The 72089-nt window shown below is 39.8% G+C and overlaps 1 protein-coding gene across 4 annotated transcripts; it reads left to right on the top strand.

Annotated features, from left to right (window-relative positions):
• The first annotated feature begins 30153 nt into the window (after window positions 1–30153).
• ANKRD46 (ankyrin repeat domain 46) lies at window positions 30154–49780 on the top strand. Of its 4 annotated transcripts, none has more exons than XM_039706242.1 (4): window positions 30154–30167; window positions 42713–43055; window positions 44380–44538; window positions 48634–49780. In XM_039706242.1, the coding sequence occupies exons 2-4, from the start codon at window positions 42745–42747 to the stop codon at window positions 48848–48850; spliced, it is 687 nt and encodes a 228-aa protein (XP_039562176.1). In that variant the 5' UTR covers window positions 30154–30167; window positions 42713–42744; the 3' UTR covers window positions 48851–49780. The 4 variants fall into 4 exon arrangements, with proteins under 4 accessions (XP_039562176.1, XP_039562175.1, XP_039562174.1 ...); XM_039706241.1 differs by having other exon boundaries at window positions 30166–30429; XM_039706240.1 differs by lacking the exon at window positions 30154–30167 and adding an exon at window positions 31428–31451.
• The last annotated feature ends 22309 nt before the right edge of the window (window positions 49781–72089 follow it).

Raw genomic sequence — 72089 nt, 5'->3', positions numbered from 1 at the left:
GCAGCTCTGCAATTTCTGTTCCCTGTGGGACCTCTCACAGAAGTATTTTGCTTTGGTTAATGGAGCATTCTGGATAACCTATCTGAACTAATAAATCAGCTTATGCATTTTCTTCCATTTTTAAAAGGCCTACTGTTTCTTGCTCAACAGGTTTTAACATCATTAGTGCTCTCAGCCAAATTGTTCCCTTCTCTGCATCCCTGGTAACTGAGAGTTTGCCTCCTGCTGGTCTTTAGAACTTGTTAGCTGATTTTTGTTTTCAATTCCTTCATTCCTGCTGTTGGTAGCTCCCGCACTTGGTCTTGAAGTTTACAGCTATGCTGCTGTCTCTTAATTGCCTTCCTATTCTTCTGTGAGGTTTCTTGTCCATAATTATTATATCCTGTTCTGCTTATTTTGCTTGAAATACTCTGTTAATGTAGAAAAATGCACATGTATGAGAAGCCTTACTCCAGGATAAAGTAATTTTCACCACACGTGATCAGATCACATATCGTGACTACAATGTCCCACAGATGCAACAATTCTGTGATGCAAGGAATGTAAATTACAAATAAACTTTCCTCATGGACGGATTTCTGCAGTGCTACACTTGAGGGTGTTTCTTGAATACTGCTCTGGAGGGTCTGTCTCTGGCATTGTTGGATGAGCTGATGTGGGAACTGCGAGCATAGAGAGCTCCCGAGGTCTCAAACAAACAAGCTCAGAGATAGAGATGGATACAGTGTTTGACCTAAGACCTTGGAGAAGGCTTGAAGCTTTATCATAGAATAGTGAAACAGACACAAAATAAGAATAAAGATTTGCAGTTGAAGCAGAACTATGTTTTAAGCAAGTAGAAATATGCCTCATGTAAGCAAATAAATATGTTAAGATAGTAGAAGATTTTCAAGTTTAACAATAGAACTTGTAGAGTTGGTAAAAAGTTGAAGATACGGCACAAAGTTTCTACAGAGTTATGATTGGATAGAAGAAAACTCATTGCAGCAAATCGTGTAAAACATAGCAATTAGCAATTATCAAGGTTATGAAGATGCTAGCGAGCTTTGTGGAAGTAGCTGATTGGGTAAGAAATTTATAAAAGACATTGGAACTGGAATCAGAACAGCTTCTAATGTGATGGCTTTGAATGTAACAACCTTACAGTCTCACCCTTCCATGAGACCAACTTTCACAATAAACTATCTTTTAAACACCTCTTCAGTCCTCCCTGTCTTTCTGTGTCCTGAACAAGCTGCTGAACTAATTGTGCCCCTTTCAGGGTAGCAAGCTTCAAAGCTCTCCTGTTCCACCTCTACAAGTGCCTTTCCTGACTTGTGACGCAAAGGACACATAATTCTTGTTTGTGGCTGTGCCTTACCTGCTCCTTTTCTTTTGCAGTGCATTTTCCTGCTTCCCATCACTTTTCAGTCTGAGAGTGCTTCTGTTGTTTGACACTCCCAGTCTCTGCTTCCTTGCTGTCTCCCAGAGCAGTTGTTCTCTTGGAAAGGGCAGTCTGAAGGGAGCAGCTGTTCAGAGGCACTGCGTGGTGATGGTTTGGACACACTGTGGAATGGGGAGGTGCAGATATACTGACTGTGAGCAACTTACCCCTTGGTGCCTCACCTCCTAAGGGATTCCTCAGCTTTAAGCTGAGGACCCAAGGAAAATCATATAGAGGGAAGTGTGATCAACCAATAATGATACATTAAAAGAGATCTTGCTAAAAAGTGAGTTGCTTAGGTAGGGCTGGCAGAAATGCTGAGGAGAGTGGTGCAACTTTAGTCCTTCTGCTCTTCCTCAGGCACTTGGCTGAGGATTAACAGAAGGTGCCTGTCTTGGTATGAGGATTTACAGCCTTCACCTTCCTCTGGGAGAAGGGGATTTGTATGGATTCTAAGAGAGTCCAGAGGTGGGTCTGTGTTCTCCCCTTTGCCTCTTCCTTTAGGAGCTAGTGCATTTGATTCCTCTAGCAATCCAATTTTCTTTTCCTCTTCTGTGCTGATATTTTATTAAGTATTAGCAATGGGGAGGAGACCTGAAGAACCAGTCTCCCTTTCCTTGGCATGAATCCAACTCATGTTGAGCTGTTTGCACTTGCTGAACTGAGGTTTGTGCAGCCATTCTCTGCAAATGGCTGTGAACACCTTCAGCTGGAGTGTCCAAGCCAGATGGATGTGCATTTGAAGCTTTGGCCCTGGATTTACCCAAGGACAGCCAGGCACTGCTCTGTGCTGTAGTCGTGCTCTGTCCTGAGTTCTCTGGGGATTGCACACTGACCAGAGCTCCCCTAACAGAGCTCTGAGGATTTATTCTGATTATGGAGAGGTAAGGCTCTCTTGCAAGGCTAAATTACAGAAGCTTCTAGAGTGAGATCAAGATTGTCTGGACAATGTTTGTGCTTTAAAAATATCACTGGATTTCCAAGCCCTTCCTGACTTCTGCCTTTGTGATGTTCGCATTTGGCTTTTCAGTTTTGCACATTCTTATAATTTAGCACTTTTGTTTCTGTTATTTGGTCTGACTTCAACCCTTCCATGAGACCAACTTTCACAATAAACTATCTTTTAAACACCTCTTCAGTCCTCCCTGTCTTTCTGTGTCCTGAACAAGCTGCTGAACTAATTGTGCCCCTTTCAGGGTAGCAAGCTTCAAAGCTCTCCTGTTCCACCTCTACAAGGGCCTTTCCTGACTTGTGACGCAAAGGACACATAATTCTTGTTTGTGGCTGTGCCTTACCTGCTCCTTTTCTTTTGCAGTGCATTTTCCTGCTTCCCATCACTTTTCAGTCTGAGAGTGCTTCTGTTGTTTGACACTCCCAGTCTCTGCTTCCTTGCTGTCTCCCAGAGCAGTTGTTCTCTTGGAAAGGGCAGTCTGAAGGGAGCAGCTGTTCAGAGGCACTGCGTGGTGATGGTTTGGACACACTGTGGAATGGGGAGGTGCAGATATACTGACTGTGAGCAACTTACCCCTTGGTGCCTCACCTCCTAAGGGATTCCTCAGCTTTAAGCTGAGGACCCAAGGAAAATCATATAGAGGGAAGTGTGATCAACCAATAATGATACATTAAAAGAGATCTTGCTAAAAAGTGAGTTGCTTAGGTAGGGCTGGCAGAAATGCTGAGGAGAGTGGTGCAACTTTAGTCCTTCTGCTCTTCCTCAGGCACTTGGCTGAGGATTAACAGAAGGTGCCTGTCTTGGTATGAGGATTTACAGCCTTCACCTTCCTCTGGGAGAAGGGGATTTGTATGGATTCTAAGAGAGTCCAGAGGTGGGTCTGTGTTCTCCCCTTTGCCTCTTCCTTTAGGAGCTAGTGCATTTGATTCCTCTAGCAATCCAATTTTCTTTTCCTCTTCTGTGCTGATATTTTATTAAGTATTAGCAATGGGGAGGAGACCTGAAGAACCAGTCTCCCTTTCCTTGGCATGAATCCAACTCATGTTGAGCTGTTTGCACTTGCTGAACTGAGGTTTGTGCAGCCATTCTCTGCAAATGGCTGTGAACACCTTCAGCTGGAGTGTCCAAGCCAGATGGATGTGCATTTGAAGCTTTGGCCCTGGATTTACCCAAGGACAGCCAGGCACTGCTCTGTGCTGTAGTCGTGCTCTGTCCTGAGTTCTCTGGGGATTGCACACTGACCAGAGCTCCCCTAACAGAGCTCTGAGGATTTATTCTTCTTATGGAGAGGTAAGGCTCTCTTGCAAGACTAGGTTACAGAATCTTCCACAGTGGGATCCTGATTATCTGGACAATGTTTGTGCTTTAAAAATGTCACTGGATTTCCAGTCCCTCCCTGACTTCTGCCTTTGTGATGTTGTGAGTTTGCATTTGGCTTTTCAGTTTTGCAGCTTCTTATAATTTAGCACTTTCATTTCTGTTATTTGGCCTGACTTTGAGCTCTGCACATCACCAGCATGGCCCTGGGTGAAACAGGTGATCTAGATGGCATAGGCAGGACTAACACCAAAAGGCAAACCTGTGGGACTAGACTAAGTGTCAGACTTGGTCAACTACACTTTGAAATTGCTGACATCCCTGCTTAGGAGGGGAAAGATGCAGAAAGATGAAAAAGAAAAAGCACCAACTATGGCCTGTATCTTTACTCCTCTTTTTGAAGATAATAGGTTTTAGAGCTTAAAATTGTCATATTTAGGGAAGCTACTCTATCTATTTTAGGTGGAAATCTTGGATGAAGACGAAGTACCTCTTCCACCAGGTTAGAACACCTTATCTGGGTTTTCAGCACCATATACAAATACACACTAAAAGTTTATGGGCATTTTCCTTTAATCCTTTGGGATGTGTAAAAATATAATTGGTTGCAAGAACTTTCTCTTCTCTGTAGCCCAGATCCTGAGGACACATGATTGCATTTCAAGAAACTTACCCAGCAGCTGGCACTGAGATGAATTAATTATTTTTTAAAGTAGGCCAGAGTCTCAGTTTGTGTGAAGTGATGATAACAGACAGCATCACTTTCTGTAGGTGCAGCACCACTTTCTTAGGCATGGCCTGAGTACAGAGGGAAGAGAGAGGACCACCTGCTTGTCAGACTCCTGGCACATTTTCTTGCTCTGTCTCCTCAGTTTGCCTGCCTGTAGAGCAGAGATAAGTTTTCCCTGGAGGAAAATCATGTATGTGAAGGGCTTTGAAGGTAAAAACCACTCTACACTCACTATTGCAGTTAGCTTTACATTAAACCAAAGCATGTGGTGTTATCTAACCCTTTTATGCTGTGTGTCTTTGAGCACTTCACACATCATATGTATAGCTAACAAAAAGGAAAGGTATTGCTAATTCTTGCACTAATAAATTTTTTCCTTCATACTTCAGTTGCTGGAGTCATGTGAAAGACTTAGGAAGCAAGGGCCAGAGGGGAAAATGTAATCTTTTCCATGATTTAATGACACTAATTGCTGAGTTGAATACTGGTGCATAAATTTAATTAGTAGTAATGTCTCAGCATTCTGTAGGGAGTCTCATTTTATTGAACAGATGACACATTGTTTTGATTTAGGTTAAAAAATGTTTCCAGACAAACTTGTTGTATTTTGTAGTGTTTAGTAATGTGCATTTTGAGAAAGTAAACATAGCTTTATCCTTCTATTGAGAGTGTTTGCCTATAGTAGAGAATGTTTATATTTTCAAGTCATCAAATATTGTCCAAACCTATTGGAGCCATTTTATGTCAATTGTAAAATAGTGTAATTGTGGTTTTCTAGGACTTCCAGGTCCGTTTATGGATGGTGTAGGGTTTGCATAGAGGCATTATGCCCATATTAGCCAACTGCAATAGCTGGAGGAACAATCAAGCTTTCAGATAATTTGTGTTCATTAAAGATTTTTGGATTTTGGTGAGTTTTTTTGGTTTTGTTTTGTTTTTGGTGTTTTGTTGTTTGTTTGGTTTGGTTGGGCTTTGTGTCTTTTTTTCCCTTTTCAGTATCAGATGATCCAATAACTTTTATTGCCCCTCACAGACAAAAGAGCAAAAGCCTCTGAAGTAGCACAAGTCAAGGACAGAAGTTACCAGCTCATAAAAAAACAGTTCTGTGGGTACAGAACAAAGAAATCCTGTATGGACATACTGGAAAGAGAAGACATCTGTAATCAGAATTTGTTTGTGTATAAGACCTAGCTGATAAGGTTAATGTAATATTAGGTTTTGTGGCTTGGAGCAGGAGGTCAGAAGTGGTAAGATTGTAAAAAATGGGGACCCCACATCAAAAGAGGCTGCTCACTTGGACTGTCTTCTGGTAGCTGCCCTGAAAATGGCTCTGCCTTTTCTGTGGGCCCCAAGGTCCATCTGGGTAGTGCCCTGTGGCTTTTGCAGGACATCATGTCTTGCTGTCAAAATAAGAAAGCACTGAAAACTCCTTGGAAACTATGAATACTTTCTCATTTTTGTTTAGTTTTCCTTTGTCTGTTTAGCAGCTGAGGAGCATTTTGGGAGTGCTGTGCCAGCTTTCCATCCAAAGTTTTATCTGACAATGACCAAACCAATGGCAGATGAGAGAGAGGCCGTCGCAGCTGGAGCAGTATCTTCAGAATGGTAAGGCTGGCTATAACAACCTGATCAACTTCCACATGTAGGGCTTAAACCTTCAAGGATTTATCTACAGTATTGACTGCAGGGTGCTCTGCCTTCCTTACTGAGATGAGTTAGGGTGTATCTAAAATGCTAAACACTGCAGCCCTGTCCTGGCTGTTGGTTCACCAGGTTTAGAACATCAGGGTATCGTATTTCTCTAATTTCTGAAGCAGCTGCCTTTCTGCAGGTTTCCCAAAGGTAAGAATGCAGTTTCACTCTGAACAGCCTGCAGCCTGTCCATTCTCCATCCCCTCTGGATCAACGAGTGGAGCCACTCCCACTGCTCCACAACTGCCAGAGCTGACACGGCACCCAGTGGGTAGAAGATAGAGGCAAAAATAACAGGCACTTGGGCAGGTAGAAGAGTAACATGGACCTCCTTCCTTCCAAAGTTTCCAAGAAAACTTGTGAGTTTGTAGAAAAATTACATCTCAGTGTGCTCTGTTGTAGGACAGGTCTGCAGGATTCCTAGAATGGGTCTTGTGAGTTTTGTATAAGCCAAGAAAAAAGAAAAATCCATTTCAACCACCTGAAAGGGTGGGTGTGCAGGGAGATGAGCTTAAAAAGGTTTTGTAGCCTCTGGCCTCAGATATTTTGTTCCAAGTCTTACAAAACAGAAACTCAGGGTTAGTATTTAAAGTTGTACTTACTGGTTATTCTGTCTTTTTTCACTTGATTATTCATTTCTTTTAAAGTTACTAGGCTTGAGTGACCACAGAGTTACATGGCCAAGAACCTTACTGAGGTATTGCTTTGGGAGAAAAGCAGCATCCCATGTATTTTGCCCTGCTCATAGTTTCAGTAATTTAACAGACTGATAAAGGCAGCTGGGCAGAAACCAAAGGATGAGTAAAAGTAACACTGACTATTTAGTTAAAAGTCATATTTTGAGACACTGGCTGTGTTTTTCATCTCTTGGATACATTTAGTTTCCTCCCTCCCCATTTTTCAGTTACTTTGGATTCAAATATTACAAATAGTGATGCCTTCATAATTTTTTTGAAAGCTACAGCAGGTAAGTTTGAATTTTTCAGCCAAATAGTTTGTTATATGAAAGAGTTGAAATATTATCCTACCTCCCAGGTTCAAGACTTCCTTTGCCATCTTCCATTCCCTATGTTCTTAGAGTGTCAGTCTGCCTTGTAAAGCAGTGAGTTACAATGACAGGGTGCTCTCTGTGAAGCCTGGGTGGCAATAATAATAATATTGCTACTGTTTTTTTCTCCATGTACAAACTTGTTTCTCACATGGAAAGAGCTGCATGCTTTGTTTTTATATTCTGTGGCATATCTGATAAATCTTTTGCCTCTAAACAGTTCACAGGAAAGTCTTTGTGAGAGCTCAATAGAGGGATTACATACATTCTTGGATTTTGCAATTGTAAATGCTTTTTGGTAGTGTCAGTGGTTTGCACTGATGAGTGTATTGATGACTGCTGGGAAAATGTCATGTTCTCTTATCTTGCAGTTGTAGTGATGGGCAGAACCTGGCATATATTTGGGTTGTTGTAGCCTAGATGACTTTTCAAATGCATTTAAATGTGGTCCATGGCATGTGTGATTTTTCTTTGGCAGGCTTGGAGCCTTGATAACTTGTGCACGTGGCTGACTATTGCAAGTTGCCTTACGTCCCTTTTCCATTCCTCCTTTCACGTTGCTGTGGCTCTAATGAGAATAGTGGTGCTTTGGAGCAGGTGGGTGCAGTATGACTGACTCCACAGCAATTTTAGGGAGGGGATGCTGTTTTGGTTTTCTGGGAAGTGCCTGGTGTGCTGTGGTAACTTTGCTTGAAGTGAACTGTTCTGGAAGTGGGTGCGCTTTGAATGACCAAATAAGAGGTTTGTGTCCCAAGAGCTCTTCACATGTTATGTGTGACTAAGGTATGTAAGGGGAGTTCAGGAGGGCTATAGAAAATGGTATGAATAAGTATTCCTAACAAATTCTAGAAGGTTTTTCCTGCATAGTTTGTAAATAAAAAGATGCTGTTTATTTACAGTCTCTTAAATTCAGACCAACTGGAGTGCTAAAGACAGTGAATGACTTCTGTTGTAAGGAACAGCCTTTTTAGTTCTGATCCAATGCCTGCTATAGCCCTACAGATGACTCCCAGTAATTACTGTTGAGTCTTAATTAGTCTTGATGAGACTAGTAACAGGGCTGCTAAAGAAAGTTAAATCCATCAGGAATGGCTGCACTATGCTGTCAGGCACTGCCAACTGACATTTCTTCTACAAAGTTATGGCAGGAAATAATTCTTCAAAATATCAGTTTCCAGAGTTTAGAGATGTCTTTTGACATGACAACATTGTGGATTTCTCTTAATGCACCAGCAGAAATAACATATATTAGGGGTTTTTTTCTCTACACCAGGCCCTTTTGGTGAGGAAGGGTGACTTGATAAGAACATGTGCAGTGCTAATTTTACAGGTTATTACACCTGTGTATGCTTATAAAGGCATGTGATGACTGTGCTAACAAAAGCAGTCATTTATTTTGTAGAGGTCAAGATAGGCATGGAATTATTCCTTAAATATTGGTGCAAGATCAGCACATTCTCAAGACAAAAAAAAAAAATGAACCCAAATTTCTGTTCTACAATACAATAGATTTTAATAAGCTATGTTTAGGCTTCCTGGTTGGCAAAGACAGTAGTTCTACAGCTTTATTTGCTTACAATTAAAACTTAAAATGGTTGTGCTTACATAAATGCTTCTTCATAATACAAATGGCAGTAGTGCTTTGTGAGTCCTTCCATGAAGGTAAAATCAATCTCCAAGTAGAGATCAAATAACTCTGTGAAAGACAAGAGTGTATTAATTGCCATTACCTGTGCACAGTGCCTTTTATTGGTGCAACTGACAGTTGAATAAATATTCATTTTGGCTATTTAAGAATCTCACCCAGCAAACTGTCCTTGTTGTACATGTTCTAGTATTTATTAGCATACTGTTACTTGAGAGATGTTTTATGGCAGAGTAACAAAATTTCTCCAACAGTATTGGAAGACAGAGTAAAGTTCATTCTTTAATGAACTTGTACCTCTGTGGTGTTCTTTTCTTCCCCCTTGTTGAAGATGTGTAGGCAGCACTTAGTGTCCTACATGTTTCTCAGAGGGAAAACATAGTGAATGCTTCTGTGTTACTGATAATTAGTGTCAAAACCAAGCATTACCCCAAACTTGCTCATCTCATATTGCAAGAGGGATGACTAGTGAATAAAAAATCATTCAAAATATGAAAAAATTTGTTCCTTTTCTGGCAATGGCACGGACTGGCCTTGAGTAGTCAATCTTGGCAATCTGAAACAAGTCAGCACACACCTGTGCAAGCAACCTGGCAGCTGGTGTGGGAGAAGAGGCAGAGGGACTGCACTGCAGGTGCTGATGAACGGGAAGCAGTCACTTTTCTGCCACCACAGCATTTTGTGTAGCACAGGTATGTCTGCAGGTCAAACCAGTGCAGCTTTTATAATAGAAACCTTCATTTTTAATAGAATGAAAACATGGGAAACTAGAGGTGAATGAACTTGCTAGGGTTGGAATACTTTTTCCTAAAAATTCTATTGCTGACTTTTTTTCACCTTCATCTCTATCTTTCATTATGAGAGAGAAGTTAATACTTACCCAAGAGATAGTAAGTTAGTACTTACTTAATTTTCTTGGTTTGCCTTAAACAGCAGTATTTAATCTTCTATGTGAAGGGATTTGTATGTGTTACTGACTAAAATACAATATGCAAAGGGAAACAGCAAATTCAGTTTAAGAGTTTTTTGGTCCTTGTCCTGTGTTACTTTGGAATGGGGTTGTGAAGTGTGTGCTGCAGTGGGAGTGCTGTGCAAGGACCATGGCTTATTGCAGCTGCTTTACACTATTGAATATGATTAGTGTGTCTGCACTCAGCATTACACCAACCAGCTGCATCCCCCAAACACATCTAACAGGGCCAACTTTCCAAGTTTGGAACAAGCCCATGCAGGCTAACCCAGCTTTCCAGGTGCCTCTTTTTGCCTGGCACCACCTTTTCCTGCTGCTGAGGTTACAGCAGGCATACTCTGGCTGTTGCCCCAGTAATTTATCTTACAGGAGAAGTTGTCAGGGGACAGCAGGACACCCAACACAAGGGGAGACAGCTTGACAGAATGGATGTTTTGCTCAAAATAAACATTGCTAAAGTATTTATCAACACTATCCTGTAGTAGAGTTGAACACAGGGTTGAATGATTTAACCCCTAACAACCCTGCCCTTCCACTCTTTCAGACTGTACAAACTTGAACAATGACCAAGCTGGAGAGGCTGATTCAGTATACCCTTACTACCTCCAGCTCCTAAAGACAAATGCTGTGGTTCTTACAAGAAGCCACTACCAAGAGCAGACCTTGTGACTGTGTTGTGTGTTCTCCTTTTTCATCAGGAGAAAGACAGTGTGAGCAGGTACATATCAGTCTCATTTTCAACACATCAATATCCTTGAATGCAACCTGAGATTATGGTCTGCCTGTGTTGGGCATCCATGTGGAGTATTCAGGATGCAGCTGTGAGAACAGCCAGTCATTAGGTACTTATGAATAGAATTGAGACACATTTCCTTGAAGCAGCAGAGGTTTGGAGTTGGGAATCTAGGCCACTGACCTTTTTCAGTCTGTGTTGAACAGCAGCCTCTAACATGAGGAAAAGGATTCAGGTGTTGATGAAAGGATAGATGAAAAGTTGAGTACTTGAGGAAATACAACAGAGCAGAGCCTGATAACAGACAAAAAGTAGCATTCTTATGTGGTTCTTTACCAAAGGACTCTGATATAAGGTGGTTTTCTTTCTGAAAAGCAAGAATGAGGACAAGGATTGAATACCTTAAGAGAGTTGTGGTCTGTATGGTATTGGAAATGTAAGCAACATGTGACCCAGAAATCTGCAGGTGTAACCAGAATCAAAGCTGTTCTGATCAGAGGCTGAATTTCCTTCACTAGGGCCCATGTCTCTGACCACATGATCTCTGCTCCCCTGACCTTGCAACACACCATTTCTGCAAGCTGTGGAGGAATGCACATTTGGAACATTCCTCTCTCCTCACTCAGTAGCTCACAAATGTGTTTGGATGTGTATGTACACAAACAGAAGACTGAGTAGCTAAGATTTTAGCACTGCTCTAAAAATGTTATTTGTTCATATCAAACTAGGTTGTGTTTCTTATTTATTTAATTGCTATTTCAAAAGTGCAGCTGGACACAGAACTGAATTTCATATGGGAAGTTCCTATACTTTCAGACTTCTGAACTGGTCAAGGGGGAAGGTTTCTGGCCACAGAACTGAATTTCATATGGGAAGTTCCTTTACTTTCAGATTTGTACTGTGTGCTGGCCAGGGGGGAAGGTTTCTGGGATAGAAAGGCCTGAATAAAAAGATATCTAGATACCTTTCTTGCTATATAACATATATATATATGAGGTCTTTCTATTTGTTTCCATTTTGTTTTATTGTTTGTTTTTATTTTATTTTATTGTTTGTTTCTGTTTTTCTTTCTTTATGGAAACTTCTTTTTTTCATCAATACTGAAACTCAAAGAAAATACCTTACCAAATCTGTGTTATTCTGTATTCCTATGTTAACTATTGAGCTGTGCTGGACACAGAACTGAATTTCATATGGGAAGTTCCTATACTTTCAGACTTCTGAACTGGTCAAGGGGGAAGGTTTCTGGCATAGAAAGGCCTGAATAAAAAGATATCTAGATACCTTTCTTGCTATACAACATATATATTTTTGGGGTCTTTCTGTTTGTTTCTATTTTGTTTTATTGTTTGTTTCTGTTTTTCTTTCTTTATGGAAACTTCTTTTTGTTTCATCAATACTGAAACTCAAAGAAAATACCTTACCAAATCTGTGTTATTCTGTATTTCTATGTTAACAATTGAGCTGCACCTGAAGCTACTGGGACAGACTAGTAGGTAGTAGACAGCAGTTCTAGATGTTTCTACAGATTTTACTAACACTGTTAAGGGGATATTCAAACAATATGAAGGAATACAAGAAAGTGTCCAATTCAAGTTACATGGTATGTTTCCTGAATTTCAGGAGAAAAAGTATAAGAAACATGAATAGTTCTACTGAACATCTACTGTTGCTAAAACAAAGGTTTCTTTATGTTGGTGTCTGTTTTGAGTAGAAAAGACTTTAGTGTTCTTTCCAAAACTAAAATAGTTGCGTGGGACAAAATCTGAGCTTTTGCTGCAAATTTATTTAAAAATAAATTTCCATCCATTTTGGAAGTTGTTAGAATCGCCATGTGCACCTACTGAATGGATCATTGCTGACACTGGTAAATACTTTTTCTGTTGTATTTGTATTAAACCTATGCTGGATTCTATTGTGTTATTTTAGGGACATGTCTGTATTTGTATTTCTTCTCTTAACACTGTCTTCTCCTGCCTTACAGACTGCACTGTTTCCTCCTTTTGTTTTATGTATGTAATTTTCTTTGGTCTCAACAATACTTCACTGATAAGAGGCTAAACACAAATATTTGTAGCACTAAACAATGTGGGGAGTTTCTGGCATGGACAGTTCTGCCTTCTGGGTTAAGAGCAGGTGATAAAATGAAGGTGGGGAGGGAATCCCCAAACACAACAGCTTAAGAAGATTATTCTGGCATGGACAGTTCTGCCTTCTGGGTTAAGAGCAGGCGATAAAATGAAGGGGAGGAGGGGAATCCCCAAACACAACAGCTTAACATGATTCTTATTTTTGATTTGCTGTGTCATAACCTTACTAAGTGAATCACAGAATTAAAGAATGGTTTCTATTGGGAGGGACCTTAAAAGGACCTTAAAGATCATGTAGTTCCAATTCCATTGCAGTGAGTGGGGACACCTTCTGCTAGACCAGATTGCTGAGAGCCATGCCCACCCTGTTCTTAAACACTTCCAGGAATGGGGCATCCACAGCTTCTCTGGGCAAGCTGTTCCAGTGTCTCACATGCTCACAGTAAAGATTTTTGCCTAATATCTAATCTAAACCCACCCTCAGTTTAAATCCATTCTCTCTTGTTCTATTAATACATGCCCTATTGAAAATAACAGTAATCAAAAGTTGGAGATAAGTAGTGAGTTTGTCCCCAGTGCCATGATGTGAAGCTGTGCTTGTAGTTCAGTAGAATCAAATAAGATAAAATAAAGCCATTAAAAAAAAGACAACTGCAGAAACTGCTGGTTTAAGTGTTAAACAGTCATACTTAATGTGACTATTCTAGATGGAGATTTTATTTCCTCTAACATCCTTTCTTGAAGATCCTCAAATTAATCTGCCTACTAATATGCTGCACAGTGTTCTTGGAGAACTCAAACTGCTTGGAAGTAGCTTGAAACCTTGAATCATGCTTGTCTTTTTTCCCTCATGATTGCTGAGTAGATAGGTGGCAACGAGAGCAGTGTGTTGCCCGATGGGACTCCCTTGGAGTGGCAGAATGGTGCTGTGACCTCTGTGCTCCCAGCCCTGGGCTGCCACAGCGGATGAGGTGCCCTGTATCCAGGTTGTAAAAGCTGCAGGGGTGGCAGTGAGGATCTGGGAAGAGCAGATGCATAAAGTCCTCCGTGCACTTTGCTTGTGGAGGTTTCAGCATGAACAGCCACACACCCAGAAGAACTTTGGTGCTTGAGCCTTTTTAAACCCCAGCACTGCTGAGCCCCAGGTACTCAACTGGCTCTGTAGTGACCTGCTTGTTCCTCGTTGAGAGTCAATAATGAGGGGTGGGCCTTTATCTAATTCTGATCTTTGCATCCCATGTTTGTTCCACACTTCACATATATTTTTATCACATGTGAAGTGTTTCATACCAAAATATGTACACCATAGATGTTTGTGAGGAGGTGTCTGCTCCTTCCCATGTGAGGAAAATTGTAAAGGTAGTGAAGAAAGTACAGCAGATGATCCTCTGTGTAAGAGACAGAGGGGCTTTTGTATCTTCACAGAAGCAGAGTAGTGTTTATTTTAATTAAAAGGAACAACTGGACCTGTCTCCTGGATAAGAAATAAATAGATTTGAGAATAAAAATTAAACCTCTAGAACGACTCAATGCCTTGAGAAGGGGTTCTTTTATTCCCTAATACAAACAGGTGTGTGGGTATGCAGATAGGTGAAATATGGGGTGTCTTTGAGAAGTCTGTTCAAATAAGAAAAATTGTTTTAGTTTGGCTTTCCTCAACTTTTTCCCCACATGTCATTCTACAAACTTTTATAACACATTCTTAACTTTCAGTTCTTTTTGGGGAAAAACCCCAAACCAACACTCGTTGTTTGTACTTGTATAGTCTTTCTGACTGAAAAAAATAAGTTACCAATCTGAATTGAGTCAGTTAATTGGAGTCATGCATCCTGCATGTTCTCCAGGGTACCCAAAGAGGAGTAATAGAGCACACACACCTCTGCCATTCTGCTCTTGCTGACCTTGCAGGAGCTGGGAGATGGTCCAATATACAGACACCATGAAGACTCTGCAGAAAGACGCCAAGAAAACTTGAAACCTAAGGGTTCCCAGAAACCCTCCCATATTTTCTGCCAGGCTAGCAAAGGTGGATATAAGAAACTAAAATTTAATGTTGCATGCAGTTATGTACAATTCCAGCATTTTCCTCTGCTGTGATTGTGAAGGGAAATACCTCTTCTCTATTAACACCAATGTCAGAAGGACCACTGCTGTCTTCTGATACAGGGCAGTCAACAGGAGGAGGAGCTGCAGTGATGAAGTTGTGCCACCTAGTCCAGAGGGAATCCCAAGGATGTTCTCAAACTAGTTCCCATCTTCCTGAAATAAATAACTGACTTCTCATGCAGAGCAAGACATGGCACTTTCTAAATATGAGCTCAGAAAAGTCTTTTAGGGACATATACAGTCTTAATATAAAACCTGTGGAGAATATCCCCTTCCTGTGCACTACCTCACGGTTAGAAATGTGAGCTTTGCCTCTAGTCTGACTCTGTGTATCATCAGCTGACAGCCAATGCATCTGAATTCTGTGCTTTAGTTTTCCAGATTGCAAATCACCCCTTTATTGTGTCTACACATAAGACAGTTCTCTGAGGTCATTTATTTGAGACCTGTTTTCTCATGACCTAAATGCTTTCAGGTTTCTTTTTTACACCCCCTCTCACTGTGCAGCAGTTTGGACCTTTGGGCACTGCAAAGTACTCCTGTAGCAGTGGCTCTGGTCTATTCAGATACTGCAGCCTCATTATTGTCACCAGATATTTTCCAGGTGTAGGCACAGGGATTCACTTTTTCCTTTTGCCAAGACTGTGGCTTTGAAAATTCACCTGCAGCTGTGTATCCACTTCCTCTTTTGGAGTCTCTACTTCCTAGGAAGCAACTGTGTCATGCCTACAAACACTGACACACCAGGCAGCCTGTGGCACTCAACACCAAAAAGACTCTCCTCTTATTCTTCAGTGTTTTCCCATTTGCTGTTCTGCATATTTTTTTTTCATCTGCAAGCCTAAATAGTAGTTTTAGTAACTTTATGTGTATAAACTGTATAATCTCATTTTTTTTTATTTTACCTGAATAAAAAGGGAATGGAGCATCAGCATCTTCAGAAGGATTTCAGCAATATGGAAAGCAGTAAAACAGTGTTGCATTTCTACCTGACAGGATACATTTAAGATCCAAATGCAGAGAGCATTTTTGGACGTTTACCTTGCTGATGGCAGCAATATTAGACTTTACATCCAGACATCAGACACAGCAGAAAGAATATTACAGGTAATGGCTTTCTAGAATTGTGTGGAAAGTTTCTATTTGTGAGGAGTGAACAAAAATTAATATAATTTCAATTACGAAAGCAGAAACCTCTTTATAGGAAGACATACAAGAGTATTTTCTGTGGGCTTTGAGGAGTTTGTACTAGAGGGCTGGGGGGCATTGCTGGTTTTGCAGATGATATTTTGGGTCTTTAGAATTGTCCACAATTAACTTCTTAATGTTACATGACTTCTGCTTCTACGGCATTCAGCTGTCAAGTTCAGGTTTCCTTCACGTATGACAGAATTAGAAAACACATAGAGACACATTCATAATTAGGCTGCCTTTGGTTTGGCATAGTGTGGGTGAAAGTTCTTGAACACTTAAGTCAGAAATGATCTAGTCTTCACTTATGTCTTGGCTGGCTTCTGTTGTTAAAACTGCACCTGCATAGCATATTTTCTTTTTTTTTTTTCCTTTTTTTTTAATTTTTATTTTTTATGCTTCTCTTTACTTGTTTTGTGTCCCTTGGTGCTTTCTGTGGAACTGTGTGTTTGCAGTGTTGGTGCAGCTCTAGTGCTGGCTCTGGAATGTCTGTAACAGCTGTTGCAATACACACAGTAAACAATTGCCAGTTACAATTTGAAACCAGTAGCAACCAAATATTGTTTACACAACTGGCTGATTTGTGTTTGAAACTTCCAGCTGGAGTTCCCTTCTTATGCCAGGGGAGGAGGAGCAGCAAGGGCTCTGCTTATTTTGTGTATTTGCACATTTATGTGTGCACAAGCAAGGCTTCTTTGGCTGCCCTCATTTCCTAATCCTAACAGCATTAACAAAGCATGCATCTGTCCAATGGGTGCTGCTCTTTGTCATGGGATTCTAAAATTTCCTCTCACCGTACAGAAAACTGTGCATTGTGTTTCTGCTGTGCCTTTGCAATCTGAGTTTGTAAAGGTGGTTCTCAACTGGCTGTAGGTATAAGGCGCTGAGCACGTGTTTGCTGTGCTCTGTTGAGCTGATGTGTGTTAGTCCAGCCTCAAAACTGACACTGTCTGTGCATAGAAACCATAAACTGGATAACACAAGGTGACCCCTTGCTGGCTTTGTTCTGCCATGGCATTTGCACCACCTGAGGCAATGCTGGGACAGGTTCTTCCAGGGGAAGGTGTCAGAGTTAGCCTTAGACCCTGCAACAGGAGACTTGTGAGGCTGGAGATGCCGAAGGCAAAAAGCCTTGGGGGTGGCAGGGAGATAGGAATTCTGATTTGGGGAGAGAGAAGCAGGTGCTAATAGGGTGGAAGAAAGAAGGAGACATGTTTGGACAAGAAACTTGTATAGGGGCCTTGAGTAAGGAAAGGATTTTCTAATATACTTTAAAAACCATTAATCACTTGTCGAGTTTATCAATGACAACCACTTGTCATTGATAAACTTGTCAGTTTGCAGTGTGTCAAGGTAATTTCCAAGACAGGCAGTGGTGTTGTATTTTGCTTTGTATGTTACTTTTATGTATGTTTAACGTTTATGTGACACTGTAAAGAAGCAATGACACTTCGAATGCTGCAGACATCATTTCTTCTTTTGTAGTCTTAAAGATGAAATAGGACTTTTGGGAATTATTTAACTGTTGTCACTGTAAATTGCTACTACATTCACTGTTATTTTGTGAGGGAGGTAGATTTTACAACTGTCACTTCCTAGTATTCTGGTGTTCAGGCAGCATATACCAGTTTGTGCTTCGATCCAAGAAATAAAACCAGTCAAAATCCTCCTAAATCTGAGATCTGCATTTACCATTCCTTGCCATTCCTTGGAAATGCCATCTGGTATGCTTAGTATTGCACTACCAAGGGATAACACATTAGTCTGTGGCTAGTTTCTTGAAATAATTTGTGAGGACAACAGTGGCAGACAGAATAAAAGGTGATAGTCACTTTTTTGTCTTTTGTGTTTGGACTGAAACTTTCTTCCCATCATATCTGGTGTCTGAATTGACTGTGAGACAAGTGATTTTGATGGTCTGCTGCCATCTCTAGTAACAGTCCTGATATGAACAGGGATAAGGAAAACCTTGCTAGTGTGCTTTTTAATTTTAACTCAAAACAATTTTTTCCAATCTATATTTAGCCTGATGTCTACTTTTTTCCATACACAAAAAACACGTCTGCTCTTTGAACCCACTGATGCAGCTGGAGAAAACTCTTCTGAACTGAATTTACAATGAATTTACAATGCTGTCACTGTGACACAGAGTTTGAAGTGTTTTGGGATCCTCAGGCTTTGGAAGATGAGAAACCTGACACTTGCACCTTATGCTGAGACAAAGTCCATCCTCTCTGACCAAAGCATGAGGTTGCACAATCTGTCAGAGTAGCTATGACAGTAGTATTCTCAGGACTGAAGAGATTTCTTATAATAGCCACACCACTTTCCTGAGCAAACTCAGGAGATTATGGTCACTGTGGAATTTAGGAATGCTTCAATGGTACTGCATTCTTTTAGGTTATGGCTGTTTAAACTTATGCTGTGATTTTCCAGAACCTAAACCAGAATAAGACAACTCTCCCAATCAGATTCAGTGGTTAGTTGTTGGATTATTCCCATCTTTTCAGGGACAGAGCAATTGAGAGGCATTTTAAAAAATTTTATTCCATTATCAGTCTCGGTGAAGGGTGAGACATAAGACATCTAAAACTCAATGCCATTCTGTCAGAAGCCAACCTATTTCCTGGTTACAATATCTTATAAATGTTTTTCAGCCTATTCGCTTTTGCCACACAATGCTGCTAATACTTCTAACACAAATCACCTATATTTTTACCCCACATGGTCCTGTTACAATGCATCTTTCACCATTCTAATTTTCTAAAATAGCTGATCTTTTTACAAGGCCATGGTTTGAAACTTGTTGAAACTTGTTTCTAGTTCAGCCTCTCTCTACGTCAACTCTATTCCATGGCCTTCCTAAGTCAGCACACCTTATCTCAGTGTTTGCATACAGATGGACAAGACTGCGTGAGCTTTATGTCAAGTTTTGAGAATTCCTTACAAATCCATTTCTCACGGTTAGTGGGCTCACCTCTGCCTGATTTTTCTGTCTTCACTATCCCATTGTGCAGCTAGTCCTGCAAATATTGTCTGCATTTTTTATTGGTGCTACTTCTGCCCTCTTTCAAAGATGTACAGAGGCCACAGCAAACTAAAAGCAACCCAAATGTCAAGCCAGAGAGGGTTTTTCCTCCTTATGCATTATTGATAATGAAAGTCCAACAGAGCTCAAGTCTGCTTTCATTAGAAACCTTACAGAGAACCCTGCAAGACTGGTGTTTTCACTAAAGGGCAGGATGTGTAGATATTTCCTAGAAGAACAAGAGAACTCTATCAGCCTGGAAAATGCACAAATCCTGTAAAAATAAGTATTTGTGATGCTCATGAGTAATGTTAGCTCAGAGCACACAGTGCTCACAGTACAAGAGGATTTTAGGATTTAGCAGTAAAGATCTGGAATAACATGGCAGATGTCTTGCATTAGAGAATAAATATATGACAGTAGTAAACACAGTCTATTTTATTACATTTTTACATTGCCTTGAATCTTACGAGACTCATCACAAATTCACATGCTGGGGTATGGAGTGGTTATATTTACTTTAAAATGAGCAGTTAAATGGGACATGGGAAAATTTAAAAACAGTTAAGTTACATTAATAGGTATTGAACACTTCTTTATTCATGCTAATGTATAGTGAAGCTTCTGATCCTGTTTTTGAAGGTGTGAGGTGGTGTGTTGAGGGAATTTATAGAATATTTTAGCCTATTTTTCTTTCAAGATTGTGATGATGAAGCTCTCTCTGGTAAGTTTTACATGGTGTTTAACTTAGCCCTCCCTTGGATTTTTGTTGTTGTTGGCTGCAGTGACTGAATCTGAAATCTGAACAAGGCTTGCATGATCCTGCTAAGGTTAAAAGACACATCTGGCCTGATAAATTCCCTCAAGCTCTCTCCCCCTACATCTTGGAAAGTCTCATAGTGGGGAACAAAGTCTGGCAAGAGAGAGGGTGGTGTAGGTGTAAGACTTTCACATAAGAGTATTCCTCTGAGTTTACAAGTCACATAGCAAATTTACCGCATGGGAGCTATTGGGTGTGTATTCTAGGCAGGCATTTAATCACATGGCCATACCTACATGAAACAGTTCTTATTTACAGGTCACATGCTGAGTCTAACAATAGGACAGGAAGCTCTCTTGTTATACTTATAAACAATGTCTCTAGCTTACTTTCCTTTATATCATTATGTGTTTCTTTTCTTAACAGCCAGTAACAGAAGTTTGACCACAGTGTTATTAAGCAAGCTGTAAATCAGGGTTGTGCGTGTCTTTATGATCATAAAATGTGAAGGGGTTTTTGGATCCTCTTTGGTCTGCTGATGCCCTGTTTCCCATGTGGGTGGGTATGTGGATGACGCAGGATCCAGGCCTGTGACTGATAAGCTCAAGCCACATCAGGGCATTGAACAGTCTTTGTTGTTGACTGGAGTTAAGTTAGGCATTGCAGTTATTTAGCTTTTTTCTGTCTTTTCATCAGTATAGAGATGTTAGTGCTCTTCTGAATGTTTTAAAATGAAGGTCCTGTTACTACTACACTTACTAAGGAACTCAGGCTTACTTAGTGAGGTAGGAACTTTACAGTCTGTGTCTATTTTATTTATTATTCCATTGCCCTCTTCATTCTGCTGTGAAAGATACCTCTGAGTACACGGTTGGCAGTTACTACATCTCAAATGTATCTTGCAGTGCAGTTCCAGATGGAATTATTTTTGCCTTGTATTGTGATATGATCAGATACACAGGAGAATAGAGAAGTTTTTCAGTTGATTACATTTCTATGCAACTTTGATAATCCTCACAAATACATCAAGTCCAAAGGTAACCCACATTCCATTGCCAAAAAATGTTTAGATGCTCACAGGCTTAAAAAGGTATGTTTAAGTTTTCTGCTGCATCATGCTATCAGCTTAGAATTAAATTATTACAGATTTGGGCCTTTAGACTCACTTTTTTTTTTTTAACATAAGCAGAAAACTAGTGATCTCTGAAGAGTGACATGCTTTTCTTGCTGTACATTGACATTTTATACACTTTGTCTGGCGATCTGTTGTTGAAAAGCAGCAGTCCTGGAAGTTTCCATCCATATGTCCCATGACATCTATCATGCTTAGCTGTGTTTTGAATGAAGGCTATCCTACAAGACCATAGTGTCAGGGAGTAGAGATGTTCTGTAAATAGTAGAGCTTAGACTGCTCTGTAAGCTTAGACTCAGAGAAGTGAGGAAGATAACTAGCTTGTCACCTTACTTTACTCCAGAATCTGTATGGTTTTTCTTCTCTAAAAGCACATTGCTAGCCAGCAAAAAATGATACAGGAAAGTAGTTGAGCTATTTCCCTAGATTTCACCAAATGTCTCTGTGGTTTTTTTTTCTTTTCCCAGCAGTGAAAAAAGTGTCAGAACTTGAACTTCCTTATGTGATACTTCAGAGCATGAAGGATTTGTACTGTAAGCTTGTAATCAGAAAGTGGTGAGCAAGAAGCTTAAGTGAAACTATCTAAGATGCATGACAACTACTATAAGCAGAGAAAGGAGTCCCTTGGAAAAGTTACGAATTAGTAACTTAGAATAAGCTATGGATTAGTTACAAAGCCTTCAAGCTTCAGCAGCTTGACTGTTTTTTTTTTTTTCCTGAGACCAGTTTTTAATTGGAATTTGCTGGTTTCTGTGGTGTTGCATGTTTTAAATTTTAGCGCTGTAGTATTCCTGAAGGGTCCTTTATTGTAGCTAGCTATTTATGCCTTCTTTCTTTCAGAATCTATAGAGAGGTGTTTTGTGACTCCTTGCCTCCTAATATTTATACTTGCACAACAAAGTGACCACAAATAAAAACATACCCACAAACAATATAGAAGAGAACTTTGAGTTCTGAGTTGCAAGCTGCCCCTCTGGGCAGAGGTGGATTGCTTTTTATCTGAAGTGCTCATACACTAATATACATAATACCTGAGGCTATAGCTTGAGCACTTCTTTTAGTAAGTGGCCTGGTTTAAACAGCAGAGCACTCTTCCCCTTTGATTTGCTTGTTCCTTGGGCTACTCCTCCATTATGCTGGTGGGATTGTGTGGGCAAACAGTGGTGAACTGGACTGGTGAGCTAACCTTGTCTAAAAATACTGGTTCTTTATTTTTGATTTGGTTTTGATGGCCTGTTTTTGGCCTGAGTCAGTCCCCTGGTTCTGTTTGCTGTGCAGCACATGGTAATGCTAACTTGTGGGTGAGGATAAACCCTGGGGATGGGGAGGCTGGTGCCAAGGTCCCATTTGTCAGAGTGCCCCGAGGGGCAGTTAGGCAGTAGAGCAGGGCCGGTCTAATGGCTCCCTGCTGCAGTTGTGCTCAGGTCTACTCCTTACAAAGAAAAGAAAAAAAAAGAAATCTATTTTTGCTTGTTTAGTGAGTAGTATTGATTGCAGCAGATGAATGAATGGAGTGGAAGAGGAAGAACAGACCACGTCTTTTGGTGGCAGCAAGGAAAGGTACACAGAAATCTGTTTTTTGATGCTGGTAACTTGTCTGGTTTAAATCTACTGCATTAGAGATTGGCCTCTACATATCTTTCTCTGTTTCCCTCTGTATGCCTTTAAAAACTGCAGTAGTAGCTGTCCAGTGGAAGAACTGCATGGTTCTCAGCTATGGCAAACTGTGTGAGGAGCTAATTCTCCACCCAGCACTGCTCCAAGCCCGGGATAGGAAATGGGGCTGTCTGGGCTGCAAGACCCAGCGCAGTGCGAGTGATACTGGCCGTGGAGCCTGCGCTGCTCCCGTCCTGGGGTTGTGGAGATTTACCCAGGGAAAAGTCAAAGGTTCAGGCCAGCTGTGCCCCTGGCACGTGGATAACTGCGTGTTCAATTTGCTTTGCTCCTGCACTGAGCTCAGCCTGCTGCAGCTCCACAGTGGTTGGTGCTGCAGCTAGCTGGCTTCAGGCTGGGTCTTGTATGCCAGCACTGCAGCATGGCACTGGCTGCTCTAGGAGCCTGACCAGCTACTGTGCAGAGAAACCCAGAGGTGTTTGAGAAAAGCAGGAAAAAGTGTTACTTCTATATTGTGACTTACATGTTTGGTACCACCAAAATCAGTGGAGAGATTGGATAACCTGACCCCAGTTTATTTCCATTTTGCTACAATGTGTAAAGAATGAGTACAGGACACACTTCAAGATCACATCTGTTGTTTGGTTTGGTTTTTTAATCTGGTAAATAATGAAATCTTTCTGGATTGCTCTTCCATTTTATTCAGCTGAAAAATTCAAACAACCATTCAACAGAAGAATGTCTTCATGTTTTATTACTTTTTTTCCCTTGGCTTGGAAAAGTTGTATGGATCCTTCTCTCAATACATGGCTGATGGATTGTAGAATTTCACTGAACTTGCTACATACACAGGTAAAACTGAAAGGACTTTTTGTAATCTTAAAAATTACCTTTCCCACATTAATTTAATCTTTCATACAAATTCCTGACATATTTATAAATGATTCTTGGTGACACTGATTTGCGCCACTTTTCTAAGTGCTGGATATAGCTGTTGTTGCTAGGGGGCATGTTGGTGTTTTGGGGTTTTTTCTCCTTCAAACCCTTGTATTAGAGATTTTAACTCATCTATGGCTTATGCATGGGAAAAATGTTTCACCTAAAAAAGGACATATTTAGCTATCTATCCACTGTATTTTCAAGGTGATATACGTATCCTAATGTTCCTAATATGTAGGCACTCTGTCATCATATAAGAGCATGTAGGTGATCTGTAGGTTTGTTGAGTTGTACACCTACACACAGCTTTGGAAACTATTAACTCATGAGGAAAGAGCAGTGTAGAGTGAACTTGTCCTAAAATCAAAGGTTTTGTTCAAAAACCAAAATAAACACAAACTTTCTATTTCTATGTGTTTCTGAATGTTTATGTGAAAGGAAATACATTTTTGCTGACTTTTCTGCTATTTTTAAAAATTCTTTTAAGGCAGTCCAGGAAGTTAAGAGGAATTGGGTTAAAGCAACAGATGAGCAGATGCAGGAACTTCAATTTCTACAAAAATGTAAACAAAGCAAAGGTAAAACAGTATTTAAAAAAACAATCAAAAGAGATCAAAGAAGGTTTTTAAAGAAAAGAAACTAGGGACTGTGACTTCAAAAACAGAGCGTGGTTTTGTGGAGTCATTTGAACTGGAATGCCAGGTCTCCCTTCTCCTGGTCAGATACTGAACAACCAAGTAGAAAAGGAGATTCCTATCTCTGTTAATATTTTTTTAAAATCCCAGCAGAATGAGCTGTATCTCAAGGGCTGGCAGGAAGTATTCAACTGAATGCTATTCTTCTCTGCAAAACTCAGGTGCAAAAGTTTGTCATTCAGTTTAGGCAACCAGATAAAAATTCAGACTGCTGGGTCTGTTGTTCACAGTATTTCTTACTTATTAGTTTTATCTCACTATTATCATATTTTCTAATCATCCAAAATACCCATCTCATCATATCCTGTTAAAAAAATTAAAAATCAAATTTCTTACTCTGAGCTATAAGCACTATTCTCTGAATCAAGCATTGACCTATTGTGTAAATCTGTGTCCTTCCTGAAGAAAGAGTTTAAACATTTGCCTTATACCCCTTTTTTTCCCTCTCCAAATCACTAGACCTACTTGCCTTTACAGCAAGTTGCATTAGTTCTGTCCTTTTGGTGCAGTTCCCAATGGAGATTTGAGAAATGCAGTTCTGTGGTACATACAGCTTCTTGTTTGATCATTTTGTGACTATCCAGAAGAAAGCTGCCCAGCTGACACCCATGTTGCCAATGATGAGATTAGCTACTGCATGACATTGCCTGCTAACCACATTGGAGGTCAGCTTTAAAATCAACAGGTGAAGAATTTGGCAGGCTACTTTTCTTGTAAGTACTTCACTGACTTTATGTCTACATTCACGTCCTCTTCATGAAAAATAAGGTTGGAAGGTCTGGGAAGAAAGGGGGTGGTGTGTTTTAAATCTCTTCCACTTGCCCATATTCTCCTTCAAACGTATTCTGAAACATATTCCCTTGGCAGCCTTTACAGCAGGGAAACATCTCCCTTTACTCTGCTGTTTTCTCCCTTTCCTGGCATTCCATGTCATGCTTTACTTGCTCTTTTCCTTTCCTTTTGGAGGCAGAGTTGTCAGAGTTTTGTGTGGGAGCAAAACAACTGCTTTAGCCAGCGTTATGCTTGCAAAGACTCCCCCTTCCTACCTCCCACTTGCTCCCTCCCACAGAGAAAGTGTTCTAGTAAAGACTTCAGCTGTTTTATTTGTATACTGTATAAAATGAACCTAATTGATTCTGATTTAAGGCTGCTCCCTCTGTTCACCGTCTGGAGGGTTTTTGTTTAGTTTTTCTGTTTGTTTGTTTTTCCAGGGTATACAAAAGATGCCGAAGAAGACACACTTGAGCTCTCATTTGAGTACAATGACTCAGGCACATGAAACAAGATCATTTTGTACACAAAACAGGTTTTTTTCTCAATCCTTTCAGGAAAGGGTCAGAGTAAAATGTAATTTTACAGGGTTAGTCATGCTGAGGCTGGGCCATGAGGAACTGTAGCTGGTTTGTTGCACTATAAAGATGTTAAGAACAGGGTAAAATTAACTGAGTCAGGAAAATGATGGTTCAGTAGTTAGGGACTGTAATTTTCTCCTGGAGAAGGAATGGAAGAATCAAGTATGCAATTTTGAAAAAAGCAGAAAGTTCTCTGGTTTGTCCTCTTTAGACCTTTGCGTGAAGAAAATGGTACCAGAAGGGAAGATGAAGGCAGCCAAAGGCCAAGAAATGGTGAGCAGGTGTGTTGGTATAGGAATTTGTATTTAATATGAGATAAAGCTGCTACTCTATCACTCTTACAGCTGTGCTGAGAGAAGAACCAGTGAGGAAAAGTATCTTGCACATTCCAAAATTTCAGTCCAGAATGAATCAACTAAAAAGCACATCTTTGCTCAGTTTTACTGAAATATGTTAGAAGGTTTATTATCACAGCTTTAGTAATATGTTTTACATTTTCTCACCTTGACTAAGACTTTTTCTGAGTATGATAGAGGATATAGATGGTATCATTTTTTGTATGTTCTGAGCTACCCTGTTGTATCCATTTCTGCCTTTCAATTTTTCCCTGCTTCACTTGCTTGCTCCATCTGCTGCAATGTTAGACCAAATGAGACCTGTGACATTCACACAGAGAAATTTTTGTATTTTAAATAGAAGTGTTAATAAACTAAAAGTCTGATTTGTAGCTAAAATACTTGTATCTTTTATATGGGCCTTTCAGGATGGAAGAATGTTTAGATACTTGATATTTTTAAAAATAATTTCCAGCATTAGTAATGTCTTTATTTAACCTTGTGATATCTAAAGACTTTGTCTGCCAACTGAAAATGTCTGAAGAGGAAAAAAGAAAGGACCATGTGTAATCTTCTAGGCCCATGCTGATTAGAGTGAGCAGTAAGGCAAGGAACAGCATGTTATTTCATAACTTTAAACTGTAACTGATGTGAAGAAAACACCAATTTTAACCTTGGGAAAGACTGGATCTTCTTTATTTCTAAATTTATTTGTAATGGAAGCAAACTTTTAATTATGAAGACTAGCATTCACTATGTAACTCATCAGCTGTCATAGTAGCTCGTACTAAAACAGAGAATTATGAGAGAAGGGCCACTCTGCCAGTTCATTTCTTATACTGCTGCTGCTGGTGTAACCCAATACTGATTTGCTCAGCATATTTTGTTACAGTACTTAGAAGAGCATTTCAGCTTATTCTCAATTTATGTTTGTCAATCTGTTCTGAAGATCAAGATGCCTGAATAGACGACAAATAGTAAGAAATACAAGATCCAACAAAAAGAGGTTAGTGACTGAGAAACTGAGTCCAAAATGTAAATACAGTGTGTTCTTGCATGTGTTTAGCCCAACCACTGTTTTTCTGGTTAGGTAACTAAAAAATTTAGTAAGAACTTCTTCAGGTAGGAAAAGAAGGAAAACTTCAGTTTTTGGGAGAATAAAAAATATGTCTGAATAAAAAGAAATTATTTTAGCTTGATGGTTCAACAACTTACTTAATTTTATTTGCTTATGGCTAATGTTTCTGAATAACACATTTTGAAATTTACAGAAAGACAGAATGTGCATACACTGCAATGTGCATACAGGAGTTATACATACCTGCATGCACCTGCTGATATATTTTACAGACTTGCACTTAGATTCCACACTGGGATTGTTTGTGCATTTGTTTTTTTCCCTCTGGTTGGGAATCATACCCATTTGGAAAATCTGACATGCATGTTTTCATACACAGACATTCCCATCACACAAAAGATGCAGCTCCAAGTTGATTTGCAGATATTAATTTCTGCAAATGAACTTGGAGCTGCATCTTTTATGTGATGGTAATGTGATTACTGATAGTTCCTGAACAGCTAAATAACTAAAAGATGTTGCTCTTTCAAGTAATTTGTTGAATGAAAGGGAATAACATAAAGTGAATTTAAAAAAATACCTCTACCTACAGCATTTGATTGGCTGAAGAAAAATGCTTCTAAAAGAAAAATATTTCTAAAAACTCAATCTGAATTCAGAAAAAATATGATGCTGCAGTACCTCCAGAAACCATCACTAACTGCTCTTCAATTAGCAAATCGATTAAACTGTGTGGTGGGGTCTCTTGCCCCTTTCTTCAAAATGCTCTGTACTTGTTACTGCTGGAGATGAGATTCTAGGTTAGGTGTGGCCTTCAGTATTCACAAATAATTTGCAAATGATATTAAGAGAGACAACATCTTGTGGCTAGAATTGCACCTACACTGGAGACTGAAGGATGTGGTTTAGTGGCTTTGCTGTGGCGAAGCTTTAGCAAGGACTAAGTTCCGTGGCACTCGGGGCTTGAGGCCATTGGTCTGACCTGAACATATATGAAATATTTTTTTGTGAGAAGAACAGCCTTGGACAGGGCAACAGAAAATCACTGAGCATATCAGCTGTGCCTGGTTGCTGATACAAAACTCAGTGAGCTGAAAAACTTAAAGCTGATAATTAGACTAGAGCTGTTAAAGCAAGTCCCAGTATGCTCCTGTGTTTAACAGTGACAGCATGGAATGGTATATGTCATTTATACAGCAGATTTGAAGTGGTTTATGGCTTCATACACCAAGCTGTGTTTTTAGAGAATCAATATCAAATCTTAAACCATACTTAACTAGCTTCTAAATGCTGTGATCACAATGTCCTTAAGGATTTCCTCTGTTATTTCTCTACTTTTTTTGAGATGCTTGAAAAAATGTAGTAAAAGTTTATCTTTTGTACATTCTTATTTGAAAAAGCATTGAGTTGGGTCTTTATAATTTTGGCATTAGCATCCTCAAGAGTGTTATAAACCTTTGCTCTGAGTTGGAGAAAAGTTTAACTGATGCTGTTGAAAGACACTGAAAACTTACTGCTGGTTCATGAGAAGAAAAACATAACTTTTATTTTGTTTCTGATCCTGTAGGAGTACATGACACTACTAGCTTAGCTTAACAGCCTGAAAGCTCTTGTCTGATTACACAATCTAGTGCAGCAGTAAGATTTAGGAGGAAAATGAAGAAGCATAGCTGGCCTTTGCAGATAGTGAGGCTGTCTTGTAGAAGTGCCTGCACCTAGGCAATTCTGCTGTTATGTGTCATTTTAGAAATCTTGCAACAGGCATGAAATAACTTCTACAGAGATAATGTATGCAAAACCTGGTTCCAGCTTCCTAATGTCTTGATGCTAGTTACTGCAGCATGGTTACCATAGCTTCATGATGGACACTTTTATTAGATTTTCAGGACACTTACTTTACAAACAAATATCAAGATAAATCAGTGCCATAAATTTTCCTAATACAACAGAAAACTGCAGGTACAGGCAATAGAATAGTATAATTTGCCTGCTTATACCTGCCAGATGATATGGTATTCATAAACTTCAGACAGTACTGGGTACTCTTTAGGAAAAATAGAGTTGAAAGGTAGCATTTATGCAGTTGTTATGGTTAAAGAATGTGTGATTAACAGCAGTCAACCTAATTCAGGCTTATTCAGCAGTTAAAGTACCTACACATATGTCCTTGTGGTCACTATAATGCCAAACAACATCGACGTTGGCACATCTGGGACTGCTGTTCAATCCACACACACAGTACATTGTAATAAGCCTTAGAGCAGAAGCAACTGTTCTTGTGTCCTATTCCAGCAGGAAAAAAATAACTCTGTTCTCTCTGAAATATCCCAAAGAGATCAGCCTGAACTGTATTCTGTGAGATTTTCTAGCTTGTTTGTATCTACCTATAATTACTGAAATGCATATGCTCCTCTAACTGTTTATTTTATTTGTTCCACTGCATGTACAAATTTGTATCTCAAATTTTTCCTTGTATCTCAAGGAAAAGATTTTTAGTTAGGCCAAATGAAGATGACTGTGCATTTGAGAAAATAAGAGAAGAGGACCTTAATAATTTATTTTAGATAGTGTCTTTCAAAATGAATTGTCTGAAAATAATAAACCCATAGTTGAAGTCTTGAATTATAAAGAAACTAAACAAACAAAAACCCCAAAACCAAAAACCAAACAAACAACAAAAACCCAAACCAAAACAAACAAACAAACAAAAAAAAACCACAAACCAACCAAAAACCTTCATTGTCATTCCTTCCTTGTGCATTGTTCTTTAGAATTTTTACAAATCTAGTTACTAGTGAGAATGGGTGCTGAGACTATGCTTTTTTGTTTTGTTTTCCGTTTCCCCAGACACTGTTCAAGCAGAAAGGGGAGGGTTGAACAGGCTATTGCCACCTAGGCATTGTTTGGGAAAGGCGTGCATTTCCTCTGATCCTTCCAAGCAGACCAGACTGTTGTGGTTTGCTTACTGCCCTGCTGAGGTATCATCCATCCAAAAAAAAGGCTACACTAATATTTTGGGTGAAATAAAATAATTTTAGCTCCCACTCTTTCTCCCCTCTCACCCCCACTTCCATTCACATATTCTCAGAGAACCTTGGTGCTGAGATGAGGCAGGGACAGAGGCATTGTAGCACTGTACTTTTGCCTTAATTTTTAGCTTGCTGATTTTTGTGGTGTTATAGGCATAGCACACACAACAGCGCCAAAATCGCAGAATCACAGAATCAGGTTTGGAAAAGACCAAAGGCTGGAAAAGACCTCTGAGATCGAGTCCAACCTCTGCTGGAACACCTCCCCATCAACTACCCCATGGTAAGGCGCCGAGAGCCCCGCGCAGGTACGGCCGGAGCGGGGCCGGGACCGCGGGGCCGGGGCGGCGGGGAGGCCGGGCAGGGCACGGTGCAGGGCAGGGCGCTGTCACCCCGACAGGCCTGTGCCGGGCCTGGGGAGGGACCCGGGGACGGGCCCTGGGAGAGCCCGGCCCGGCAGCCGGAGAGCTGGAGCGCTGTGATGCCGTTTGGTGGGAGAGGAGCGGGAGCAGTGCCAGCCCTCAGGGGAGGGGAGGGGGACGGGGCGCGGCCGCTGCTGACAGGGCCTTGGTAAGTGAGCGGCTCTGAACGTGCTTTCTAGGGGTAAACAAGATGAGTGGAACTGAAATACATCTTTTAACCTGTCTTTGATGAAGTAATTACTGTTTTTATTGGAAATGGAATAGTTCCCTTTTTAATTTTTTAGACCACACTAAAGCTGCTGCTCGCGTTTATTGTGGTGAAAAGGTAGGGACAACACCTGAATTGTAGACAGGATAGGGAAGTAACTAGAAACAAACTATGGTGAGTAATATTGAATCGAAAATCCATCAAATCTGAGTATCACAGGGTATAAAATTAGTTCTTTGAAGATCAGTCTTAAGACCAGTCTTACTAAATAGTTAATAGAGGTCTTGATGTAGCAATTAAAACTTTACTGTCTTAATTTGATAGCGATGGGGAGTTGGGAGGCACTGACAGTATGGAAGAGGGTTATAGTACTACACAGAAAGAATTGGGTGATCCTGAGAACTAGGGTATGAAATAAGTTAAATAACAATTTAAAGACTGAGGGTTTAGAGTTGTAACCTTGCAAGCAAAAGATTTGTAGAAGAAATTCCTACCAGTTGAAAGCAATGCAAAACCAAAGAATGTTAGGTTGTTACAAGATATTGAATTGCAGAAAAAGTAAATGCTTACTACAGTGTTCCAGTTAAAGGAGTTACTGTTATCCATGAGCAGAACTCTAGAAATCTTTGTATAATGGTAATCATTCTCAGCAAAAAAACTGGAACAGAAACAGGAAGCTCTGTCGAGGTCAAGTAGGGAAATTGAAAGTCTATTGGAAGGGCATTTGGCTTTTTTTAATTTTGCAGAATAATTGTAATTTTGCTTTCTGTTTAATCATGAAGGTAAACACCATGGGGGAAATAAATTGAGCTAAAGGATCATGTTAATACATGAATAATGTAACGTAGGTTTTAAGATTAATAATGCATGAAAATTTCTAACCATCAGAGAGCACTGATATTCAGGACCAGCCTTCAAAAAGATCAAGGAAGAGCAGAAACTGAACACTTACTAGATGGAAGGTGACTGGTTTGCAAAAATAATATTTTTGTTTGCTGCAGCAGAAGCCTAAGCTTGGTGTTACCTGTAGACTATAGATCAGTTTTTTCTTTTTTGCTTGTTTTTGAAATAGGTTATTAGCAAAAACTTGTTAAATTGTTTTTTAGAAGAAAAATATTTATAGTAATGTTTGCTATCTGAATAGTAGAGTTGATGACCATCAGGAAATGACAATGGCTAATTGCAGGCTTTTTTGTGTTGAAGAAAAGGTGTGATGTGATGAGTAAGCCGAGTTAAAGGTTGAAGTGTAGTATGTGCATCTGCTGTCTTCTTACCAGAGCAGTGTGAGTTTGCCTCTGCAAGAGGGGACTCTAAAATTCAGTTCTGATCTGTAATCAGTGACACATTTCCTCTCTGCAGGTTTTGGTTTCCTTTAGTTAAAGTTGTCTTAATCAGCAAGAGCGAGGGATTTGAAACAATGCTTTAAGGTAATTGTGTTATCTCACCTCACATTCTTTTGAACTTAATGTTTGAGCACATGTGGCCTTGAAGCCTTCGTGGCCCTGAGCCATCTGCAGCTCAGGACCTGGGGTACTTGGTTGTCCAACGAGTGAACCACTACTAGAGGCCCTTCTAGGGATTTGGGTATGCTGGAATTTTGAGGGCTGCCACTCTTTTCTTTTGGTCAGTCTGTCAGTTAATATCTCCCCACGTGATCTCAAGTTGTGGATATTGCACTTCCAGATAGATCAGTTAATAAGCACACAAGATATTTTAGAAGGCATTGGTTTAGACATGTTATGTGAAACCCATGATCCCTGAAGCATTTGAGCTTTCTGGAGAGACCATCCAAAGAATGCTGTTAGAGTAGGCAACAGGCCTGACTTGAGTGCATGGGCTTGCTCCACCAAATTCCCAATGTGAGTTTTTATTGTGTTTGTAAGTCAAGAGCACAGTTTTATTGTGGTTTGCTGTGCTGTTTAAAGATGATACTTACTAAACATGTGGAAAAAAAGGTTTTATCTTTTGTAGTCCTGTGGGAAATGGATTTGTAGAGAGTCCCCCACTACAGCATTGTCTGTACTTACAGGACTTAGATTCTGGCTTTCATTCATGTATCAGCACCACTTTTCCAAGTGGCATTTTTTCTTTTACTTTTTCAATAAAATTTCAATTGGCTGAGTGGAACAGAGTTGCTTAAAGACCAGTTTTGTCAGTCAGCAAATTTCTGACATCAGCTGAATTTTATAATATAAACTCAAAGGCATAAATCCTGTAATGCTCATTATGATATTCTTCAGCATGCTCAAGACCTCTTAGGGTGTGCTAGAGTGTCTGCTGAGTGACCAGCAGTAGTGGATGGTGACAGAAAAAGGGCAGCAGGACATTTCAGGAATGGCTTGGGGTGTATGGGCTTCCCATGGATGGTGTAAAATGCTTGTGTGTCTCCTTCAGCTCAGAGTTTTTTATCCACAGAAGAGAATGCCTGTCTGTGTTACGGGTTAGTACCTTAGGGGCTGGTTCTCTCTGAGAATGGGTACATCTTCAGAGTTTTGCTACCTCCAAGACTCATCAGCTTTTACTCAGGGTTACTGAGTAGGGTTGTAGACGCAGGTGATGTGGATCTGCAGGAAGCATTAAAACAAAAGTACCATACTAGAGGCTTTTGAGGAGAGTGGATGTGTGTAGCATCAAAGACATTTCTTACATGCAGAAGTGGTTGGGTTGAAAAATTATAAAGAAGGCAAAAAGAAATTGCCAAAAAAGGAAGGAGGCAGAAAGGTGGCACAGGAGCTTCAGTGTACATAAAGTAAGATGATGTCTTGGGTAAAATAATTTAAACTATGCTCACATGGTGGTGAACTCGAGACTGGCAGCCACCAATCAAGAGAAAGTGCTCGGAGTTACCACTGAATGTTCCCTGGAAACCTAAGCTCAGTGTGCTGTGGCAGCCAGAGAGCCAGGAAAATGGTGACTGTCCTGAGAGAGATAGTGAGAAGAAGACAGAGAGCACCATTTTGCTGCTGCAGCTGGTGCACCCACATCTGGGGTAGTTTGTGTGGTTCCAGTCTCTGCATTGGAAGGACACAGTGGGATAGGGGAGGGCAACTGAAAGGAACCAGGGGATCAGCTTCCTTAAGAGGAAAGCTCGGGCATGACCAGGGTTATGCAATGAAGGCAGTGAGTAAAGTGAGAGTTGTTCATCCAGTGCTGAGGCACTGGAATGGGAATTGCATGCTGGGGCTGTTGGGAGGTAGTTTCAGGTGGACACAAGGAAGGATGACAGGGGCACTGTGGTGGCAGCGTGAGCAGATTCAGGAATGAGTCAGAAAATGGACAAGAGGTCTGTTGAAGGGCTGCTAAAAGAGCTGCTCAGGGAGGTCCACAATGTACTGTGGTGGCTGCTGGGTGTGTGTGGAGAACGGACTGCAGGAAGCAGCCAGGTTCATGTGCTCTCCCAGTGGAGGATCTCTGATGGCTGCTCTTGAAAGCAGAGCACTGGGGAGCCAGATCAGCCTGATCCAGGACACCAGTTTTAGTCAGCTTGTGATCAGTAAGACTGGAATAATTTTACTTCTTCTGAATTTGCTCATACAGCCTAGAAAAGGCAGTGAGCAACAAGGTGATAGTGTTTGCCAGGATATGGGTTGTAAAGAGAGGGTCAGCTATGAAAAGCTGCAGAAGAGCCCTGTAAAACTGAGTAACTGGATAGTGCAACATACTGGCACATGAGTTCAGTCTAAGTAGAGGGATTCAGATAGCATAAAGAGAATCCTAACTTCCCATTACTTCTCAGTAATGAGCAGTATCTTGTAGTTTTTATGAATGATTCCATGAAAACATAACAACAGTGTTAAGCAGCAGTAAGAAAGGTAGAAAAACCAGTGAATATTACTGAGAAACAAGTAAAGAACAAAGCAAAGGATTTTGTCATGACACTTGTTAATCCATGGTTCACCCCAAACATCTTGATTGGGTCACCCCTGCTCTGTCTGCTCACAAAACAGAGTAAAAGTGAGTGAGGTTCAGAGAAGCAAAACAAGAATGGTCACAGACACAGGCCCCCTTCCAAATGAAGAATGATCAAGAAAGCTGGACTTCAAAATTCACCCTGGAAAGGGATGTCTGAGGAGGCTGTGATGAAGGCCTGTAGGATCTTGAGTGGCAGGAAAAGAACAGGCAGAGGTGCACAGTCTGTTCTTCCCACAGGAGAGCTGGGGGTCTAGGGAAGCTACCAAGACCCTGATTCAGCAAGACCAAAAGATGTTGTTCTTTGTAAGAACTGAGTTGGAGAGCTTACCAGAGTATGTTGGTGGGTATTAGAAGTATTTGTGTTGAAGAGGAGAAAGAGCAGATTCAGAGGTGGAGGTGGAGCCAAATGTGTAAAAACCCCATCCATTTTGAATAGAAAAAGCAATATTATATATGCTTGTCCTATTCTGTGTTCTTTCTGGCCTCTGCTTTTTGCCACCATTTCAAAAATTATACTAGGTCTAAAAGGACCTTTGTTGTGATCTGCTGTGGCTACTTTTATGTTGGCTCTTTAGTCACAAAAATAATAATTGACGTGGACTTTTGAAGTTTCTCTTCATCCTTCCTCAAATGGAGCTTGTCAAACCCCTTTAAAGAAACATGGTATTGCTGTTCATGGTGTTGCTGACTAGATACGGGGTTTCATGCTGAGTATTGATTGAGTCTTTTACAGATGAGATATTGGTAGAAGATATTGATACTAACGGTAGAAGTTCCCCCTCAATATGTGGTGTCTTGTTTTCAGGCTCAGCAGGATAAATTGATGCAATTGGTAAACATCAATTGAGCTACCTCACTCTCAGGTTCTTTTCAATCATCTTTCATTGGATTTTTGGTCGATTCCAGCCCCTGTGCAGATCAGGAGCTTGAGGCTGACCTCTCTGATTCTCCTCAGACTTGCCTGTTGTCCTGGGAATGCTGAGGCTGCTGGTTTACTCCCTTCAGTCCCTTTAGTCTGAAGTTGGGCAGTCACTAGTACTACTACATGTTTGCCTACATGGAGAAATTTTTTGAGTCTAAGCATGGTGAAGCAACTATTTATGCAAAAGTAGTGTCACTATGTGTATACTAGTTAGACATACAACCTTAATAGTGTTACCATTTTATCTTGTCACATAATGTGATCCACTGTGACACAGTTAAGTTTTTTAACTCATGCTGTGTTGATAGATATTTAAAATATTTGAAAGAGTAAATTTATCAGTTTACTATTTGTCTTTGATTTTGATAAACTTGTTTAGTGATTTACTGTGTGAACATGAAAATTCTGAACAGAAATATGGGTATCCAGCACTTGTAGTAAGAGTTGGGTGTTTGACAGTGTTAGTTGTCTTATCATTGGTACATTGATATAAATACATTGTTGGTATAAAATAAGGAACTTCAATGAACAAGTAGAGCAAGATATTTTTTAAGTCAAGCATACAGTTTTATATAAATGACTCACAAATTTAGGAGACATCTGCTTTTAAAAGTGACTTGGTTCTGTTTACTAGCCCCTAAGCCAGATTTGATGTTGCACACTAAGGCTATGTCATCAAGGTTATGCATGACTAAGGACATGTAAGGTATTATATCCATTTTAAGGAAAAAAGTAAGAAAGTATGAACTGTATAACAAGTAATTTGGTGACAGGTTCTTAGTTTGCTTTATTGCTTTTATTAAGTTCTGATTTCTGATGATTCCTCCTGGACACCGAAAATTTTTCCCCATTTTAGTAAATATGTCATCTCTGACTTACTGTTTGTCTAGGTAAGGACTGGGCTTTTTCTGTGAGGGTGTGGGGGTGTTTTGGATTTAGTTTTGTTAAGAAACAGGCATAAATACATACTTTTTAAAATAAGATACCTTTGGTTTCAGAACTCAAGCAACATCCCTGAGTCCTCATTTCACTAACAGAGGATCAAAGATAAAATGAGAATGCTGTTTATACTGCAAAGAAGTATCAGGTTGGATTTCAGAATCCTTTTAATAAAGTTTTATAAAATCTTATTTTCAGGCCTTGCATAATTTCTTTCCCAGGAAAATAGGAAACACCACAAATGTAGAAAAAGTGGTCTGTGTGGGTCAAGGCTTACACACCACACCAGTACCTAAAGGGGACCTACAAGAAAGGTGGAGAGCAGCTTTTTACAAGGACATGAAATGATAGACAACTGGGAATGGCTTTAAACTGACAGAGGGGAGGCTTAGATTGGATATAAGGATGAAATTCTTTCCTGTGAGGGTCAAGAAGAACTGGAACAAGTTGCCTAGAGAAGCCATGGATGCCCCATCCCTGGAAGTGTTCAAAGCCAAGCTGGATGGGGCTTTGAGCAGCCCGGTCTAGTGGTGTCTGAGGTGTCCCTGTCCATGGCAAGGGGTCGGAGCAGACGACCTGTTAAGGTCTCTCCCCCCTCGAAGCATTCTGTGATTGTTTGTCCCTCGGTCGGACGGAATTGAGCAGTCCACGCGGTGGCAGTGTCCATCCAGGCTGCAGCGCTGCTCCTGCCTCGGCAGCCTGCGGCCAGCCGGACTCATCCCTCGCCAGTGGCTTTTCCAGAAGACTGCTCCGAGCCTGCAGCAAATTGAAACACAAACACTAATTAGGAGTGGGACAAATTCTCGCTACTCTGTTAGCCGCAATGATCAGAGAAGTACTGCAGCTATATACTGGTTTAATTGAGCCAATTGTGGGGAATTAAAGTTACACATTATTTTAAAATAAATCTGTAAATTGCCTTTTTTCCTAAATAGTTATTGTACAGAAGATGAAAGCAACGTTCAAAAATACTTAGCTGTATATTTGATAGTAGCTAAATGTGTTCAAACATGTAATGCAACTGAATTACCAGTAAGTTTAGCAAGGATAAAATGTTTGTGAATCTGCTTGTTAATAAAGGCATTTTATTAACAGGAATGATCTCTTTAACAGGCATTTTATTAAAGGAATGATATCTTTCTTATTTTTCCCTTGTTTTGTGTACCTAAGTACACAAAGCTTTTACTATTTTGTCTGGGGAAGCATCCTGCAACCCTTGATTGGCATTTGAGGCCTTGTATATTTTTTATCTTGCAGTGTTGACAATACTGGGCAATAATGAGCAAAGCTCCATGTTTCCCAGTGCCGTCATCTGCTGATCCATAAGAGCAGCAATAGCTGTTAAAGCTTTTTCATACAGCACTTTGTAGCCTGTACTTGTAAAGCCCTTTGTATTTGCAGTGCCCCAGAGTTTCTACTTACAGGATGGTCCTGACATCAAGAGATCATTACCTGGAAGTCTCATGTCTGCATAAGGGAATGGGAATGATTGGAAACAAATGGCATAAATAATGTTATTCTGTTGGCACCTACCCATGTGGCTGACTAGGGACATGAGAGGGCATGTAGGTGTTATAAACCTGCTGTGATACCTCAGATCCAGGAATTGCTGAAAAAATAGCTAAAGTTAGAAAAGGAAAATCTGCAAAATATAGCCATGTGTAAAATAGGCATCATGCTGTGCTTAATCTGAGGTGCTGCTTTTAGCAGCAGTTCCATATTGGTGGAGCCATAAAACTGTTCCAGTTGTACTGAAAAGGTAAAGATTCCTAATAGAAAATAAGTGGATTTTGATGAACATACTGGGTTTTTTTCCTAAATGAAAATGAGTTGATCACATAATTTTTAGTAAATATAATACTCAGTTAAATGACTTCTCAGTAATTTACACATAAATACATGTGTGTATGAAAACTTAGCAAGGAATTTCTTCCTCAGCATTTTAAGCAAAGTACTGGAATGTTTTTCATTCACTTAAATAATGAAGAGGAAGAGCTCTGCAAGCCACTGCCACTGAAGTGCTCTCAAAGTGCATTACAGAAAGAGGATGCTGCTTACCACAAGGGAGTTGACAAATGCAAATTTTCTGAGGAATGCGTATCGTATGTTTGCTGGCATAGGAGGTTACTATTTCCTGGATTTGTTTTAGTTTCCATTTTTGGTGGTGGCAGTTTCCCTGGTGGTAATCTTACTGATGCCTAGGTCCTAGATGTCAGAGTTTTATTAATACTGAGAAGTCTCGAGGATGGAGTGATCTGATATTGTTCTGTGGTACTGATGTGTTGTTTTAAAATGGGGGCAGTTAGTTCACTTTTCCTGAATGTAGTGGGGAAAACTGTAGTTTTGCAGAACTGGTATGTCCTAGGGAGCACTGACTGGTGATTAGTCCCAATTTGGCAGGTGCATTAATACTTTTGTAGTGGAGGCGTGGGTCCCATGAGTGATGGGGTTTCTCATGTGGAGCTGTTCTCTCCTGTTCCTGGGGCTATTTGGTAGCTGTTGAACTTAAGGAAAAAGCAGAGACCACAGCATATATTTACTATAAAATAAAACTGTGCACAGTTAACAGAAATTTTAGGACTAGTTTAAGAAGTGACAGAACTTGCATTTAGCTCTGTGGTTTGAATTTTTCAAGATCACTCCTGGCTTCTGTAGATGAGAATGTGTCCTGCAACAGATCAGTGTGTGACAATGAGTTACCATTGTACTCATAGTGAGAGACAACTGACTCCTAGTAAATAAATAATTTTTTTACAGAATTACTTAATATAAGTGATTCCTTTTGAAAACAAAACAGCTTGGTTAAATTTTCTTATCCTGTACTACATGTGTCATGGAAGAGGCTTACAGCATAATTTCTAAAGTTATTAATTAAGAAGTACATAGTGTTGAGGCTAAATAAATGCATAAATCTGGAGAAAATATATTCTTATATTATGCCTTTCTAATGGGAAGCTTTCTAGCTTGGGAGGATGTCTTTGAATTTACCTTTTTTCACAAAACAAATTTTCTGTCAAAGTACCAAATTATTAAAAACAACTCTTTTTGTTAAACAAAAATATTATTTAATAGATACATTTTCAGTAGATAGTGATGCATTTTTACAAGCAGTCATTTACCTCTGGTTTTAAACATTAGATTTATTTAAGTAGTAGTAGTAAATTTTTAGGATGTTAAGGATGGTCATTTTGCAGTATTTTGTGTCTTGTTACTATTGCAAGTCTATTTGTCCTAATTGGTGCTTATGAAATCAGTCCTTGCTGGTAGGATACCAGCTTATGGGCAGGGTCAGAGTCGTTACCTGATTCACCTTTCAGAAGCAATTTAAATTGAATGGCTAATGCTGTTTTGTTTCTAAATTTTGCTCCTAAGTCTGTTGTATTAGATAGTCATTGCAATAATAAGCTTTTTGATACTGTGGGCAGAAATGTAACCACCATTTGTTTAATGAAAAATACCGAATTATTTTTATTTGTGATTTTTTATGAGTTTTCTTGCACAGGAAATTTTGCTAGGTTGGGTTAATTTTGAGGAAAGAACATGCTGTTTGGGGACTGACATTTTAAAGATGGTGCATAGTTCAGCTTTGTGTGCAGCTTGTATTTGGCATAGGTTAGCTAGCCATATGTGAAATAGAATTGTGTTAGTAGAAAAAATCTTTTTAATCACAAAGATAAATCAAACCAGATGGTCCAGATTTTTTTTCCTTGTGAATGCATTTGCTTAGTCCACAATCTTCAAGTATTGGGAAGAAGGATTTGCCTCATCTTTGTCTTTCTTACTGTGAAATTCTGAGGTTTTACTTTAGTCTTCTACACATGAGTGATCAGTTCTAGAAGATTTTAGTGATAATTAATTCTGAATCAGAATGACTTCCAGTTACACTTTCTGTTAACTGCTATTATTTGTGCTTCCTTTTCTGAGAAGATAAGGAGGTGACTTTTTTCCTAGGTATTATTAGCCAATGTTTCATCACAGTTGGGGAATTCTGTAAGGCTTTACCAGACATACATGTCTGGTATGAAAATACAGACTTTAGCTTATGTTTAACAGAGCATGCCATGCTGTTTCTCAAATAGCCTACGATTCTTCCAGTGTGATATTCTCTTGTTGATTTATATTAGGCCTTGTTTTATTAAGCAGGTTTAAACACTGAAGCATTACTTTACAAGCAAACCACTTTTTGTCAAGTGCGAGTAGGGGTTTGTGGTATTGATGTGCTGTTACTATGGCTGATAATTGGAGGTTTTAAAATGATTTATGATCTTGCTTTAGGGAAGATTTAGTGCAGAATATAAAGGTCACAATTGCATTGCAGAGAAACTGGGCCCATTATTTTTCTCAGTGAAGACTGGACGAGCAGAGTGGAAGAAAAATTCTGATATCATTCATGATTTGGGTGGAAAATGGGCAAGAAAATTGAAATTGCTGTCAGCTGGGAATCATAGTTTTGTAGCATCCAGGGGATTGTAACATATTCACTGAAAATTCAAGCAACTACATGTTCCTTTCTTTTTGTATAGGGTTATAAGGAGGCTGTCAGTGCCCTGCATGACTCCGGTCTTGCACTAAGTTTTATGGTGTATCAGTGAACCGGCCACTTGCTATTGGAGATGGTTGTGGAAAAGAGTTCTTGAGCCAGTGGTGTACTGTCACGTGCTTAAAAACATACTTGCAGCCTAGAGGAATGTACTCTGCTTAGAATCATTCCTTATACAGATACCAAGACATAGAATTTATTTCTATCTCTTTCTCTTCAGCATCCAATAAAGAAAAAAACGCTGTGCATTCCTGCACTGGAAAACTAGACAAGTGTTGATACACATAGCAGAATTTGTCCAGATAGGAAACACAGCCTAGTGAAGTTTAAATATGATTTATTAAACTCAACAGCCCCCAATGCTAGAGCTGTTATTCAGACCAGCATGTAAACATTCTGAAATTACTTCTGTAGGTACTTCGGTCTTGAATTTGATCTAAAACATGCGGGAAGAGCTATAAAATATAGACATTATGAACTCTCATAAAAGGAGAGGTTTTAAATTGAATTCTTTGGCTACTGGCCATGTTTCCATTCTCCTGGCTGAATGAGGGCACTGGTGTGGAAGGATACCTTATATAGATGAGAAAATTTAAATTTGTGTATAGCAGTTTTAATAAGAGATTCAGATAGTTAATCAGAACACTGCTACACCTTGAGCCCAGAACAGAACCCCTGGGCAAGTGAAAAATACTGTTTCAAGTGACGTTTCAGTTCACTTTCTATTCCAAGCTTATCTAGTAAAATCACATTTCCCTCCTATCACTTTAACTTTGTCATGTATCTAGTGAGATTTCTTCTAGAGGAATTTTACTTATTTATATGATTTTTTTTTCTTTTTTGCCACCTCTCTGAGGCAGTACAAAAAGAGGACTGTTGTCCAGTCTTCTAGACATTTTCATTGCTTCTTAAATTTGCCTCATGAACATTCTACCATTGTCTTGCTAAATCATTCTCTTTTTCCTTATTGTTTTCAAGTAATCTTTTCTGTGTCCTGTAAGCACACAGTGTCATCGTGATTTGACTTACCCTTAAAATATTCTTCTGCAAAACTGAAATCATAGTTCATCAAATATTCTATAGCAAGTAATCCATGGTGAAGCATTTATCTTCCTCTTTTATGTCCTGATACAGAAAAGGGCTTAATCCTTTATTTAGTATTAAGCCAGAGAAACTGCATTTGTATTTCTCCGTGTTGAGGTTCTACTCAAACTCCATGTCTGATTTTACCATTGTCTTCCTTGCACCCACTTCCAGTTTTCAGTGGGCAACTTCACCTAATACATTCAGTTTTCTGTGTTCTGTATTGCTGTTCTTGTTTGTTCTATAGTTTGTGTATCTCTGACACTGTAAAAATAATGTTCTCAAAGACTATTGAAAAATACATTTATTGCAGAATGAAGAAATTAGTATTTTTATGGAGCATTTTTAGCTGTACTGTAGTTTGTGCATTGAAGTTCAAAATCAGAGGGTGAAAATCCATTGGAGCAGCTTTGCTTACAGCTGGAAAAGTTGCAGTTAGTGTGACTATACCGGTGGACTGAATTGTTTAGTTTCCCCATTTATGAAAGGTTCTTCCTTTCTGTCCCAGTCTGTTGTGTTTTGCCCTTTTATATCAATACTCCTACAAGTGATTCCTTACTAGGTTGAAAACTAATCACCTGTCTGGCATCTGTGGCAGAGATCTGTGTTTTCTCTCCTAACAAAGCTTTGCTGCTCTTCCCAGAGGTGTGAGCTCTTTCCTTTTCACCAGAAGGGAATGCAGCACCCAATGTGTACGACAGGAAGATTTCAGAGTTGACCTAAAAGCTAGTTTGCATTCTTGTTTGGAGCCTGAGCAGTCTAGTGAACACTAGCATAGTGTTTATTTGCCTGGTTTCACCATCATTTCTTCACCCTTTTACTTGCAGATTGGTCACCTCCTCCTGAGAGAGTCAGAGCAATGTCCTACGTTTTTGTGAACGACTCCTCCCAGACAAACGTGCCGCTGCTGCAGGCTTGTATTGAGGGAGATTTTAACTATTCCAAACGACTCCTGGAGAGTGGCTTTGACCCAAACATTCGTGACAGCCGAGGCCGAACTGGCCTCCACCTGGCTGCAGCCAGAGGAAATGTAGACATCTGTCAGCTCTTGCATAAATTTGGTGCTGACCTGCTGGCCACTGATTACCAGGGTAACACAGCCCTGCACCTGTGTGGGCATGTCGATACCATCCAGTTCCTGGTTTCTAATGGACTTAAAATTGATATTTGGTAAGTCATTTTTTACAGTGCATATTTTATAATACATTAGTCTTCTGTCACCAGAGCCTTGCATATAAATCTGCTGTTGCTGAAATGCTGTATTTGGTGCAATTCTACTTTACAAAGATACCACTTAATTAAAAAAAAAAAAAAAAACAAAAACAAAAACACAAAAAAACCCACAAACAAACAAAAAAGGCAGCAAAACAGTAAGAGGGCACTTCTGCTAGTCTGTGCAACAAGCAAAGAAAATGTAAATAGCTGCTGCTGGTGTGAGCTGCTGTATCTAATTGTGCCTCATTGATGACATTGCTGCCCTGGTTTGGCCAGACAACCAGGTGTGGGTGGTTGGCACCAAAGAAAAAATCACATTGACTACTTTAAAAGAATTTCTCCACCCCATTTTCTATTGTGGTACTATATAAGACAAAGAAAATACAGTATATGTGTGTGTCAGTTCATTCCCATACTCTTCTGGTAACAATGCTTCCTTTCAGTGTTTTTGCCCTCCCTCAAAGTCTGTGACTCAGAATACTGTATATTCTTTCCTTCTGGCTTCCAGCAGCTGTCAGATGCCAGTGCTCAGATGGAAGCTCTCAAGCTGCAAAATAACTAGCTGTTTCATTCCTGTGCTGAATTACTTTGTTTGTGGAACTTTCTGCATATTCACAACGTGTGCAAAAGCCAGGAGTTATGTCAAAATCTTTGAGTTTTTAAATCTGTCCCTTTTTCACCTGTCCCTCATTAGTGTTTTCAACTCAGCAAAACTAGTTATTGGTAGACCAGATTATTTATGGGTTGTGGGTTGGGATTTTTTTCCCCTCATTTCAAACAGCTCTGGTGGAAATTCCTGGTCTAAAGGCAGCTCTGGACCTATTCAGTATTATTTTAATAGCAGCAGAGGGACCATCTGTATTTTATTTCATTTTTGCCTCATGTCCTAATACCCTCATGGAAAGGGAGCTATTAGGAGCCAGATTGCACAATTCTTTCTTGAAATTAAGCTTAAACTTGAACATTGTCATAAATCTACTGTTGGTTTTTGTTTTTTTTTTTTCTTTTGCTGTAACACCCAGAGATTCCAATTAGATTAGTCCTAAGAATTTGATTGTATTGGAGGGGGAAAAGAGTTGTGCAATTTCAAACCTAAATACACTGATTTTCCTGTATAACCAATTGTGCTGTAACTTGGATAGATTGGAATTTATTACTGTCTGATAAAACAGAAAATAGTTCTGAGGACTTACTAGATTGTAATATGTTATGCTGAGTTGACTTGTTACAAAATTTCTGTGTTAAAATTTTCTTATGTCTTTTTGTGGGCTTGTTTTAGCAACCACCAAGGTGCAACACCACTTGTTCTTGCCAAACGAAGGGGTGTGAATAAAGATGTGATTAGACTGCTGGAATCTTTAGAGGAGCAGGAGGTGAAAGGATTTAACAGAGGAGCTCACTCAAAGCTGGAGACAATGCAGACAGCTGAAAGCGAAAGGTATTTACCAAACAAAAACCATTACCAGGAGAAATAATGTTTATGGCTTTTAGATTTTTGGGATTGACTTGATTGTTTATTCCTCAAAACAGATAATATCAAATTTGACCTGACATTATCAAAGAAAATCAAAATTGAGTGTTAAATTTTGGAAAAATCTCTTTAAACAGATCCAATGTAAAAAAGAAAAAGGAACTTCTACTGAGATTTTAATTTTATGGTAAAATTAAAAAAAAAATAATTTTCCATTTGGAGTGCCAAACACAAATATTCTACCATCTACCACAAAGCCAAGTGGGAAATAGTGTGAAATGCAAAATGGCATAGTATCACAGGCTAACCTGACATGCTTTTGATAATTTTCTATGCAAAAAAAGGGGGTGGGAGACTTTTTATCCATCTTAACTTGAATAAAGGATTTTATATGGTGTAGTATCTAAAAATTCTATTGTTAGCAGTCCTGGAAAAGATGGAAAAAAAGAATTTTTTGGTGACTAATGAGATAGTTAATGCAGAATGAGGATTTCGAGAAAATTCCTGACCAATTCAGGGAAATTGTTGGGTTAGAGGGAAGTTAGTAATGAATTCCTAAAAGTCTGGTTCTGGGATGGAAGTTAGTAATGAATTCCTAAAAGTATGGTTCTGGGACTGTGCTTACTTAGAATTTTCTTAAATAAAAAAGCAAAAGCATGAGAAGTAGAGGCATGTTAGTGATACCAAGAAGTGAGATACAGGCAACCTTGAGGAAAATTGGGGTGGCAAAGACAAAACCTGGGGTTACAAGAGAGAGGAAATCAATAGTAATAAATTGTGATTCTGTAGCACAAAATGCAACTGTAATTACTGAAAACTATATGCCATAACATAAAAGTTTCTCAGTGGAAAACAAATATATAAGGAGAACAGGCTTGATGCATTAGTCAGTTCCAGGAGTTGTTTGTGCTATCCTGAAAAATGCAGTGAAGTCCTACAAACCATGAAACAAGACATTTTCACTACATAAAGAAAGCTGTCAGTCCTGTTGTATAAAGCAATGGTGACTTCTGCTCTCTAGTATGTCTTATTATGCTGTTTACCCTCTTCAAAAAAACTGTGGTTTTTTTGATATTGTCTAATGATGACCATGAACTATGACTACTGGACCATTATATCACAAAAGACAGGGAGTTTTGTCATATAACTGTTGCTTGGTTTATGTGAAAATGTAGACAGGCTGAACTGTAAACAGAAAAGAAGCTGTATAGATGGAGTGAGATCTAAGCTGAGATCAAGCTGAGAAAAGGTGAAACCAACAAAGCTGCAGAAATAACACCCAATACTCCCATGAAGTTCTTTCTTGTGCATCAGGTGACCTTACCTGTCAGAGAGACTGTTCTAAGCCTTGAAACAGAAAGTCAATTTTATTTTCAAATTTATGTGGTTGTACATTGTAAGAATTAGTGCATATTACCTTTCAGACTTCACTAACTTTCAGTAAAAGTTTCTTGACACACAGAAATGCACTTAGGCTGATTTTGTTTAAACATACAGACAAACAGCTCAGCCCCGTTTAAATTTTGGGTTTTGATTTGATGGTGTCCCTTTAACAAACATAACTTCCTTTCTGTTATTTGACCTTCATAAATGTTATATTGTTTGCTTTGGCCAGGAAGTCAGCAACTCTCCTTGGGGACAGGCACAGAGACATAAACAGTGCACTACCCAGCTTGTTTGGGAGCATGTTTAAAATGTCTGAAATACATTATTTTTAAAGTAACAAATAGCAGATGCCTACAGGAGCCAAAGCAAATGAGCTTGTGTGCTGTTTGCTTTGTAAATAAATAATGTCTTTTTACCAGTTGGCTTTTCAGACCTCCAGTTTCACTTATCCCTCTTTGTACTATTTTCACATTTTAGGGACACTTAATGTCTTCTGTCCTCTGCCCTCTGAACTCTTACATTATGAATGAGCCTATGGAGAAATAACACTCTTTCTAAAAACAGCCTCTGGCTTCAGTTTTCTGCTCCTTGTTACAGGCAGTTGCTGCTGCTCGGGCAGCAGAGGCCAGAGCTCATTTCCCAAGTCAAATTTGGTTTTGCTTGCTTTGCCCTCCCGCGGGTGAGGGGTGGCCCTGCTGGCAGGAGGCAGAGCTCCCTCTGTCCCTCTCTCACACAGACATCTGTCCTTCTGCACAGCCCAGCAGGACCTGTGGCTGTGCCACAAGCGTGTCTAAATGTGAACTCCCACCTGCTGCTGGACACAGAACATCTGTCTGAGCTGTGTGGCACAAACTCTTCTCTTGTTTGACATGTTGCTGCATTACCAGTTTTTATGCAGCTCTAATTTAAGAAAAAAATATATTGAATAACATTGGTTTTAACTGGGTCATAATATAAAATAGTAAAAATGTTCTCTCTGTACCCTTTTTAATGAGCAGGCATGTGACCTTTCCACTTAAATTGCATTGCACCTTTATTTAACCTCTCTGTGGTTATGTATTAACTAGTTAGTACTTACTGAGTAAGAAATTCTGCACAAAGGGCTGTCTTTTACTAAACCCTTTGTTTTGCTTGGGAAATCATAATAAGCAAGGAAGATTACTAAATCCTGCACCTGTGGGTAAGCTAAAATAGCTTTACAGCATGGTAAATATTTTAAAAAACAAAAATACAGGCTGTTTAATAGGCAGTTCCTGAAATCTTATGCACATGATGCTGCAATACTTGAGCAAGCTGTGGGAGTTCAGGCTAATTGTTCTTCAGTGATTATACTTCCTGAGAAAAAATACCATATGAATAGTGTGAAGTTTTCCCATGGTGTAATCTTAGAAGAGAGCTTTGTGAATGAGACTTTTCTGATAACCATCATTTTTCAATTTATTTCTGTCATGAAGAACAGCAGCTTTCCTACAATTAGTTGTGACTTGGAAATTACTTTTCCTTTATTTTTTAAACTTTTTATTATTAGTCTTGTAAGAAATATCTAGGAATATGGTAATGGAAAGCAGTTATAAGGGAGGAAAAGCTTTTTTTTTTTTTGCTTACATTCTGCTATAGACATCATTGAATATGTGTTTGATTCTACCATTTCCTTTCTGTGGTTGTCAGGGCCTGATCCTGTAAACACCCATGTATGTAATTTCACTCAAGTAATAAGCAGTAAGACTGTGCAGATTGCCAAAATTTTAAGTGAAGTCAGGCTATGCAAGGGCTTTCCTATTCTTCATGAGATTCTTCATAAGCAACAGATAGTTTCCTGTTACAATTGTGAAACCAGCAAAATTGGGAGAATTACATGAGAAGTGCAGGATTTTGAGACAACTTAGATCTTTCCTAATGGTGATCAATTGTCAAGAAGACTGCCTCTCTCAGATTTTATATTTGTTTTTCATTAAAAGTGAGAATTCCACTCCCTAATTTATTGTCTGACAATTTAAGGAGGCCTGATGGATTGGTAGTGGAATGCTAAAACATCAAAGCACTCACTAAACACCATATGGCAGAAAACAGCAGTGCCAACTTGCTCAGAAAGTTTCTGAATTTCTTGTTATCCAAAGTTATTGTTTTCTGTGATTTTTTTAATGCTTTTTTACAAGAGGCATGTAACAAAGATATCCAGGAGAGTAGTAAAGGTCACTGCAGAACCCAGCATCAATTAATATTCATTAAAGCTTCCATTTTATTAATCAGAGTTTATTTTTAGTCCTTATTTGTTTTATTAACAAATAATGTGTGCCCCTTGAGGTCTTAACTTATGCCTGAGGTCTTAACTTATGCCTGATTATATTTTACTAAGCCATATTTAGTAGGAATTGTGGAGACTGACCTTTGAAGGCCTCTGGGTAGCAGGCCTGAAAATTCAGTGCAGTTATACATACACAAATATCATTCTCTTTGCACAGGTTAATAAAATGTCCTTTCAGCTAAAATAAGTTTAGAATTAAAAGTGTTTTTCTGATGTGATTTGTCTTGATTTAGCAGAAGCAATGCTATAAATCAGTGGCGGGGGGTTTAATTTTTCATCTCGAATGTTTCAGATGCCCTTAGTGGGATTAGTGTCATCCTTACAGCTGCATTCTTTTACTCTGATGTATTTTTAACTTTAATCCTTTGTAGTGCAATGGAAAGCCATTCCCTTCTTAATCCAAACCTCCAGCAAGGTGAAGGAGTTCTTTCCAGTTTCCGCACAACATGGCAGGAGTTTGTGGAAGACCTGGGCTTCTGGAGGGTGCTGCTCCTCATCATTGTCATCGCTCTCCTGTCCCTTGGAATAGCTTATTATGTTAGTGGGGTGCTTCCTTTTGTAGAAAACCAGCCTGAACTGGTGCACTGAAGCAAATGCAAAGAAGTACAGTGTCCTTTTTCCTCTTCTAATCTAATCTTGTTTTGAGCTTGGAATTATTGGCTTGGTGCAGACAGTGGCAGCTGTATATACTGTTTGCCTTTAGTACTTACTATTAACTCCTTTGAAAGAGGGATTAATTAATTTCAAGTAAAACACTGATTTCTAAAGCATTCCTAAGATCCTCTGACTTACCTTGACTTGCAAGCAAGATGTGAAGATAGACCTCTCTGATAAAACATTGTGATTAGAAAAGGCTTTTCATTATGAATATTAAATTCCTGCATATGAAAAATATGTCCAAGTACAGAACCACATTTAGTTTATTTTTGCTATGAAGAGAGGTAAATCTATTGTTGGATTTTTTGTAAGTGCTTCAGTTGAAATAAAAATACTCTTAGAAGTCCCCCTCAAGAAGTCTCAATAATGTAATAACACTTTCTGATATATAGATGGTGATAAGCTGCGACTCCATAGTTATTTTAATGTCTCTCCATAGTTTCCTATCTCCTAGTTTACAAAAAGAATGAGAAATAGTTCGAGTTTTACTATGTCTTTGTTGTATAGATCACTCCTTTATTTATTAGGTTAATGTAATGTGTCTTCCCCAGATGAATTTAATATTGTTAATACCTGCCTGAAGTAAAATTTGTAGAATAAAACTGTTTGTTGTGCTTAGGAAGAGGACTTGGGCTGAAAATTTTGCATTTTTGTTGAAAAGTTGCTAAGCAAACTTTCTTTGTAAGGGTAATTAAAAAGTGATTTAGGTGTCTGCCATGTATATAATAATTCTGTAAGGTCATTGTGAAATATATCATGAAGGATAACCTTTTCGTCCTCCCGTAAGGATCAGACTGAACCATGTAATTGTGTTCTCATGTTTGTGGAGACAACTTGATGGAATAGTATTCCTTTCTAGAACTGTTTTCCATTTAACTTGTTTTCAGACAGAACTTACAGGCTTATGAATTATTTTCTGAGTATGCAGAATAAAGGTGTTTAAAATACTAATATTTAGGAACATTGTATGAAATGAAATCTTGATCCATTCTGTACTTTGCTGTGAAACCCTTTGTTGTAAATGACTTAGGGATATGAATCCATTAGATATTCCTTTATGAAGGCTGGAAAGGTATTGCATAATAAGAGGGAGATTTTCAAAGAAAGTGGATTCTCTCTTCCCATGCTGATTAGACATCTAATTCTCCTTTGCCATTGCCTTGCAAATCCCAAACAAAATGAATTCTGTGAGCCGAAGGAATCAATTTTTATATTTTTTAATTAGCCCCTCCTCATTTGTTACTAAATAACATAAAACATTTATTGTACATTTAAATGTAGCCTCTAATTAGCCCCTCCTCATTTGTTACTAAATAAAACATTTATTGTACATTTAAATGTAACCTACGTGGTTCTGTTCTGGTACCATGTATATTTTTCTTTCTGGTTTATTGGTTTGAATGGAGGGGGTTGTTGTCTTTGTTTTGATGTGTGATCTGGGTTTCGCTGGAGCTGGGCCCCATTCTAAATTGAATATGAATAAATCTTGATTTCAATTCTTAACTTAGACTTTAATGACACAATGCTTTTTTAACAGCACAATGCTGCAGAAAAGAAAACATCTTAAAAAAACCAAAAAATGAGAACATATTCTTCTTCTGAGTATTTCACTTATGGTGCCATTGTTCATGAAGATAAATATAAACTCATCATATACCTAAATTACATTTACTTGTCTAAATAAGTACATTTCTGTTAATAATACCATGCATCTTGATTAATGGCATTGTCTTTCATTATGTATTATCTGCATAATTTGTAATTGTATTCTCAGTATGGGTGAATGCCACAAATAAATACATGTAGTAAATATGTTTTGGTTTATTATTACATTAGTGCAGCAGTAATGATGCTACCCCATTTTGCTAAGTTTGTTGTGCATTGATAATGAGTATTTCAGAAGTGGGGAACTTCCCTACACAAGAAATGGCAACCATGCAGCTGCTATAAATGAGATTTTAGAGCACAGGTTCTTTAGCTTTGCCTCTTTTGTTTTCAGTGTTGTTGCTGAATTAAAAATGCTGTCTGGCTGTCTCTCTTCCCTGAGATTTCAAGTATTCACCATGTCTGGAGGCCTCTCAGAATTTAAGATTACCTATGAGGAGGAACAAAACATAACCAAGAAAACAAAGCTTGAGCCTTAAGTAGCCTTTCCTATTTCACTGCGTGCATAAGCAGACGTGCAGGAACTACACATTGAAAAGGTATGAAAAAATGTGTTTGAAATTAAGATATTTCATGTTTTAAACCAGAAGGAAATCCAAAGCACTGTTTGAGCTTCACTGTGTAATGAGTGCTGCTCCTTTAAATAAGGACATGATAAATGTCTGATAGAAGTAGAGTTTGTTCTGTATATACCTCTGTTACTGTAAAAGGTCTGCTGTGTCTTTCAATATATCTGCAAACACTAATGTCTTCCTTTTCAAAGGCTGCTTCTAAAGAATGAATTTACCTCTGTAACTTTAACTTACTTGTCATGGAGGATTCTGCTATTTCAGTATAAAGACTTGGATTGTCTGTAGGTAAATAAGATTTCTTTTATTTATTATTGCAGTGATGTCTCAGTACCTTGATTCAGATACTCTTGTGCCAGGCAACACAAAATTCAGCTGAAGTGCTTAAACATTATTAAGATAACAGGTACATCATTCTATCCTGCAAGTGCAGGTACAGAATTATCCCTGCTGTCACCAGAAATTAATTTAATGATGTTAATACAATTCAAGATTAGTCACTCTTTAAATCCAAAACAGATTGTTGTCTCAAGCTGTTGTTAGACTAATGAGCTCAAATGGAATAAGGAATTGAGAGGGAAAACAAACAGCTATGAAGAGATTTCTTTTTCCAGTGACATGAAACAACTTGGTGGACGAGGTAGTGCAAGGTAAACTGGAGTGTAAAAAGGATAGACACAGGCTCCTGTGCAGTGGGCTGTCCTGGTGCTCACATTTATCCCACGGCAAGGTCACACCTATCTTACCTCACAGTAACTCCTTCACCTACCACATCTCTTTGTCTTCAAGGGCTCTGTTTTCACTCATATTGGTAATTTGCTTTGTAGAAGGGGATGTTCTGTTGGCTGTCACGAGTAGATACTGTTTCTGGCTGCCACAATACAACAGATAGTAAATTACTGGATGTGATCTAGCACTGTGGGGCTTTTCTTCATTAAAACCTCCAGGGGAAAAAGAACATGGTTTCACTTTGAAATATTAAAATATAAGATCTCAGTAGTTTCTGGGTCTTCAGCTGATTGGGAGTTTGGTTTTATCATGAGTCATTGAATATCTAGGGCTGTTTTTATTAAATAAGTAAAAATCATCAGCTCTGGCTAGTTAGCTAGGTAGTTCTTTTTCTAGTCAAAATATATTTGGTCATAATTACTTAGAGAAATGCAAATTAAGTAATTTATTCAGAAGTACAAATTGCAAGTGATGACTTCCCTGAAAACACAAAAAAGGCTAATATTGACTGATGTCATATTCAGGATTTTCAAAAGTCTAGCATATATTTAAATGTTACCCCAAGCTGATGTTCAACAGAACTGATAACTTCCTCAGCTGACCCACAAAGTAACTGGTTTCTGGAGTTGTTCCTGCTTCTGAAGTCAGGTCTTTATTAAATTCATATTGGAATTGGTGGTTAAAATAAGTCTTCGATGATGTGAGAATTAGGTCAGAATGCTTTTCCTTCATTCATTGTTCTTTTTTTACATTTCAGCATTAATCATTGTAGATTGGTTACTTGCCATGCACTTTGTAAAATTTCCTCAGTGATCCAAAGTGTTACAAAAAATGTTGCCAGTTGTTCCTGCACTTTTCTTCTGTGGTGTTGCAGCTTTCTAGAAGAAGTCAAACGTCATTGTACAGTTTCATAACCTGCAGTTTTCTGTGAACTCTAAGTGGTGAAATACTGTTGAACATGAATCCTGAATCTGTATTCATATTATTAAATTAATTTCTGGTGACAACAGAGATAATTCTGGACATGCACTTGCAGAGTATTATGATGTGCCCGTTATCTTAATAATATTAAGTACTTCAGCTGAATTTTGTGTTGCCTGGCATTTTTGTACTGCTCTTAACAAATGCTTCGAGGAGAGAACGCTTTTAAAATGCACAGTATTAGGGAACAAATGCAACTAATTGGTAGTTCTTTGCTATTTATTGCTGGGAAGTGAAGTGTTCCCAGGGTCATGCTGCCAGAGAAATCTGAGATGAAGTCCCTGACTGACAGTGATCCGGTGTGTCTGTGCTCTTACGCAAAGCAGGATGAGTGCTCTGGTGCTGCAGCTGAGCAGGCTGTGTGTGCAGAACCCTGAAAAATGTGTCTCTGCTGTAGGCATTTGTAGTTTGTAATTCATCCTTGTAACTAAGCATTGAGCAACTGGTATTTCCTAATGGCTGGGATGAGACAAAACTGTTGTTCTTCATAAATGCCGAGGGAACGGGGAATCTACTGGAAATTGCCATAACTAAAAAGCAACAAATTAGAGTATCTTATGAAGTCAAAGTGTGAACAAGTCATAACCATGGCTTCCAGTGATACCTTCTTTCCATTTGTGATTTTAAACTACCTTCTGGATAAGGAAAAAAATGGGGAGAGAGACCTTTGGAACAGAATTTGTTGTGTGCAATGTGTGGCTTGCAGAAACTAGGAGGGAAGTGACTGCAGTGAGCCAAGAGCAGCACGGCAGGCAGAGCAGTGTGATACCTTCATGAATCACTGCTTAAAGGCCAATCCCAGCCCTTGTAAGCAGTGTGAGGAGTGACCAGTAATAGCTTCCTAGCAGGAGAAGGATTTCACTGGCTTGTGATTACACCATCCCACAGGGGTGGCCATGCCGCCCTGCAACCTGAGCTGCCCCTTCTTGACTTTCAACGTCTGCAGCGCTGCTATTTCAGACAACTGCGTGTTTGAATGTGTGCCTACATTAACAGCTGCTCGTGTGGAAGCTGAACTGTTCCTCTTACACAAGGATCCCTCGGCACATAGGTTAGCAAAAGAAGTTTTACCAAATGTGAACAGAAGCTCTTTGTAAAACATTAAATATTTCTGGTGTATTAAGTTATGTTTATCTAAATATCAGAAGGCAGGAATCCAGATGAAGGATCAAGTATGTGCAATAACATCTCATTTTCCTTTGCCAAATAAAAAAGAACAGATAACATTCTCTTAACACGAAGCAAGAAGATCACAGTAAATTTGTTTTGATCTGTAGAATATGAATTCCTTAATGAGCCAAATTCCTTAGTATGAGGGGTTTTTCAAAGAAATACTCTTGCAGGTAATTTTTCTAAAAGAAAAGCTGACATAGCCTTGCAGGGGTGTGAAGTTAGTAATGTTTAAAGGCTGTCTGGCTTAATGAAGTGTGCATACTGCAAACTAGGTAATAGAGTGGGTTTTTGCTAGGATGTAAGATTGAAATGCCATATGTTCATCCTCATATTGTTGTCTAACTGCAAGCTGAACATCTGGCATGGTTTGTTTGGCTACAGATATTTTCAGACAAAAATGAAGTGTGTAGATATCAATAGGTTTCAGCTGGCAAGACCAGTTTCTGTAGATGACATGAAGAATAATGAAGTATCCTACTGAAAGTCATGACAGCTTGTATGTGGACTGCACAATCCTGCCAGCTGTGTTTCTTACAGAACTGGTGGTTTTCCCATTTATGGTACTGGTTTGAACCCTTGTGTCAGTGAACACCAGTGGTGTACACAGGACTTGAACTGAAGGCCATTCTCAAAGTTTTTAATTATAATAGAAGTCAAAGCTCTATTCTTTATTTCAAAGTTCAAGGAACTTTTTGGGTTTTTTTAGTTTACTAGAACTGCAGCCTGCAAATGTGCACAGATAATGAGCATGTGGATGTCCTTACTCTGTGCACTCCTATGCCAAAAGGATATTTAGGGATAGCAAACAAGGCCCCCAGTGATATCAGTTTGAAATAAGTCTGATTTTAGGAATTCTGGTGTTTGTCATTTGTCATCAGATTGGTATTTCATACACCATCAGTTCTGTTTTTATTTGTTGCACTAACTTAGTGGCATATTTTCTTGGTCCTGGTGGTAGAAGGGTAGATCACATTACCTACTTCTCAGAGGTGTGCTTCCCCCACTGAGTCCCCATTGTTTTGATAGTAAGTGAATTTTAAGTCAGTTTAAAAATGTCAATTCTCTTTGGTTTTTAGAGTCATGCTCTCTGTTTTGCAAAGTGAGAAACTAATTTTCTAGTGTAGTACAGTTTGTTGAGTTAAAAACTTGGTCATTTTGTCCAATTTATCAAGTGAAATTTAACACTAATTAGAGGAACCATTGGCCTTGGCTTAACTTGGTCCTCCATAAGGCTTCTGAAGATGGAACAAATGCTTGGGAGAATTAAAAGATAGTTTGGCAATAAAGCTGGAAAGGTGTCTATTTGTGGCATTTTCAGGCTTTCCAGGAGCCTGGGGATTTCAAATTGTCCATCCTGAGCCATTCTATCCAAAGGACAGTAGGTTTGCAGAACCTTTAGGCTATTATGTATGTTCTGAAATACAAAGGTATATTTTGAAAACATGTGTCTCCATCAAGAAACAAGCTATTCTCCAGCAGAGCATTTAGGAATACTTTATATGTATTTTTAAGCCAAGAAAGTAATCTTAACTGCAAGTCAGTTTTTAAATCTTAACTAACATAAGGATACGAGGCCACAGACCTCACCTCCTGCCAGCAGCCAGGCACTTGTTGCTTTATTCCTGATGTGCTTCCTTGCCCTGCCCTGGCACTAGTGCTTGCATCTGACCCCAAGGGCCTGAACTGGGAAGCTGTGTCAGGCAGCCTGAACAGAAATTTACTCTCACTCCCACTGCATTCTTCCTAACTCTGCCCCTCCTTGTCATTTCATCTTCTGCCCTCCACTCCATGCCTCCGTTACACTTCACCTAGGTTTGAGATTTACTTCATTTCATACACACTGAGGATTCTGCTCATAAAAAACACTTCTTCCCTTCAAATTCTCTCAATTTTTCATTTTTATTGCTTACAGCACACTATGCCCTATCTTGCTTGAGCCACTGTCATTTCCAAGGTATCTTTATGTGCCCAGCTTTGTCTAGAGTGAAAGCCCTTTATGGGATGGAAGAGCCTATATATGAAGAGAGGGTTATCAGTTGGCTCCAGTTCACTTGTTCACTGCTGTCAGTAGTAATAATCTTTTTAATTTAGACTTTCCTGTAATAAAGATACAAGAAGCTAACCTTGTTGTGTGAGCCTTGTTTTCAGTTTTACTTCCCTTCTTCCATGCTGTAGTTAATTCTTTTGTTACTTTTATTACATCAAACTGAGTGTGTGGATTACTTCAGCTGTCAACAGAAAACATCCAAAATGTGACCTGTGAACAAGCTGAACTTGGTTTAGGTCAGAGTGGGTGTAAGAAGTCTTTGCTCTGCTTGTGAGATGGGACAGTGGGACTGGATGGAGACTGCTCTGCTCTGCTCTGCTCTGCTCTGCTCTGCTCTGCTCTGCTCAGGGTGTGGTAGGCTCTGGACATTTGCAGAGTGCAGCAGCAGCACAGATACAGGGGTGGCCCAGGTTTACCACCAGTGTTTTGGCTATTGCTTCGTGATAGACAAATGGATGATGCTGCAGTAGCCTCTGGAGTGGACACAGAGCACTGCAGATGCTCCCCTTCTGCTGCAAGTGGGCTGGGACACAGCCTGCAGAGGCCAAAGCAGGGGTTAAAGCTGAGACCACTGTGGTTCCCAGTCACCTCCCAGTGAGCTGGCAGAGCCAGCTGCACATCCACCCTGCTTTGTGAGCACACCGTGGCATTGTTGGCTGTGCCCTGTCACTTCACAGATGAGACAAGGATGTGCCAGGGTGGGGAGAAGAGGAAGTGGAGTCAGTGCTGTGTAGTCTGCCCTCTCTGCATAGCCAGCTTGGAGGCCACAATCCATGTGTGAGAGCCACTGGTGCACAGCACAGATCTTATTTTTTTCATAAAAATATTTCATTTCAGTAGCTTCCCCTGGTTTAGGTATGTAAGTATTAGAATCTGAGTTTCAGTGTGACTTTTTGGTGCATGAAGGAAGAATGCTGAAAGTAATGGATCAAAAAGAGTAAGGAGAAAGATTCAGGGAGAGATTAGCAACTTCCTTAGAAACTGCAGATGTTTCTGAGGAAAACTGGGCAGACACAGACATGCTCCCATGCTCCTGGCAAAAAGAAGAGTTTGAGGGAAATATTTTCATTCTTCCAGTTACAGATACCTAAGTGTAATTTTACCAGAGTTCTCAATGTGAGCAAAATATTCCTAGTTTTGTAACAAGAAATATTAGCAGAATTGGAGTTTTTCCTCTTGACTAAAACTAATAAGATTCTTAATGTGAATTTTATTTGTAATTTTATTCCAGATGTTTCTGTATACAAGGTCTCAGAAGTCTGTTTCTGAAACGGTAATGCATAGGAGGAGTAGTGTCTGGTTCTGACTTAACTGCCCACAGAGTAAGTTTAGAATGTCAGGTTCTAAATTAAGTATCAGAATATGTGATTTCTCCATCTATTTTTTACATGTGAGTATGGGATCAGGAGCTTTTCCAGCTGCTTGACTTTAACCAAAGCCAAGTTCAAGCAGGGCCATTCAGTTCTTTAATCTCTGAGGGTTTTTTGTTGATACTTTGTCACTTGACTCTCAGTACCTACCTCTCTTTCAATTCACGAGAAAGATTGTTGCAGGTACTTAATTTTAATCTGCTAGCAACAGGTCGGGATCTGTCCCATGTCGTAAGGTGTGTCAGCATAAACGAGGTGCCCTCAGGAAAGGGTGCAGGGAGAAGGCAGTTTGCAGCCTGAACCACTGTGTGCATTAAGGCCCCTCTAAGTCCTGTCTTATTATTCAGGGAGCTGTGTCAGGTTGAGCAACTCCCTTTTGTTTACTTATAAAATGAAATTAACTTTTTATGGATGGAGACTCTTGATGGAATGGAAATGAATTCTTTATTCCTGCTCCAGAGTCAGATTCCAGATGGTCTGGTTATAGTACTGTCACGTAATCAGCACTTCCTTTCACACTTGTCTTGGTTAATGTCTGACAAAAGGTCTTTGAAATTGCAGGATCAGTTCCATTTAATTGTCTTAGTGTTCTGAAAATGTTTCATCTTTAAGATGAGTAAATTAGTATTTAAATTCTTAATTTGTTTAAAAGAGGTTTTGTTTTTATATGCATTCCAGTACATATGGATTGGTCCAACTCTGAGGAGCAGACTTATATAATATAGAGCAGTAGCATAGAAATAGTCTTCAAGAAGCTGAAATAACAGTATCACTGCTTGTTTCCTACAGTCTCATGGCTGCCAAGATCTGCATGGAAGGGAACAGTTCTGGCTTCTCTTAATTTTTTATCTACATTGGGATAAACCTCCATAAACTTTATTTGAAATCTTAGACACGTATGAGATTTTGTTTGTATTGGAAATCTCATTACATAAAGCTGTTATGTCTATTCAGTTTTGTTGAAAATGCTGTCAGGACAATTTCCCTCATGTTCTTCTAGTGCTCCTGTTCCTGGCTAAGGCACTGGTGAGGTATGACAACTTAAACAGAAGTTGACTTGTGTTTTTTGGATGGAAATTATTTTTTTTTTTTTAGAATTAATGCTTACTTTATCTGTACCTTTTGTTCCTTCTGATTCCTCTTGTCCCTTAAGAGTTCTTTGGAAATATGCATTCCACAGTTAGTCAGCATGACCTGCTGGACTGAGCAGAAGGCAAATTTGGGAGTTATAAATCCAAGGACTTGCTGTGTGGCCTTAAAAAACTTGCTTAACCTCTGCTTCCCTGCCAGTAAAACCAGAGTACCTTAATCTTAGAGCAATGTTGTCATTAATGTGCATTAAAAATCTTTAAAATTAACTACTGCTGATAGCCTGTAGGGTTTTTTACTCAACGTATATATATTCACTTTACCCAGTATATTCATGACAAAGTAATACAAATTCCTTGATATGTCAATTAACAATCTCATTGTTAACTATTATTTCTTTAGCACTCTTAGGCATGCATGGATTGCAGACAAAAGCTCTGATCTCACATCATCACTCTCCAGCTGAGACCTTCTGCACCAGTGTGTGAAGTCCTATTGATTTCAGTGGCTGTGGGCAAAAGTAATTGGTGTTATATGTCAATTAACAATCTCATTGTTAACTATTATTTCTTTAGCACTCTTAGGCATGCATGGATTGCAGACAAAAGCTCTGATCTCACATCATCACTCTCCAGCTGAGACTTCTGCACCAGTGTGTGAAGTCCCATTGATTTCGGTGGCTGTGGGCAAAAGTAATTGGTGTCCAGAGAAGATTTAGATCCAGAATCATGACCAAGGATGGAAGATCTGCCTGTTTTCAGCTAGGCATAATGGAAATAAAAGAAGATTAAAACAGGGAAGCTGAGCCAGGTGTTTGCCATTTCCTACAGTTTCTAAGAAATTCATCCCTGTGTCACTGGCTGAGGTTCAGTGTAAGCAGAGAAGGAAGGATTGTGAACAAGACACTTCCCTTTCTTCTTTCTGGTGGATGTAGGGGGTCTCACATTTCCCTGTTGAGCAGGGGATCAGTTTTCATTCTGGAAACAAGTTTGGCAGCAAGAGGATGTATGAGCTATGGAATCAGAGCTTTGGAAGGTCTTCAGTGACATTTCTCCATTCTTAGCACATCATTTAATGACAGCACTTGATGGCCAGGTCCTAAATCTAGCATCCAGGCTCAGAAGTCAGGCCAGACCCTGCCTGTTTGAATGCAAGAAGCCTGGGAGTGCTCTCCAGCCGTGTCTTGGACTAGCTGTGGAGCTACTTTGCTCAGACTGCTCCAGTCCCACAGAGCGAAGATGAGTTTGTAAAAAGGAGCTGCTTTATTTCCTGTAGCATTTCCAAGTCTCCTCCATTCTGCTCCCTGGGTTTCCAGTCCAGGAAGTCACACAGGATCGTTCTTAAAGCTCTCACTCTGTTCTCATACAGCCCTTGGAGCACCTGGTCCTGTGCAATAGAGGTCAGGACCAAAACTCCTCAGAGAATTAGAGGAAATGAGCAGTCTGTTCTCAGAGCTGGAGCCCACATTGCCTTCTGGTATCCAGAAGAAAGAAGATTGGGAAATTTTTAGGGAAACAGAAAAGTAAATGCAATGAAGAATCCACTGAGAGACAGGAGGGAGGAAGAGTAAAGGGATCTCAAGGTACTGATAGCAGGCTTGTGAGGCTTTATTGTGACTATGAAACTCATTGCTTTTATCATCCCTGTGCACAGTTGGGCTGTGGGAACAAAACACCAGTGTTCAGGGTGAAAAAGCTGCCTTGAAGTGTCACCCAGACTTTGGTGAGGCTCTTGGTGCAGCATAGCTAACATCAGAGACACTTTTCTGGTATAGAAACAGCCAGACTAAAAAATATTCTTAGTGCTGCAAGATGTATGAGTTAAGCAGTCTTAGGCCTCCTGTGTAATCGGTGTTGTTTCTATTTTCTGTTGTGTTGTACTTGAGAAAATGTCCTTTAGCACATATTTTACTGCACTAGGCTGAGGCAAGATCAAGTGTGAACCTCTCTCATTAGATGTTCATGTTGAAGCCTGTGCTGGCCTCAGTGACTGCTAAGAGATCTGTTGCTTACACTGATTGTTACATTTAAAAATAACAGCAATTCTGATTCTCCCTCTGCAATCTAACGCCAATCTTCCTTTGGAGCAGCTGAATCCTTTGCATTCTCTTACTTGGCTGCTTGCTCATCTCCCATGAGGATAAACACAGAGTTTAAGGGAATTTCCCATGTGGAAACTCCCTGTTCTTTATGAGAACACTGGGTGCAGCATTAACTGTGTGCAACAGCCACTTCACTTTATTTTTGGTCTAGTTTCATTTTTGTTAGCTTCACTGTCTTTCTTGGGGAGAAGAAAAAAGGTGAGAAGAGGATTTACTGACCCATTATTAGTTGTCCAGATTCCAATCTGACTTTCCACATTGTAAATCCAGAGTAACTCCACTGAAGCAATGGTATTGCTCCAGCTTTCCACTGTGGAATTGCCTGTCTTATTGTCTTGAAGTTCATTGTGCATAGAGATATCAAGTAGAGATTGACAAAGATGTCTAAAAAACAATAATGTCCCTTTCCAGCTGTGTGAATTGCAGGCAAATTTCCAACCATTTAAAGCCCAGATTTTTTTTTTTTTTTTTTTTGTATGGGCAGCTCATCCATTCACAAGAGACACTGGTGTGCCTCAGCAGGGCAGCTAACTTAGGACAGTAGCTATGCAGTGGACTTTGTCTTAGCAGTTCAGTGGTATGCAAATGTCTGATTATAGCTTCACAAAAGGCTGGGAATATTGATTGACAGTTGCTCTGGGAATGGGGGAAGAGATGGGTAGGGCGAGTGACATTGCTTGAATGCTGCAACTGACAGACTCTAAGCATCATTTAAACCCTGTGCAAAGCGTAGATTCCTCTCCTAACGAAAAGATTAACTTCTAAAGACAAGATGAACTGTTTTATATTGCCAAATACTCTTCAAGGAGTTGTTACAATTTGTAAACAAATATCTTAGCTACTGCAAACCACCAGGCTGGGCAGATTCTAGTCTCTGTGTCCCCAGGTCACCCTGCTGCACTCTCCAGATGAAGACACATTCCTTTTATTCTGCCAGAGCTGAGTTATTGTTTCCTTGGGTTCTTTTAATGAACCAGCTCTCAGGTGAGATGCTTGCCTGCTTTTGTGAGTGTAGATGACAGAGTCAATCCTTTGGTGGCCCTGTGCAGATACCTGAAGCTTTCTGAAAGCTCTCTCAGTTTAGGTCCATCCAGCTTCCTGTGACAGCAAAATGATCTTAAAGCATGGACAAGGTAATTTTACAGCCAAGTGATCTCAATAATTTCCTAAGGAATATTAAGATAAATAGCTATAATAAGTGCAAAGTGTGAGCCTCTAGCTTGTTCTCTCAGTCCTTGCAGATGCAGCAATGTTTGTATTGGTAAAGTGCTTGTATTGCTTGTAAAACCAAGAGGTGCAATTATTAATGCATGGAATTGGCTACTCAGAATTAAGTAGCAAATCTAGCTAAATTAAATATTGATTAAGATGCTTAGACTCTGCTTGCACCATCTTTAACTTTAAACTCTGAATACATCTTCTTTTTATTAGGAAAAAAGTAGATAACTTGGAGTTTTAATAATGAGGTATTTGAAGACCAAATCCTGAAAGCAGGAAAATTATTCTGAATAGAATATTGGAAAGCAAATGAAGATAAAGCCAGTTCTCCATAGGGAAGGGAGAGTTGCTTAGACATCTCAGCCAAGTAGAAAACAGAAAGACTAAATGAATGAGAATAGAATTGTCTTTCTGTGTGGAGAGGGACTTATACCAAATAAAAGGCTGTGTGATTCAGGAAGGAAAAGTTCTTTCTCACTGGGAATAATGAGGTGTCATTTAAAAAAAAATAAAATTAGTGTTCAGTTCTGTAGTTCAGTCACTGCATTGAAATGGCACCCTGCCTCATGAGTTTTCAGTGGCTTTGTCTTTGCTTTCCATGTTTATTCATCATTTATATTACACTGAAGGCTTTTTTGTGAGAAAGCAATATTATCTTGCCATGATTGCTTCATGGGTATTAAAAATGGAAATAATAAATTCTATTTTTTTTTTTTTAATTTATGTACCTGGTATCTTTTCTCCCTGTGCTAACAATGAAGGACGGGGTCCAGCACAGCCCAGCCTCTGTAAGACATAGGCAGTGTAGCTCTAAAAAGGCTGATGTGTATGAGACTGCTATCATGAAAGATTTCCAGAGTCCTTGCAAGTACTGGATCCTTGAGAACTGGTAATTATCAGAAAGTCTGTTGATGACTTGAAGGGCAATAGAGTCAGCCCACAGGCTGTGAGTGGTGTCAGAAACCACACCAAGGCACCCCAACTCTTTGTGTCATTTGTTTGAAATCACATGCCTTTTTTTTTGTTTTGGGGACCATCACAGCTACTTTGGGAACAAAGATGTTGCAGGTGGGCATGGTTTTATATTCTCATAACTGTGTGATGTTCAAGTAAAACAGGGCAAGTAGAGCAAGAGTGTAAACATGGGTGTGAATGGAATGGACTAAACCTGTGGGAGCCTGGTAGCTGGTGCTGAGAAAGGATGCAAAAAAGAAAGCAGTGAAAAAAAGAAAAAGTACAGCATGGAAAATCAGGGACTGATTCTACCAAACTAATCAGGCAAATATGAAGTAAGTAGGTTCTGTCTTGATGGAGTTACTCAGGTAAATTCCTGTTTACCTGAAAGCTGTATCTGGCCTTAAGCACTGACTTTGTGCCTCTCCACAGTCTTCTAGTTCTTGCCCTGAAGTGATCCCTTTCTGTCAGTATAACATGATTCACCATTGTGCCAAGAGTACCTGTGTTCTTTGTCATGTCTAACCTTGTGTTCCACAACTCAGAGCCAGAGCAGTTTGTGTTGGTCATGGAACAAGCATCCTATTCCTCCACAGTGTTCAAACCCTGTTCAGACATTCCCCAAGTAGTAATCACCACAGTACCCTTAAGCTGAGACTGCTAATGGCAAAGCTTGGTAATAATAATGGAGTTTTTATATCTTCAAGGCTACTTCAAGAAATAAATTACTTCTGGGGAGATACCAACTGACATTACAAGAGTTTGAGCCATAGTCTGCAGAAGTCAGCAAAACATTTTCTGTAGACAGCAGTGTTCCCGAGCAGAATTGTCACTTTTCATGCTAAACAGAATGAAAAACACAGACCATTTGAGCTGACCTTAGTATTCCTCATTCTTTGACAAGCTTGAGCATACATCATTATGCTACATGGAGGAAAATTGTCATTTTCCTCCCTAAAAGCTACTTCATTCTGTTTTGTATCTATGGCATTAATTTGCAACCAGCTTTGGGATTTCTTCTAAAGCATACCATTCCTTTTTAATTTCTATTTTTAAAATATCACCAAAATATTTGCATTAGCATTAAATAATACCCATCGTTCATTCTGTCCAGCCATCAGGTACATGGCTTGCTGTGAGGACAGTCCTCACAGAGTAAGAGCATGGTAAGCCATTACTCTTCTGAGTCTCTGTGTCCCAATGTATGCTGCAAACTCAATGACAAAAGCAAGAAACAATTTTCCACCCTGAGATGCAACCATCTGAACTTACAGCAATGCCAAATTTTACAAAGCTTTCATTCTACATCAGCTCTTATGACTAGCCACATCCCCATCATCTCTGAGTGCTTTCCAGCAGTGCCTTAAGCACTGTGCCCAGCATGTGTCCAGTGGGGTTTGTTCTCTCACTGTTGCCTTGTGTTTGTGCTTTCCAATTGAACTTTTCAACAAGAAAGCATCAGTCTCTCTAGGCTCTGCTTCCTGCTATTTTTGGTCAAGCTTCCCTTCCTCAGATAAGACCCATCTTCATCCAGATATCCAAAGCAACTTAGCAGGCTAATGAATAGCTTCAGCAGTTGCAGTTGCTGTGGGAAGACAGAGACCTTTTTTTCTCAAAATAGCTTTTCTATGAACTTGTATATTATTTCCTTTTCCCTCTTTCTAAAACCTTGAACAGTTCCTTAATTTTGGTTGTTGGAAAGCTGTCACTAAGCTCTTCTCATTGTCTAAGCAGAAGTAAGCCACAAATTTCAGAATGCATGACCATCTCCCAGCCAGTGCCTGCCATAAGCACAGGATTTTGGGATGGGTCCTCTGAAATGAGACTCAGTCCTGGCAGGCAGTGACAGTGCTCAGGCTGCACCAATCCTCTGTGGGACCCATTCAGCAAGGGAACTTTTCACATTGTCTGTTGTGACATGCAGGGCTGTCCACCATCCAAAGTGCCTGCAGCTCATCCACCAGCACACAAACCTCGTCTTCAGAAGTGGGTGTTATATTTGTGGAAGACAACTAACATTGTCACCAAAAGCCATGTCTGCCTTTTGGTACAGTAAAGAGTCCTGAGCTTTTAATATAAGTTTTCTTCAGTTTCTTTGCAGAAAAACCTTCCCTTCTCAAATGCAATCTTTCCATCCCCACCCCCCAGCCCTGGTGTCCTATTTAGTGTTGGTTGTGAAGTAAATCCAGCATCTGTTCAAATGGAGTTCCAAGGTTTTCAGTGCTGTAAGTGAAACTGATTTTTTGCTGTTGCAAGGATGGCCTAGTCTAACATGAGAAGGGAAGGGGCAGAGGGAAAGATTGGGGTGGTCCTGAAGTCAGAGCTATTTCTGCCATTGCCAGTGCCATGGGAAGGCAGTGACTGCTGCAGCTGGGAGAGCTGTCTTCATGAATCACAGGCAGCACAGAGAGGAACAACAGGCAAATGGAGACCAATTTGAATAACCACATAATCCAGTACTGTAGGCAGAAGATTTGTGGAAAAGTAGAACATTAATAGTATTGGTCACTGCAGTTGCAGTGAGTGAGATTCATCATGAAACATCACTCAGTTGTTCCTACTGCATCTTTCACCCACAGGATTTCAAAGCATCTACCAGAAAAAAAAACAAAAACCAAACCAAAAAGCAACATACCATATCCACATGCACATTTAAAAGGGTTTGAGCCCCATATTAACAGTTCCCACTTGGTATAAATATAAATAAAATTGTATAGAAAAAAAACTCAGTTAATTTGCAAAGTCAAGCACTCAAAAATGTAACAAAAACATTTGAGTCAAAATTTATTGTGGTTTTCTTTTCACACAGAGGCTGTAGCTCTCAGTCTACAGACACCCAAAAATCTTCACTGTGTCTCTCTAAGGTCAGATATGGAGTGTATAAGTTAAAATTAGGTGGATAGAAAATTGACTGGAGTGCCTGACTCAAAAGGTTGGGATCAGCAGTAAAAAATCCATCTGGTGGCAGGTCACAACTGGTGTTTCCCTGGACTGGTACTGGGGCCAGCATGTTTTAATGTGTGTATTAACAACTGGAACCTGTGGGTAATACCAAATTGCAGAGATGTGGATCACATTCTGGAGGGCAAGGCTGCTCTTTACAGGGACCCTGGCAGGGGAGGAAAGGACTGGCAGGAGCCTCATGGCTATCAGCAAAGGCAAATGCAAAGTCCTGATCATGGGATGGAATAAGTTTGTGCAACATCTCAGTCTGGCCAGTTGTCTAGGAAGCAGCTCTATAGGAAGGGGTCTGGGTGTCCCTGTGTGCCTCAAGCTGGAGCAAGCTCAGCTGGTCAGAGCATGGTGCTAATACTACCAAGGCTGTGGTTCAGTCCCTGTGGGTTCAATCCCTGAATGGGCCATTCATTAAGAGCTCGACTTGGTGATCCTGCTGGGTCCTTTCCAGCTCAGAATATTCCGTGATCTGTAATGTGCTGGCAAAGACCAAACATATGTTGGCCTGTTAGCAGGAGTATAGCCAGCAGGTCAAGAGTAGTTGTTCCTCTCTGGTATTCCACACTTGTGAATTCCACAGCTGGGGTACTGTGTCTGCTCTGGAGCTCCCCAGCCCAAGAAGTTCACTGACAAATTGGAGCAAGACCAGCAGAGAGTCACCAGGACAGTGAGGGGGCAGGAGCATTTGGTGTTTGAGGAGAAGCAGTCAGAGCTGGTTTTGTCCAGTCCCAGAAGAGAAGGCCAAGGGAGATGGTTTTGCTCTCCCCAGTTCAATAATGTGAGTCAGACTCTTCTGTGTGGTGCACACTGATAGGACAGAAGGCAATGGGCACCAGCTGCAGCACAGGAAATTCATTCAGATGTTAGGAAGATCATTTTCACCATGAAGGGATTTTGTTCCAGAATAGGCTGCCCAGAGAATCTGTGTCATTTCCAGACCTTCAAAACTTGTCTTACATGGTATTGGGCCATCTGATCTTGTTGGACTAATGTTTAATGGGAGGAGGGACAAGATGACTTCTAAGGTCACTTCCAATCTAAATGACCCCAATCCTAAAAGGGAAGAGCTGCTGAGGGGAAGTCCAGTCTCACTAAAATATATTGCTTTCATTATGAGACTTACTGTCTGAGGGGGATGTGAAATGAAAAGCTCATGCCATCCCACAAGAACAGTTTAGGTTTTAGAATTTTCAAATTATTTTAGTAGGCCAACACCAAGGTCTTCTTTAAGTTTTGTTTTGTTTTTTTTGTTTCTCTAGAAGGACATGAGAAAAGGTCAGATGTTTGTCTGGTAATCAAATAGTAACTAACCCTCAAGCTCTTGCATCAAGAAAGGGTGCCCTGACCTTCAGTGTTAGCCTCCTTCCTCTTTCTCTGGCACAGCATATACTCTATCTGGAAAACTAACTCTGGGAAGAGTAAGCGAGGCATTTTTATGGGAAAAATAATTCAGTTAGAAATTTTTAACCAGGTCTACACAGCCTCCACAGTGCAGGACCATCCAGCAACTTTAAAACAAACTGTAAAGAGCTTCCTCACACTGCAACCACTGTAATTTCTGAAATAGAAGGTCATTGTGAAGACAAAGTTGGCCAGTATTTGAGATTAACACCTCTGAAATGCAAAGTATGTCCCAAAATAGATTAAAATCATAAATGATAGAGCTCTACTTTTGCATCTCCCACAGTAATGATGTATTTGATCTAAACAGGAACTTCCCACAGGAAAAAAAAATGCAAGAATGAGACTCCAGACTTTGAGCTCATGTGGTTGTCAGTGACTTGTGACTGTGATGCTTTCGTGTGTGGCAAGAGGAGTGGTGTGGCAACACGTTGTGGAACAGACTTCATGATCAACTACAAGATTGAAATGCTTTCAGTGATAGTGGCCTTTATCTTCCTTGCACCAGACAGTACAAAGAGATGTAAATCTCTCCTAAGTATCATATAAGATCTTTGTTGCCTGCTTCTTCATCACCTGTTTTGCCAGATATGTTTAATTATGGATGGAAAATGCTCTCCTCTGCCTGACAGTGTCCTAGACACCACCCTGTCAGCCAAGTCTGAAGAGGTGAATTAGGGACAAACAGGCCCTGATCATTCTCCTTCAGCTGAATCCAGACTGCATTCAGATGAACATCCAATATTTTCATCTTCCACTGCAGTCTTGAGCTCTTCCAAGTGGCTATTGCCTCTGCCTGGGTAACCAGTGCCTACCCCAGCAAGTTCCTGCCCCTGCTCACTACTGCAGGGCAGAGTAATACTTATATTAATAGAGTAATACTTATCCCCAGCCATCCAGATGTGGGCACGCTCGTACTGTGATAATGGTGGGAGCAAAATGAGAAGCAGGAGGAATTTATTTTTTTGCTCTTGGTAGCTACAGGGCATTTGGGGAGAGCATGTGGAGCAGCAAAAGCCATGCTGCCATCTGTGTGTTTATCAGTGTTAAACTACATCGTCTTGAATGTTACAGACTCTTTATCCAGTTCCCAAATTGGTTGGTGAATACAGGGTAGATTCTGCTTGATGGATTTGATGGTCAAAAATTGACCATCCTGACTTGTCCTTGGGTGAGGCCCGAGGATGCTTAAAGCTGCCTTTGGACACCATAAGCACATCTGGGAGTTCCCAAGGAACCTAAGAGAACTCGGCTTACCACAGACACCCTGGGAATCCCAGGGAGCCTTTTGTTAGAACATATTTGCTGGCTTGATTCTGGTTCTGCTCAAATATTGATCCTGGATCCTTGCTTTGATCCCTGTATCCCACTCCCCTTCCTGGCTGTAAAGTTTTTCTCAAAAAGTGCTTTACCACATCCTAGCCAGCATGTATCTCCAGAGAAAAATGTCACTTTCCTCAACAGAGCCACTGTGTGCTCAAGTCAGGCAAGAAAAGTTTTTAAATAGCTTTAGTAGAGTCTGTCTGTGGACTCTCAGGCCATGAGTGGAAGTTTTAAAAATGCTCTTCATGTACAGGAAAGCCTTTTGTCTTCAGGAGTTCAACACAGGCCCCTGTCCCAGCCACACAGTCCCACTTCCCAGCGGGAAGGGCTCCCATCCTTTACCCCTCTGCTCTCCACTGCTTGCTGGAAATGAAAGATGCTGGAGCAGGCAGTGCTGAGGCCCTTCAGGTTTGGAGAGGTTCTTGTCTTGTTTATACTCTGAGAGTACAGTTCAGGGTCACAAAAGAAGCCAGCCCAGATCTGCCTGCTATGGCTGCTCACAGAAAATGCACTGCCTGACACGTTCAGAAGGGTGACTGAGTCAAAGGGGTTGCAGTTTTTTTCCATCACTCTGATATTTTCACTTTTTCTGTTAATAAATCTTCATGTTTAGAAGGACATTGTGTGAGAGGTTATGCACAATTTGGCAGGGGGTGTTGTTAGACTATTAGCCTTAATAAAGAGTTTTATGTCATGGTAATAAGAGCAGTATTTCTGATAGCTTGTGACAACAGACCTAAGAAGTCTGATCCCCAGAATTAAGTAAAGGGATTTTTTACAGCTCAGAGACAAGGGAAAGGGTCAGGCACCCAGCTGCCATGGCACCTTACATTTCCACAGTCAGCTCTGCCACTGTGGTAATTGCCATCAGGACCTAATGTCCCACACAGTTGTCCCTGTGGCCTCTTTTCACATCTCTGTTTTCCTGGGGACTTCACAGGAGGAAAAAAAATCAATGTGATACAGTGAGGAGTAAGGCACAGTTCAAGATATTTGTGTTTCTTAACTGTATTTTTCGATTATTCAGTGTTCAGCACTGGAGAAGATGGTTTATTAAAGTTGTTTAACTTTGGAAGTTTCACACTTGCAAAACACCCTATTATATTCTTATAAATTTTGTACTTGTAAGCAGATATACATATATAACAATTCAAGACACAGATGAATGGTTTATTCTTCTCAAGCTTTTGGATGGAAATAATCTTGAGCTTTTAAAAATACTTGCACTTTTAAATATAAAAATGAGTAGCTTATAACATTTTGATATATGGTCTTGCTTTCAGAAAATGAGTTGGAATGTTTTTAAGTTTTTAAAGTAATTTTCCTTGCTGTGCAAATCTTCCTAGAAGGGATGTAGATTTAATCTTTTCAAGAGGAACTCTCAGCCACAGGCTGTATCCTCTCTTTAAATGTGTTGGGGCATCTATGCACAAAGTTAGCAAAGCTCAGATTTCTGATCAGTCCCAGTATAGACAGTCTGTGCTCAGGGACTCCAGCATCCATCCGATGCAACTTGCTTCTCCTTCCTCGGGATCAATAATAGCTAATAGAGATGAAAGCAACACATCAAACTCCTTAGTGGTACTGTTGATGCTTTCTGACAAGCCCTTGATTGAAAGGAGGGACCCCACAGGCACTTTCTGTTAAGAAGAAAAAGATAACAGTAAACATTTTTTCAGTGTGATCCCTTTCATTTACAAAGAATGTGGAGAAGTCTGTTTCTTTTAAAGCAGAAGAAATCAAATAGGACTGACAGCATCTTGGAGCTGGGAACAAAGACATTATCTTTCAGCCAAAAGCATCTGCAAGGGTGGGGGATTTTTCCTGCTATGAAGACTTCTATGTCTGCATATAGTTGGTAACATTTTTTTTCTCTTCTGTGTCTGCATGTCTTTAAAATTCACAGAAAACATCAGAGATAGCAAAGGAGCCACTCTGCCTTGTGAGTCAAAACCTTTGAGTGATTAGGTTCCAGAAGGGACCCTAAGCCTTCCTGTAATAATGGGAAGTGTCTGTGACTGGCCCCTGACAGCACATATCATCTTAACAGCTCTGAAAGTCCAAGGACACAAACGTGGACAGGACTGCAGGTGAATTTTACACGAGGCCAGCCTATCTCTGCACTCAAAAACTATACATAAATCTTTGGGAATCTGAGCTTGTATTATAGGTCTGAGACAAGCTCCAATTTTCATGGTACTGGTTAGGAACAATTCCTATGAAATCAGTTTATTTTTCATGCAATAATTTTAATAGCCTAAGGTAAGACAACCATGGACTACAGAGGATCTGGTAATGGGAGAGGTAGTATACAGAGAGATAGGAAGTACTGAGACTGTAAGGGATTAGCAGATGAAGGATGTGTGAAATGTTGCAGGATGACATGAAGCAAACATCTCTGCTGATTTTTAGTAGCTAGTAGAGGTGAATACTATTGCCTAGGCTTATTTTTGGTAGGTCCCTCTTGAAAACTGCTGAGTGGAGAACAGGTTAGTTTTTTTATGAAAAATGCTGTCTCATGGATAGCTGTTTTAAAGGTTGTCTGGGCACTGATTGTGGGCTTGCTTGCTTAGACACCACTGCACATCCTAGACTCTTCCTCCCTCAGGTTGTGCACTGGGCAAAGTAGTCACAGGAAGTCCAAAATCGAGTCATGTGAATTTTCTTATTATTTAATACCTTTTTTTTCTTGTTGTCTTGTCTGATAAACTTGTCCAGCCATTCCCCAGTAATTTTGAGAATCTCTCTGGATGCAGGAAGGAACAAACCACCGATTCCTCCAGATTAGTCTGGCTGTGAGAGGGCGTGAGCGCGGCTGTGGAGGGTGTGTGCTCGCCCATCGAAATCACGCAACGCACGGACACTAATTGCGACTTTTAACTGTTGTTGCAATCTTTTCTGTGGAAGAAAAGTTTTCACATGAATATTTCCTGCATTGGAAGTGAAATCAGATCCCCGTCCCGCACTTGCTGTGTTTGGAGAGCTGCCAAACAGCTTTTTAAAAAAGGCATTCCTGCCGCAATATGTCATGGGCTATTCTCTGCTGCGGGCTGGGATGGGACTGGAACGCAGACCTCCCAGGCACACACCAGCGGGGGCATTCCGGAGGCTCACGTTGCAACCTAGAGAAAATAAGCATCAGGCAAGAGGCAAGACCACATGAAAATGACAGGGAGGACCAAGCAAAAGACATGTGCTGCCTGTAGGGAGCTCAGCAAATCCACAGCCCTCCAAACCTGCGGTTAACGCTGGCTGGAGCTTAAGTCAGCATATCAGCTGGGATTTACACACAGGTACTTCTACTGAAAAGTTATTTCATTGCTTTTAAAGGCAGCATCTCCACAAGAGAACGAGCTGCCTAAAGAGTAGAGTGAAAAGCAAGAGGAAAAGGAACATCTGAGCTAAAAAAGGTGAGAGTCAATAATGGAAAACTCTGTAAAGACAAGCACTAGATGCAGAGTTCTCAGGAATTTTGTGGTTAGCCCATCTCCCCTAGAAGGGACTACCCTTCTGTAAGGAGAGAGAAGTGTAAATGTATTTATTCTGAGCTAGAGATAATTTCATTTTAGATTCTCTGTTTCCCAGATTTATTTTA

This window comes from Passer montanus, unplaced genomic scaffold (assembly GCF_014805655.1).
Source record: "Passer montanus isolate IOZ18808 unplaced genomic scaffold, ASM1480565v1 scaffold19, whole genome shotgun sequence".
Classification (NCBI taxonomy): domain Eukaryota; kingdom Metazoa; phylum Chordata; class Aves; order Passeriformes; family Passeridae; genus Passer; species Passer montanus.
The sequence above is the reverse complement of the archived record's forward strand: the minus strand, read 5'-3'. Positions and strand labels throughout refer to the sequence as shown.

What these genes read in the sequence shown, in the direction of transcription:
- ANKRD46 (XM_039706240.1), top strand. An exon ending in GGACTTAAAATTGATATTTG is followed by an intron (nt 43,056 to 44,379) that starts GTAAGTCATTTT and finishes GGCTTGTTTTAG; the next exon opens with CAACCACCAAGGTGCAACAC. An exon ending in CAGACAGCTGAAAGCGAAAG is followed by an intron (nt 44,539 to 48,633) that starts GTATTTACCAAA and finishes AATCCTTTGTAG; the next exon opens with TGCAATGGAAAGCCATTCCC.